This window comes from Denticeps clupeoides, unplaced genomic scaffold (genome assembly GCF_900700375.1).
Source record: "Denticeps clupeoides unplaced genomic scaffold, fDenClu1.1, whole genome shotgun sequence".
NCBI classification, from domain to species: Eukaryota; Metazoa; Chordata; class Actinopteri; order Clupeiformes; family Denticipitidae; genus Denticeps; species Denticeps clupeoides.
Genome location: NW_021630104.1, coordinates 178,910 through 250,573, shown reverse-complemented (window position 1 = coordinate 250,573; position 71,664 = coordinate 178,910). Strand labels below are relative to the sequence as shown.

Below are 71,664 nucleotides of genomic sequence, written 5' to 3'. Positions count from 1 at the left end.
TAAACGTTTTTTTTTTTTTTTTTTTAACACGTGTTTCTTGGGTTCTTGTTACTTTTGGGTTTCTCTACCTTCTCTATGTAATACTGGGAAAATAATAGCTTTTGTAATTAAATGCAAGTCAATACCTCGTAAGGTTCTTTAGGTGGGACCTCCATGGTCTGGTCTTGGTTTTTCTAACATACCATAAATGCTTGATTGGATTGAGATATGAAGGCTATTGAGAACGAGTCAGCACCTTAAACTCATTTACCTGAAACCGTTCCTGAACACCAATGAAAGGACAATGGGAAAACATTTACCATGAGGATATGTGGCAAAACCTTTATAGTATGCCAAAGAAAAATGTTTCATCAGAACAGCCATTGCTCCATGAGCCAGAGACTGGAGAGTAAAATAATATCTCTGTATTTTCTGGTTCTTTTAAAACAACAACATTTAGACTTTTTTTTTTTTTTTTTTTATTACTATTCAAAGAATTAGTTTTTTATACCCGCTTTCCACTGCTCTGGTTCCCATACCAGTTCCCAATTTTGGAACCAGAGCTGCACTTTTCCATTTTTGCTGGGCACCGGCCCCTGAACTTTGCTGGTCTCATAGCAAAAAGTTGTGACGTGGCGGAGTGATCGGCAGCATTAGAAGAAAAAATAGAGCTCTAGTGCACTAGAAGAAAGTGTATGAAGAAATAAGGGATTAACTTTAACTCGCAGGCTTCACACGAACAGCCAAATTTGACAATAATTAAAAAAAAAAAAAAACGGAAGAAAGACACCAGTTACAAAAAGAACGTGCTGTGTAAACGTGGCAGCGGTGGAGCTCCAAAATTTCTGTTACGATGCAATGGATTCGATGTCGGGATTTCGGCTTAGTGGGTGTGCCGATGTATTATAATTTGGCTCGCTCTGAGCTCTTGTCTCTCTCCTGCATGATGGCGTGTTAACCACATTTTTCACTCATTGTGAGAAAAATAAGTGCAGTGGCTCAGAATAATGTTACTTTAGTAACTAATACATATATTTTTACAGCTTCATCTAGGGTTAGGGTTAGGGTTCTGGTAGAATTTCTGTTTCAGAACGTTCCCTTTTCACCACTGCTAATAACAATGGTGGTGGCTCAACATTAATTTTTTTTATATTCCATTTTATTTGAGGTTGCAAGTGATGTTTTCTAATGTCCTCATTTGGCAGGGAAAATGGTACCAAACAAAAAAAAAAGTCATGCACAGGTCACTTGTTAACCAGTGAAAAGTTGCCGTAACAACCATAACAGTGGATTATCCTCAACCACCCACGTAATTTGTGCTATGGCGTCTAATAAGATGCGTCTTGTGTGTGTGTTTTTTGCACTCTCTCTTTCGTGATTCCTTTTTTTTTTTTATATTCATCACTGTCACTTTTGGTATGGATGTTCTGAAGTTTTGAGTTTTCCTACTTTATGCAATGCCCGTCATCTTCCATAAATTCTTGTGAATAAATCATGAAAAGACAGCCAAGGAGGGTGAATTGGCTCCACTCCACAAAACTTGTCTTTCCACTGCCTGGGGCAGATCCGCTATACACTCAGACGAACGACGTGCTGGCCTTGCATCACCACTGTGACTGTTCTGTGAACTGACTCAAGGACTTGCTTGGTTGGGCTAGTCCCTTTCCGCCCGGTCTATCTTTCTCTAGTCCTTTCATCTTTTGTCTGTGTTTTTTTTGTCTGCCGGTTGGTAAAATTTTCGAATTTCAGAAGTGCTTCTCCCCATGACCCTGTAGCTGCTTTTCTTTGGGATCTATATGCAACCTCCTGCTGTTCTGTGCGATTAAAATTTACTCTCACTAATCGAGTCCAGAAAAATGTTGGATCTTGACACCGGATGTATCACAAGATCTTAATCACCTCAAAGCAATGCTGTTAGTCATTAACAAAGCCTGTTTGATACGGCTTTTCATCATGTAAAGTGATGAAAGCATGCATTTTTCCTCCTAATTGAGGAATAACAGCGAGGGGAAAAGGCCAATGATAAAAGGGTTTTAATTATTTGATAATGGAGTAATTGTGTTCTTTTTAGAATGCTTTACTCTCTGTACCTGAGTCATCTCTGCAACTGTGATCATAAGATATAACAGTGGATCCTGTACTGAAAAGCACAGACAATTTTATTGTATTTTTAAATTTCATTATTATCCGGGGCTTGCCATGAGGATCCATGAAGGTATAATCAGAGTGTGAGGCTGATTAGGGACTCCCTGTGTTTGTTTGCATTTGTTGGTACCTGTTGGTACTTTGGTCCTTGTCCTGTCCAGGTCCCATCAAGTGTAGCCTGTCAAATTGTCACAAGTGCAGCACTGTGTGCCAAGCGTGAGGTTGTTTGCAGGTGTTTATTTCCGGTCTCTTTGGTATTTAAATGTCCAGTTGTCGCCTTGGGGAATCTGTGTTGTCCTTTTCACTGTGACCTCTTTGTACGTGTCACTGTAAATTTTCGTACAAACCAATAGGGCTGGGTGATATGGCCTAGAATTTCACCCGCCTCCATCTCCAATGAATGTCCCCAATAAATGGCTTTCACATATCTCTGCTGATTTGCTTCTCTGGAATGCAGATCGATGCCCCGTAAGCCACTGCAGACACTTTTTTTTCTTTTCAACTTTGACCTCTCTGTGTTCATTCTCGACCAGTTGAAACCTGAAACCAAGATGGAGGAGAGGTTGATTATTGCGCCGATTATAAGTTAATTGTAGCATTATAATTCAACCGTATCATCTTACCGAAAAATGCACATGCGCATGGGGAAAGCGAGCTGTCTACCTTGATGGGGCTGAGAATCAAACCTCGAAAGCAACGGATTTGTTGTCTGCTCTCCAACAATGTTAGGATTTATACTCTATTGCAATTACACGTTGAACACACCAAAATGCAGTATATTCGATATATATATCACCCACCCATGCAAACAAATGCCGCCATGTGTACTACTGTCTCTCTCCTTATCTCCCCTTGTCTTGATGTTATTCTGTCTTAGGAAAGGAACTAGTGAAACTTTTCAAAAGCTCTCCTGACTTTTCTCTTACAACCAAGGGGCAATCTAACAAGAATAGTGTTTCGTTAGATCTTGTCAAAGGCCAGGTCACCCACATTTGGAGTCCCTCCGTACCTTTCTTCCGGCATCCTCTCGAGGAGCGTAATAACAAGAGGGTGGCTGTGTGCTCTCAGCCCTCTCGGCCCAACAGGTCTTGCATTGATTGCTCAGAGCTTCTTTAAATGAGATGTCCACCAAATCAAATGGCCATAGGAGGAGAGAGATCTTTCCTTCTGTTTTGCGAAGCAGCTCATTCTTCCCCCTTTTAATTGTGCCAGATGTTCCTCAGCCTTGTTGGCTGGAGTAGTGGCTCTGCTTGGTTGGCACCTGCCTTTTTTTGGACTGTGCTAGCCGGCACCTGCACTGGTCTTTCCCGTTGTGTTCAGGCGCAGAAGGTTCCTGTTCATCTGTTCATCCAACTGGGTGCCGGACCCAGATCTGGTCGGAAAGAATGGGCCCCTGATTGTGCATTTTTGTGCCAGGGTGCAGCGAATCGTCCCCTCCGTTCATCACCGCGGCTTCGTTCGTCCTCCGTGAAAGTGGCAGATGGTGCAGAGCAGGTGTCTGGGTTTTGCTTGGTGTTTAGGGAGCTACTGTATCAGATTTTTCCATCCGCTTTCTCCACCCTATCTACCTCTTACTTTCTGTGCCTTTCCTTAATTATACTCTTTCACACACATACTTTCACTCCACTGCACTCTGATTGGAAATTGAAAGTCCGTTTGCAATTCCAGAGGATGTGATAACAATGACAACTGTGGTCACATGGGAGCTGTTACGCGTTGGAAATGCGATGCTGCCCAGCTTGAAGTCCGCTTATTGCTTCTCTTTTGGTCTCTTCAACTGATATGACTGCATTGTATTCATCATCTTTCTGCATGCAGAAGTCTGATTGACAGGTTCATTTAGTCCAGCACCTTCAGCAGGAATCACTGATGGTTTTTACCACCATTTTTCCAAACAAGAATCATTACGCTCCTCCCCGCCGAATGACCGAGCTTTTTATTTCCGAAAGGCGTAGTCCCTGTGCCTTTTAATTACCACGGCAAACACAGTCTGCAGCTCTGTTTGTCTTTAATAGAGGCTGGCTCACCGATCGTTGACTGCTGGCTCATAATGAGTGAATGAATGGACTTTGGAGAAGTCGGCCTCAAAGTCCGGGCTGCTGTTCTTATGCCCTACGGTTGGCAAACCCAATTTCGGAAGAAGCCAGGACGTTTGAAAAGTGGCAAGAGTGCCGTATGGTGAAGCTAAACCACAGCAATAGATTTGAACATCACGCTACTCTGCAAAACTGTGTGAGGTCATTGTGCATCCTTGTACATTAGGAGGTACAATATTATCAAACATTATATGATCAGCAAATGATTTAAAACGACCAATCATAGTGTTTTTGTCTACGAAATTTATGATTAAACGTCTTCAAACTTTTTTGACGTGATCTAGAAGAGACATAAATGCCGATCATGTGACTATAACTACAATGAAATATGTCATGTAATAATGTTCACTAATAAAACAAAAACTAGACTAAACTAGATGTCATTTTTGTTGAGTAAAAGAGACGAGACGTTAATTCCTCTCCTTAAACTGCGATATAACACGGTTAATGTTTCCTCTCCCAGCTGGTCATGCAGATGACATCACTTTCGTAATACGCAACTGCGTCATTAATTCGATTTCAGGATACTCCTGATGAATGAGCAGATGGGTTGGGGAAAATCTTTGGGGAGACTTTTTTTTTTACATTGAAATGGACAAGAAAACAAACATGAACAAATCAAGTATTCTTGAGTCTAATAGGTAGCAAAAATATATATAATAAGATAACCTTGTTTTAATTATGAAATGGGTTTTGACTAAATGAAAATGTTTTTGTCCTAGGTACTTGTACAATATTGACTAAAACTAAATTAAAATATGCATTGGATAATTCTGACTGACCAAAATGCTCAGACTGAAACTTGAGTCTGGACGTGACCAAGACTAATAAAGACAAAAACAGCAGCTTGATGAAAAGACAAGACTAAAACTAAAGTTAAGCTAGGCTGCCAAAAACAATATACCAATCAGGCATATTAGCATTATTTTTTACAGTTTCTTTCTCCTGTTCACATTTTATGGCATGTTGCTTGTGGGCATGACAATTTTGAAATGTCTGACATAAGTTAACATGGATGCGCCTCTAAAGACCAGCAGGTAAATGTTTAGTGGAGCTCTTTGTGGTCTGGTAAACCAGCATTTTTCATCCTGTCCAGCACTGGATGAAGCCCAAATCTGTATGTGTTGTTTCATTCCAAATCTTATTTGGATCCAGTCATTGGATCCACATAAAATTTTTGAGTTGCTTTACACTCAACTAAACTTTAGTTGAGCGCGGAGTGCAGCAAACACACACATTTCTCTCGCGCACTGATGCCTGCAGAGATCGCCACTTCACAGACAGGGCGGAGCAAAAAAAAAAGAAAATGTGGAGGTAGAGGAAAGATACAAGGCCATATGGGCCATAATTCGTGGTTTTACGCTAAACGCATTTACGCTGACGCTGCCAGTGGAAGCAGGCAGCAAGCAGGGGTCTGTGCACGTGCTCAGCACGACCATGCGTTACGTGGGCTTTTTTTTGTACGCACCGAAACAGACCACGCCTGACGCCTGGTCTGAGCTCGCCTTTCACACTGTGTTTCAGAAAGGGTGATGGTGACAAGCACACATTTTGTTGTGTCACACCGTGTGCTGTGCTGTGTTTCACAATGACAATCACTTTGCTTCTTACCTTCTGCATCCCTGCCACACCAGCAACACCATCTGAGCGGCTGGTTTCTGCTGCAGGCAACATGGCCTCAAAGAAAGAGCGAGACTGAGCCAGGAGCACCATTGTGTCCCTGAGCAAGACACTTAACCATAAGTTGTCCCTGTAACTACTGGTTCGAAGTCGCTCTGGATAAGGACGTCTTCTAAATGCTGTAAATGTAATAAAAAAAATAATTGACATATTAATCAATGATTTAAAATAATCGTTAGTAGCAGCCCTACTCATTTAATTTAGCTGAAATTTTATTTCCTTCCTTCTTTTGTCTTGTCTTTGTCTGGCTTTGAAAATGAAATGAAATCTTGATTTAGTAATCAATGATTCTTCGTTTTTGTCATGTTAAAATTCTGCTTTGTCCATCTCCCAGACTCGGCCATGCATTTTTCTGCCTTCCTGACCTTTTGTGTTAGGCGTACATCACATTGCATTATAGAAGAGCAGGTTTACAAAATGCCAGGCCACCACAGGACGCCTCATTCTCTTCTGAGTGCTTTCACTGGAGCCTTAACCCAAGGAATGGCATGTCCCTAACGGGACCCTAAGCTTGTCTCCTCAAATTGCTGGATATTCATTCTTAGGTCAGAGTTGTTAAAGTTCCATTCAATCGGACACTTCTTAGCCTTTCCAAAGGGCTTGTTGGAGTCAAGGCCATTTACTTGCCGGTCCTGCTCCTGGCCAAGACCTACTACAATAGTATGTTGTAATGTATTTGGACATTTTTGCAAGGTAAATTGTTGTTGAAACTGCATCATGTTTTGCATTTAATTTTTTTAGTAAAACACTATGCTGACCGTCATTTAAACATGGGCCACGTTATGCAGCATCTGCATATCCTTGGTCTCGATGTCCGTGTATAGTCACCGAGAGATCTGACTGACCTCGTTTTTTTTTTATTTTATCATCATGCATCACAGTTCCCAGGAGGACTGGCTTTGTGTTCGGTCTTTGCCCTGGCATCCATGCCCCTGAGCGTGGACTGGCATGAATATCCTCTCCAGCGACTCCCTTGCTGGCGATGGCTGGCGATGGAATCCCATTAACCTGGCTTCCGTCAGCGCCGCTTCAGAGCGACTGGACCTGGAAGAGCGTTTTGGTCTGTCTTGCTAACTCGCTGCTTCCTTTTCCTTGTTTGAAGTGTTTATCTTTAGAGATTTACACGAGAAATGATGGATTAGACTGGTTCATATACACCAAATGGCTACTGTTGTGAGCTATGTATAAAAAATTGGCTCTTGTCTGTAAACACCTCCGAGGCGCCTGTTTGTTTCCATGATGAGAGTAAAATGAGAGCAGGCCGGTGTTCAGATGCGCCGCGGAAAGTTTTCTGCAGCCGCTCCGTGGTCGCAAATTTGTCTCAGAGACAAAATAACGGTCGCTGGAATTGTTTTTTACTTACATAAGCGTCCTCGCTTGCCGGCAGTCTCTGTGGGTGGACTGGGGTGGGGAGAACATTAATAACATCCTGCAGGTTGGTTCAGATGCGTTCCTTTTTATTTTAAATTACCTCAGACTGCGAGCCTTCATTACCTGTCCCTAAGCTTTTTATTTTGTGTGTGTGTGTGTGTGTTTAAGTGTCCGACATCCTGGCGAGAAGTGTGTGTGTCTCAGCTCTGACTCCATCACTTTGAAGATGCTCTAATGAATCTCCGGGTCTCCTGGGAGCAGTAGCCGCTGTAAAAGCAGTCGGGCATTAGGCTCTGTTAGCTTGAAGCATACGCCCTTTGATCTGGCACAAGCATCTGGCACAATGGAAAGGCCACTAATGTTCAAAGCCCCGTGGCTTCGCCTCCCTCTCCTTTTGTGCACGTCTCTCCCATCCCAAGTGGCATCTCTTCCCTGCTGGTTTTACCTCAGTCGAAGACGTCTAAAATACGGAGTTAGGGGGGAGAGCATAGGTCCGATCCCTGCTGCTGAGTGTCTGAATGATGAATGTATCGAAAAGAAGTCGTCGTGTCTGCACAAATCATTTGAGAAACACGTGACTCCGCCTGGCTGTGTAATGCACAAGTAGTGCAGGTCAAGGTTGTATTAGAAAGCTAATATGCAATGAACTTGTGCAATCAAGATAATGCACTCCAAGATGCACATTAATGGTTTTGAACACTTTGCTTAACACACACTTCATTTTTCCTCTACTTAATCATTGTCAAACCTTCCAACCACCCAAGCGAAAGTGGAAAAAGAACTATAGGACTTTATCTTACTTGGAATTAAATGTAATGGTCCATTTGGTCCTGCACTTAGTCACTATAAAAGCTAGATCACATCAGCCTCAGTCTACATCTTATAAGTAGCACTTCCTGCAGGTCCATCTTCAGAGTGAAGAACATTTTCATGTTTTTTTTTCTTTTTTGAAACACTAATCCCACTCAGGTGATCTCCAAAGGCTTTATTTAACATCAGGTGAGTGCTCAGGGTGTGGAAGTAGGCATGTATGAAGATATGTCGTGGAACATCAAGTGTCTGGAACATCTTACCTCTGTGGTGGCCAACCCGACCCTACCTTCAAACTCTGCCTGGTCAGACAGCCAGAGAAACACAAAAAAAAAAAAAACCTTTTAAAAGCCAACTTTCACATTTAATTTGCTCCAAAACACTTCAGTCAGCTTCCTTCTAGGCCCCACCAGTGGCCTGGGTGCTAGTAGCCTACTGGGTAAAACACTAGTCTATAAAGATCACAAAGTCCCAGATTCAAACCCCACTTATGTGTCCCCGAGCACTTAACCCTGAGTGTCCCCATGGGGACTGTCCCTGTAAGGACTGATTGTAATTGCTCTGGATAAGGGTGATAATTGCCATAAATGTAAATGCCTATATGCATATCTCTGACCATGGTGTATGACTGTGCTTCTACTCTTAACGAACTGACATTTACTCTCTAACGTTTAGCAATTGTTATAATCATTCAGAAGTTGCAATTTATTCATGTCAGCCTGTCTTCAGGAGAGGTCTGTCTTTCCAGGTTTCTGAACCTAAACCTCTCCTTGTGGCAACAGCAATAACCTTGAGCAACTAGGAATGAAGGATTAAAACAAAAACAAAAAAATACAACCCTACCTAGCCTCTTTTTGCTTCCTCCTTTGGCGTCTGTAGATGTAAGAGAAGATGGCTCAGTGAAAAATGTTATGTAGTTTTCTCCGTTGCTCCAGAAAAACAGTTGGATTCAGCCTGAAAGGAAGGTTCTCATCTGACCTTGGCCTTTTGTGATCAGACTTGAGGCTTCAGCTCTGGTAGTGCAGGCTTCTCTCTCGGCTTTTCACTCTTCTGCGACCTATGGCTCTCACTGTCCAGATGGCAGCAGGGAGTGCTATGGATGCTGGTTATTCAATTGCCCTCCATGGATCTGATCCTGCATCGCTACAGAGTTTGCCGTCAACCCCGTCTGACTGGGTGAAGTACGCCTCTGCTGCAGCATGTTCCCTGGCATTTTACCGATAGTGTTCTAGCCTCGTTTTAATTAAAAGCAAAAGCCAGTTCCTCCCGTCACATTGGTGAGCGATTGGCGCGAGAAGCAGACCCCTTTCCGGGGATTACCGGCCTGGAGGTGCTCAATCACTGACAGCAGCATACATCAGAATTCATCATCCCGTCTGGTTAATCCCAGGACGCCGTGTCGGGACAAGTTGCTCCATCTAGCCGTCTGTGACCAACTATCTTCTAAAGCCCTCAGTGACCCTGAGACCACGTCCACATAAATACCTTCGGTACATTTGATGCTTGCCGGCAAAGTTACTCCTTACCTAAAGGCAAAAAAATGGAAATTCTGCTTGTTCAGTTTTGAAAGCTCTGGGGTTCGGTTTAAACAGGGACGGAAGATGTCTTTCCCTGATGTGCCACAGGCCTCTCTGCATTCAGCATTTATAAAGTTGCCATTGCCTTTGTGTGCAGAAGGCAAGCTATTAAAGTGCTCATCGGGATTTCAACATAGATTGACACAAAGAAAAACGTTGCGTGCAACGTTAATTGACGTCATCTGCATGTGCAGCAGACCGAACGCTGGTGCTGAACAGTCGTGTTGACGCTTTGATTTGCTCTAATAAGCAGAAAACCGTTTTGCCGTTCAGTCCACGCTCACCCGACGCCAATGAACGGCAGAAACATGCCTGGTTCACACGTCCTTCACTCTCATCGCACTTATCTGAACTGAAGTAATGGAGAAAGTTGCTGGGATGCATTGTGACGCATTGGTCGTAACTGAAACGAATTGTGAGACAGGTGAAAGTTGACACCTGTAGGGGACACATGTCATATAGGAACGGTCACACTGTCCTTGTTTGGAAGTTTTGTTCAACTCCCAGGCTGAGGACTTGTTGCAATGAGACTCGTCCAGACAAAACCAAATATGTTGTGCTTCAACGCAGCCAAATCAGTAACGGCCTGCTGCCACTTGGACACCAATTTTGTGTTTTTGCCGAATAAACCCGTTTGCATGCCCGAATGGTTTTGTCCCTTGTGTTTTTTTTATTTATTTATTTATTTATTTGTTCGTTTTTTCGTATTTATTTATTTGCTTTGCCTCAGTCTGAGACTAGCCCTTTAATCTATCTGTAGAAGGATTGTCTCTTCCTAGCAGTGGTACGGGGTACATCCATGTGTATCTAATCAGTCTGACATTTGGCCGGGCATGTCTAGTTCAAGAGCTTACATTTGTTCTTTTTTTTTTTTTTTTTTTAATCTTAGAACCAATATGACAAATGGAATAAGGAATGTAATGTTAAATCTGACCATCAGAATAGTCCCAGAATGTCTCCTGTGTGTAATTTGTGCTCAAATCATTCCGCCCAATGTGAATTAATCAGAGGTGAGAGACCGAGCGAGTCACACAGCGAGAGGGAGAGGTGTGTGGGTGAAGATTCTTGAAATCAGGGCCACCGCATGAGGAAGCTCAGTTAGCCCAGTCGGCCTTAGCAAAACATGCAAAATCGAAATACTCGAGGGAGGCAGCAGTCTTTGGTAAGCCCCACACCCCGGTATGATGTACGAAAATACATTTACCTGGCATGAGTTTTCATGGCCCTTATGACATTAGTGTGTAAACCATTGATCACTTATTCCTACTCCGGGTTTCGAATTGATTGAGCAATAAGACCTGTGACCCCTAAGTCAAGGAGAATTTTGTTCTGATTAGAGCTGACTAGAGGTGGGTTGTGATGCTTTTGCCACATCATTTGTTTAGTAGATTAATAGTAAAGGCGTTTTTTTGTCAATTAATCAGTGCTGTAACACAAATGAAGCATTTCCAACTATATTGATGTGTGTGCTAATTAGATGCTTTTTGTTGGGATACATGATGGGTATGATATTGTTTCTGCTCCTATAGTCCACAATTTTGCTCTTCGAGCAATGACAGGCTATAACCCCCGAGCAGTTACTCATTCTGACCTTTAAGTGTGAATCACCCACGATTATCGGAAATGTTGGGAGAGGTTTTAATCTCGTACTCCTGCGTATGCAAATACCGGCACACCCTGTACACGTAATTCACTTAACATTTGACTTGACCTTTGAATTTGCTTCTGAAGAAATTTTTTTTTTAAGAAACATTAATGACTCTTAACAACACAAATACTGGAATTGCGTCCTGTTGACTTTAGGATTTTGGCCAGAATGTGCTCAGTGCTGCAGGTCATGCCAGGATTATGTAATGATTTAACCCCCAGAAGGATTTATCGTAATAACTGTAACTTTTCATCTGATTAAAAATTTTTTTGGAGGCTGAGTAAGCGTGCTGACAGCTCACTGACAAGTACACACTGACAAGTATTCATGGTAATAGTGATACTGGACTGTCCCCTGTTGTTGCCTGTAATCTTGTGTGTGAGCCTCCACAACTGTTGAAGGCGTGACTAGAGGAAGCGAAGCATTGGATGGGGGCATCAGAGCAATAAGAGATTTTTCCTGCTGCGACTGGCTAAAGAGTTTGGTATCAGACCAAATCCCTGATCAGGAGTGTCAACATGGCCACATATCTTCACCAAAAGTTCTAAATGATTAAGTACTTAAAATCAGAATTCATTATCTGAAATGCTCATGTCACATTATTGCTGTTAATATTATAATTATTATTTCCCTTCAGAGACCTGGAGTTTATCTCTTTGTCTTCTTGGTGTTGTTTGAAACATGTCGAGTCTTAGTCGAGACCACATTACGCTTATCATCATTTGGCATCATAACAGCAGCTTGTGGGTTGGTTGGGTGGTAGTAGCCCAGTAGCCAGAAGACCCAGGTTCAAACCCCACTTACTACCATTGTGTCCCTGATTAAGACACTTAACCCTGAGTTGCTCCGGGGGGGACTGTCCCTGTAACTACTGATTTGTAAGTCGGTCTGGATAAGGGCATATATGTAATGTAAAATGGTGCCCTATAGCAATTATGTAATTTCTAGTCTGTTTTTTTTTGAAAGCACTGAAAATGTTGGTTTCTCTGTACCATTTATCTGCTCAGTAAAGCAACATGTGCTTTTTCTTTTTTTTTCAAACTTTGAAAAGGGTCACATTTATGTGAGTGCATAATTCACCTGCATCCCAGGTCCACCTCACGTGTGCTGTACACTTTGTGCTCTGAGTCATGTAACTGTAGTATCCTGATTGCTTTATCACAATGTGATATTAATGTGAAATTAATCCATAGTCATATTGTTCCACACACTGCAAAGTTATAATCAGTTTTTCGTTCAGTCTGATGCAAACAACTGAAATGACATTTTAATTAGATTTCTGACAGTCTCTTCATGCTGGCAGAAAAGATGAGTGCCACAGGGCGGTCAGCAGCTTTTTAAATACACTGCTCAAAAAAATTAAGTGAGCGCAAAAGCAACATATTCTTGATCTGAAATCTTAAAATGATTAAATACTTAGTTCTTTTTTTTAGTTATATAATTGAATGAGCTGACAACAAAATCTCCTCCCAGACCTGGACTAAAGCATCCGCCAACTCCTGGACAGAGCGAGACATGGTGTCCCAGATGTGCTCGATTGGATTCAGGTCCTTAACCGCCAGGCCACCACTGCCCTGGGAGGCCACCACTGCCCCGGGAAATATGCTGGAGGATGTTTCAGGCAGCAGAACGTTCCCCACGGCATCTCCAGCCTGTTGCGTCTGTCACATGTGCTCAGTGTGAACCTGCTTTCATCTGTGAAGAGCCCAGGGCACCAGCGGCGAATTTGCCAGTCTTGTTGTTCTCGGGCAAATGCAAACATGCTGCACGGTGTTTGGCTGTAAGCGCAACGCCCACCTGTGGACGTCGGGCCCTCGTACCTCCCTTTTTAGCAGTTGAGTTTTAAAAACACAATAGTTAGATACTACTGTGAAATGAATGGTGGCAGTGGTGGCCTAGTGTTTAAAGAAGCGGCCCGATAATCAGAAGGATCCTCCAAAGTGTCACTGAGGTGCCACTGAGCTAAGCACCGTCCCCACACACTGCTCCTTTCATGGCTGCCTACTGGTGGGTGGCAGAGGACACATTTCGTTGCGTCACCGTGTGCTGTGCTGCTGTGTATCACAATGACAACCACTCTACTTCAAATGAAGGTATAGTTCTCCCACTGGTATCTAGATGTTTGAACGTATGTTTGTCTCTGTGGTTTGCAGTAGTCGGTCATTATTTGCTGAATAAATGGGTGCATGAATTCAGACAGTATTTATTGAGTTAAGTGTAGCTTCGGTATGACAACAGTTCTCAGCTCCGGATCAGATAGCCCAAATCAGGTTTTCATTCGCGGTTGGGAACTCTTATCGAGTTTCGTTTCTATATATACCCTGCTGTGTTCACATGTTCGGTGGCCCAGAGCTGCCTCATGATACGAACCTGATTTAAAAAGCTGTACAGTAGCAGGCAATGATGAACTGCACTAATAAAAGGTTTAGATTTACTTTAGGCCACCTCACATCCTTTCTTTGACCCCCCCTTTCATCTCAGCTGCCTGGAGACATCATTCAGAGATGGGATTCATTTGCCATAATTTTATTTTACCGGTGAATCTGCCTTTGGGCTACTGTGTTATTACAGGATGGCTTGTTTCTCCTGAATGTCCAGGTCTCTTGGGCACAGGTCTTTTAGGAAAGACTTATCAGCTCAGTTATCAGCTCAGTCTCACAGACCAGGCCTGTGCCCATTAACTCCTGATTGGCAACGTGGCCAACAACGTGCTGGGATTTGCTTTTTTCCTTTCTTTTTTTTTTCCCCCTCTCGTTTGATTTTGGTAAAAGAAATGGCCTTAATGTCTTGGAATATGGGTTATGCGGTTTAAATGTTTCATGTCATTGATAAATTCCTTACACGAATCTAAACATGGCAATCGCATTTGACTTTTTAACACTGCAATAATGTAAAACAGTTGTGATTTTTGTGGCATATATAATGTGTGTTTTATATAGATGTGTGTGTGTGTGTGTGTGTGTGTGTGTGTGTGTGTGTGTGTGTGTGTGTGTGTGTGTGTGTGTGTATATAAAGGTAATAATACATTTTGAGAGAGTCTTTGAGGAAAAAGTACAAAATGGGCCACAAGAATCAAAATGATGTGTATATATATTTTTAAATGACCAAAATTGAATAGCTCAAGTTATTTAGTGCATTAGTGCAGACTTAAGCCTTCTTCAGCCTGGCTCTATAAGATGATTACAGACTCTTATGAGTCGTAGTTTACAATGCAAGTCAGTATAGAACAGAGGTCACCAACACTGGTCCTGGAGAGCACCATACAGCTTGGATCTTTCCACCATACCTGATTCAACTCAAGAACTTGGTGGTAAGAAGTAGAGAAGCTGTGTTAAATAAACCGAAAAACGTGCTCTCAACAACTGGGTTTGATAACACTGCGTCGAGAAGAACAAAAAAGGGCACCAGCATGCAAAAAAAAACAGGATTGATCAAGCTCTTTTTAACTCACGTTATTCTTTGTGTGTGAAACTTTTTTTTGAAGAGGCAACAGAAGAAGGACTATGTGAACTGCAAAAAAAAAAATAAAAAATTCTTGTACTGGTATTTCTTACGGGTTTCGAGCCATATGTTTTGCCAAATCTTCATTTAATGTAGGGTTGTTGTTGACTACATTTACATTTATGGCACTTATCAGATGCCTTTCTGCAGAATGACTTACAATCAGTAGTTACAGGGAACGTTGCCCTGGAGACACTAAGGGTTAAGTGTCTTGCTGAGGAACACAATGGTAGTAAGTGGGATTTTGAACTTCTGCTTCATAGGCATTATAGCAGCTTATATAGTGTAATATTTCATATTATAATATTTAATTATATAATATATATTATATATAATATTGACCATCATTTAGTTTATTCCAGGCATTAGATAAAGTTGTGAAGAGGTCAACTTAAGCCTATGTTTATAATGACTCCAGGGTCCTGTGGGCTTTTTTGCACTTTACAGTCTATAAGAAAAGTGTAGTTTCCATCCAGTTAATGCTTTACCACTGGCGCATGTAGGAATACTTGGGGAATTTTCAGACATGCTCTCTTCTCCTTGATTATGTTCCTCTTTCTCCAGACATTTACTTTTAATTGACCGACTTTCTACTTCTTTGTTTTGTTGAAGTATCTGAACACGAGTGCAAGCTCAGACAATTAACTCCTGGTATTTATAGAAAAGTAACTCTCACTCGTATAAATGTGCACTGAAGTACATTTCCGCAGTGCCGAACGGGAGAAAATGATGTCTTATTGGGATCCCCAGAGGAGAAGAACGTAATTAAACTTACTGCAGAGGGTAATCCAGATCCGAAGTGGCGACAGATCATTTGGCTTCATGGTGTGTTAACTGCTGTCGCCACATGTCGCCCAGACCGGCGGCCCGTGTAAACGGTTAAGTAAAGGCCTTTGGGCTAATGTCACATAGAGCTTATTAACGCACATACACTGGGGTTCTCTCTTGCGCTCTCTCTCTCTCTCTCTTTCTTTATCAAAGCCAACTTGCTGAAAGGGTTTTGGGGTCATAGATGTTTGAATGCCATCAATCGATTTAGTCGTGATTATTTGGGTCAATTTAAATGAGTTGTTTTGGATTATTGAACTTTTTGCAATTTGACAATTTTCTTTAAATGTAATTAAAAATGATTTTGCGACATAAGACCAAGGGAAAATCTCTCTTGCTATTTTTATAGTTGTTGGAAGCCAGAATTTTAATCAAAATTAAAAATGGATTAATCGTCCAGCCTTACATTTTATAACAAGTTAATCCAGTCGTACCAACCCAATGTCTCAGGTGTGTATTAATCTTCTCCATGTTTTCAGAACTTCAGAACTGGGCTTGATTTTTTTTTTTTTTTTTACCTGGGTAATTTATAAAGAATTACAGTTTATTTGCATATTAATTTATTTACTCTTATCTCATACTAGTAACTTCTCTAAATATTTCAAGACACGTAGCTGTGCTGCCTAAACCAGAATCAGTAACTACCTGGTAGAACTGAAAACAAGACCTGGGTGTAGATTTGAAGAACCCTGTTCTAGATTGAGGGGGGGGTTGCATGGCATGGTGTGTTTTGTGTGTCAGTGTTATTTTGGGTGCTGTGCGGCTTGGTTCATGGTATGCAACATATGAATTAGTTTGTAGCATCTCAGGTTTATGTATGATGTGTCACCTGAGAATGAATAAAACATCATCCTCGTGAAGGTGATGTGTGGATGTAACACAACATGTGCTTCTGTGTGGAACTTCACTCCTCACCTTTCCTCTTCTACCAGGTGGACGACATCTTGGGTGAGGAGAGCGATAATGAGAGCGAGGGACAAGGATCGGAGGAGAGGATGGAAGAAGGGGAAGAGCCACCACAGACCAGCAGGCAGAGCGCCGCACAGGATCTCCAGCCAAGCCTGAAGGCTGTCGTCGAGGAGACCAGCCAGACGCCCTCCAGCAGCACAGGCGGCCTGTTGAGGTGAGGCTCAGATCCGTGATGTCATCAGGGGCGAGATGGATGCTGGCAATATTACTCTTTAATACCACACTTATTCTTCCTATCTCACTCTCTCCCTCTTCTCAATTTTCTGTATATCCAACAAACACATATTAGGTTTTTGTCGTATTTTAAACCAATCAGAGCCCGCCTCTGATTGGCCGTGGTCCAGATATTTCTGTATTGACCCGAGTCCGACAAGTACAGCTTTTTAAAAGCCCAAACCCGATATTAATGCCGACCAACATGACAGCATCAACATGCTTTCCGCGTATTACGAGTCATTTTTTAACCTCATTTTTCATGGTCAAGGAAATAATACTCCATAATAATAATAATACTTGTTTTTCCGTCTCTCATGTTCGTTATCGTCCCATGAAGCCTCATCGTTCCATTCTGTGGCAATAAGTCAAAGCCCCATAGGGCGAGGAGTGTCGTATACTGTGTCCTCTCTCAATGTGTGAAAGATCTGGATTTCTGAGGGGACAGTTCTGGACCTGGACCCTTCTACAAAGCCAGTATGTAGCTTGGCAGTGTCGTGTTGGAAAATACAAGGTCAGGGTGGGGAGCATATGATGCTCTAGAACCTGGAAATACCTTTCAGCATTGGTTGTGCCTTTCCAGATATGCAAGCGCCCATACTGAACTAAGCGCTGTTATCATGCTGGGTTGTTGTCCTGATGACACCGTGTCCCTGGTTTCCCGAAGAAATTTCAAAATTCGATTTGTCTGGCCACAAAACAGTTTTACACTTAGCCATAGTCCATTTTAAATGCGTTTTGGCACAGAAGAGACATAGTCACTTCTGGATCATGTTACAAGATGACTTCTTCTTTGAATTAAATTGTTTTAACATACATCTACATGGATGGAACAGCGAAATGTGGAAATGTTTCTGGAAATATTTCTAACGGCTTAATGGTCACGGGCATCCATTGTCCTCCTCTTATAGTCCCAAATTTTCTGAGACTTTTCTGTCATGAGCCAATATTGAAATAGCCAAATGTCTCACTTTCACCATTTAATGTTCTTTTATGAATAAAGTAGGGGGTTATGATATTTCCATGTCATTGCATTCAGTTTGCACAATGTCCCAATTTGTTTGGACACGTGGATGTAAATTTTACCGCATATATGGCTGTGGGCTGAAAGTGTGCGTTTTTGTGTGTGCGCCCCCACCTCGTTCTTACTTCTGTCGCTCACACTCACCTCCTCCCATGCAATCATTGTTTAATCAGGGCAGAAAACAAACTGGAAGTATTGCACTCCCTTCTTTTCTGAAGCTGAATATTTTTTTGTGATTTGTTGAGATCTTGAATATGCGGCAACTTTAGTGAAAAGTTGCTGTGTTTTTTTTTTTCTGGGGATGGTTGCTGTGAAACTGCTGAAATAAGTGAGACTCGGTCAGGATGATTTGCCTCGGCTGGTCGCCCACGTCCGCAACTCTTTGCGGTAGAAAAAGGTTTTTCCATTGACTACATAGACATTTTTAAGTTTGTGTTCCTCCACAACGTTGCACTCGGTACAAAACAGTGTAGCGGGAAGTGTGAGAGTGGCGTTGGCGTCAGTGGCCGTCTAGTGTAAATAGTTCCCGAGAAGAGGGTGTGAGTGTTTTTTTTGTGACGAGTCGCCGGCCCTGACTTCAAACTTGAGTTTAGATGTTGGAGAAAATTAAGCTCTGGATTTCTATGCTCTGAATGCAGCATCCCGAGGAGATGATGCAACATATTTTATATAAGTGGGGCGGTGGTGGCCTAGCAGTTAAGCGGCCCCGTAATCAGAAGGTTGCCGGTTTGAATCCCGATCTGCCAAGGTGCCACTGAGGTGCCACCGAGCAAAGCACCGTCCCCTGTCATGGCTGCCCACTGCTCACCGAGGGTGATGGGTTAAAAGCAGAGGACAAATTTCACTGTGTGCACCGTGTGCTGTACCATGACAATCATCACTTCACTTTCACTTTAGAAGTGCTTAAGGGCTTGTTCAGAATTGCTGTATTCTTCTGATTTTGATTTTTAAAAAAATATTTCAGATCTCAATAGTTGTCCTTCTTGTTTACATTGTCTCTAAAGCACAGACCATTGTATGGGAATAAGTCTGGTTTTGTCATCTCAAATCCAATGCTTTGGACACACGCACACAAACCTCTGACCACTGTCTGTTAAAGCCGGCAGATGCTGTATGAATGAGACGTAGATTGAAATGAAAACCTGCTGGGATGTTTGTGACATGCAGAGTCTGCTTTACAGCAAAGCTTATGTAGCAGATCTTGTTGTACGATCGTCTCTGTCCAACATCTTTCTCCATGACATGTTCACACAGAGCATTTCTGCCCCTTCATCCGGCTGCCTAAAGCTCGCCGATAGCGATGCAAATGAAATTGCTACTTCTATCTCTGTCTGCTATCTCCTTCACGCACTCACATTCTTGCATGTTTATCTGCTTCATATTCACAAATCCACCTTCTTGTTCTCTCTCTCTTTTTTTTTTTTTTTTTTTCTTTTCTCATTCGGTGCAGCATATTACCCACCTGTCTTGTCGGCTGGTTTCAACATAAGAATGTATTACATTACACACCCAAATCTGCAGTGTAAGCCCCACTTGTGCCTCCCCATAGTACTCTCGGGCCTCCCAAAGCCAGTTGTCAAAAAAAGATCTTTGCTTTTCCACCAAACACCAGTCAGTTCTTGGCAGTTATCTGAAGAACAAGAGCCGCACAAAGCCTCTTAGGCTGGAAAGTTCTCAGGTTGGTGTTTCAGTGTTGTAGCCAGTGGCGGCTGTTTCTGAAAATAGTGTGAGCCTGCGAAAGCTGGGGCTCTTTCCGGCATTCAGCCGGGAGCAGAGAGCATTTTGAGACTCGTCAGACCATTAAAGCCACTTTAGGATGTGGGTGAAGCATGAAGCTGAGTACACATGACATGATGTGCTGCCACTGTTTATCACTGGACAGTTTAATAGTCCTGTCTAGGAATGGTTGATGGGGAAAACGATCAATACGAAGTATTTCATTTCACTTGATGATATTAGATAACAGGCATGTTAAATACAGTTTACTGGGGTTCTACTTTTATTTAGTTTTGATAGTCTGTCCTTCTAGTGGTGATTTTCAATCTAGGAGTTAAGGTTCAAGCTTTTGTGTTGTTGCTATTGGTGATGTTTTATAGGACTAATCTTGTCTGTTGCAGTAATGTAATTGCACTTTTCCTATGCATTTTTCCGGGGCAGTCCCGGTCCAATGAACTGACAGAAGATAAAGGACAAGTCACCTACTTGTTTGGAAGCCTTTGTTGCGATCTAAAATGGCTACATTTATGGCAACTTTGTGAATAGTTGGGACTAAACTTTTTTCTTTCTCTGGGGAAGGTTACTGCTAAAGCACGTGAGATTGTCAGGGTGATTTGCCTCGGCTTTTCGCCCACGTCTGCACGGTAGAAAAATGTTTTTCCATTGACTACTTTTGTTTGGGTGCCACCACAATGTTGCATGCCGTACCACACAGTGTAACAGGAAGCACGAGAGTGGCGTTGGCGTCACTGGCCAGACCTGGTATAAATAGGTGTGAGTGTTATGACCCTCAAACTTGAGTTCAGATGTTGGAACTAGACTGTCCGTGTTCTGCACCATGCGTTTTGCCAGTGAAAGCTACGTGTTGTCCCTTTCCACACCGGCACATCAACGTCAGCAGCCATTATAAGGAAAAGGGACACGCAACTACAGTTTACCCCCACTTTCATGCAGAACACTTGCATTTACACTTTTGGGTAAACGAGCAGCATTCCTGTCGCACATGTCTGCATGTTCGGTAACATGGACGTAAAACTGATTACGTTTGAGTGATTCAAAATGTAGAAAGTGCTGCGATACGTCAAAATTGCAGCAAAAAAAAATACGATTCGCGGTGATTCAACAAAAGTGCAAAACCCAATGGGCTGTTTTTAACTGCCTTACCCCTGGTCTGTTGTACTTGTCTCGTCCACTACCTGAACCAGTCTTAGCTCCTGCATTTCTGTATCCATTTCCTGCGTGAGCTACAAGATGTAAAAGATTCACCGCATTGGCTGCCGGCTCCATGGAAACGACCTCGTTGTCCCTTTTCTTCGATTCTCTGCTCGGGGACATTGGATTGCTCCATGAAGGTGTCCACAGCAGACTGAATGCAGAAATTAGCAAGGCTAATTTAGCATTAACCTTGGGAGAACAGAGAAACTATATAAACAGTCTCTATGTTGAAACTTAAACCATGTGATGCTTAGAGGGGGTAGCTAAATAGTTAAAATAAATGTAACATTTTAATCCTTAAATTTAAACGTCTTACCTTAAACCCCCATTTGAGTAACCAAAAACATTTGCCTTCAAACGTAAAATTTCAGGGATTTAGTAGTAGGCTCATCACCATACTGAGATTTACAATTCAATTTCTAAGGATGGTACTCGACACTATTTCTGGAGCCCATTTTTTGTGGTCTTGAAAGTCGGCAACTCTCTTCACCAGGCAAGATAACTAATTACAAGATTGTTGACCAGCTCTACGTTTCTTGTCAAACTATGACGAAACTCCTAAATCTGACACAGAATGTCGTGCATGCATGCATCGTTGTTTGTTCAGGGGGAGATATTTTGTTACATCACTACTATGGACTAAGTATCATGACATGGAAAAAAATATGCAAAATTTCTAACGCTTCTGTAAAATAACTCTGGGGTCACTGCTTGTTTTGTAGAAATTCTGACATTTTTTATCGTGAGAAGCCATTGATACACAGCCATTAATACACACAGCAAAAAGGTTTTTACTTGTCATATGAATCAATGTGCCGTGTGTGTGTGTGTGTGTTTGTGTGTGTGTGTGTGACAGACAATATTACTGAAAAGATAGCATGAATTAGATTTACCAAGTAACGATGCTTTACAGCAACACTTTTTTTTTTTTTTTTTTTTCCTCTATCTCTCTACAGTTTATTTGAGTACGGTGTTTTTGGTTTTGGTCTCGCCTTTGTGTCTCTTGGTTTTGGCCTTGATACCACCCGGTCTCAGCAATGTCTTGGTCTGTTTAGGCGGTCTTGACAACAAGACTACTACAAGGGGAGATAAAACAAACACAGGATCGTTTATATATTTGTGTATATAAACGATCCTGTTTATATATTTATAAAGAAACAAATAAATAAATTGATAAAAAAATGTATAATAATAATAATAATACACAATACAAATTTACAAACTCTGTCGATATATATGTATATATTAGAGGTGGGCATAGATAATTTTCTTAATCTAGATTAATATCACTGTAATCTTGGAATTAATCTAGAGTAATCTAAATTAATCTATATTTTAGATTCATCTACATTTATCTACATTTATCTAGATTAATCTAGATTAAAATGTCTCATTTGAATTCTGCCAAAGGCATTCAGAATATGTGTGCTACCCAAATAATGACTAAAAGTAAGTCTTTGAGAACGGGTTTCTCCAGCCAGGTGGCGCATTAGACCAGGGGCTCATCTCCTGTTTCCAAAATGCATCACAAACTGCTTGAGAAAGCTGTTCTACTATGAAAATTGGTGATGAAAATAAATTATGTTCAATAAGATGTACTTGTGTTTACCAACTGTTTATTCAGTTAAATAGCTGCATCCATGTTACCACGTTACGTTTGATGTGGTAATTTCACAGTTCGAAGACTCGTTCTCGCCCCCTACAGTGCAATTCGGCTAGGTATACATCCACACTAAAATATCAAGGTGAAAGTCATCATAGTGTAGCGGTTCTTCTTCTGCGTTGTGTAACTTTTTGATTTTGTTTCTTGAACCACAAATGATGAGCTGACACCCAAGAGATTTTCTGTGCAAAGTGTATTCTGTACAAAAAGCAAGATCGCGTAAGAACATCGCGTCACACATCGTGTCTTTCTGCACCTCTCTACTCACGCCATGTGTCCAAGATAACTGAACATTAACATAAAGCATTCACAATTTACAATACTGCATTCCTGTACAAAAAGTAAGGTCGCGTCAGAACATCGCGTCTTTCTGCACCTCTCTCTACAATATACAGTATTAAAAGAACAGAAAAAAAATATTCACAAAATAGCACACATGCAAAATATTCCTAATATGTACATAAATTAAAATGAAAGAAATAACTTTTTGCACACAAACCCCACGCACCTCTCACAACTCACGCCATGTGTCCAAGAGACCTGAACCGGGTCTCAAAAACAAAATAAAAGTCTTTAGGAAATAAGAAAATAAAAGACACAAGAACGAAGAAATATTCTTATAAATCTAGTGTAACCATTTAACTCCGGCACAATATCTTGCGTAGTATAGACCCAGCTCCCAACACAACTTCATGAATAGATTATCGCCCGATAAAGAGTCTCACGTTAACACAGCATGTTAATGCCGATAACGGCCCACCACGAGTATGTGTGTGTGTGTGTGTGTGTGTGTGTGTGTGTAAATAAAATCTCTGCAGTGCCCCTGCTGAAAGTAGATAATTAAGTAGATATTAGATATAGTGTGAGACAAAAGGCGGTGAAATTCGTTCGATTGTTGGTTTTTCTGTGTTGTAGTGGATTCTGCTATCTTTCTGCCTCAGCTTTATGGACTGAGATGGTGGACTCTGCTTGTGATAGATCACTCTTTCATGTGTGGTATTAGGAAGGTTGTTTGTCCTCACAGCTGAATGGAGATACAGGAGTCCTGTGGTAAAATTTGCATGTGTGAAGATTTGAATCAAAATAACCAGTATTTTTAGCCGTCTGATTGGTTCTGGTCCGCCTCTGGAAAGCCTCTGTGAGAGTGTGCAAAGTGCCAGGAAGTGGTTATGGAAATATTATGTGCTTTTGTTTTTTTTGCATTAGAGGGTAATGAAGTGGAAGTCAATTGAGCTACTTATTCATGGTGACTGTGGCCCTCCAAAAAATATAGAACCATGAATTTTTGTTTTTGTATTCATTAATTAATTATACTTAATAAATGTAATACGACTCTAGACTTAATCAGTACTGTCTGGGTGAACTTTGTCACTTTAGCAGCATTAAAAAAAAAAAACGATACAAATGACAATATAAATTGATATGTGAAATACAAAGTACACAAGCATGGTGTTCCACTTAAACAATGTTATAAACAGTGGGGGGACTGGCAGGATGCACCATGAAGGTACCATAACAGTTGTAACGGTTGTCCTGTTGTTATATAATGGATCAGCCGCCAGCTCTTATTTAATGACAGTGCCAATGAGTGGCATTTCTCATTAGGCCCAATGCCACACCACTTCATATATAATGCTTGCCACTTGTCTCTTTAGCGGGGGGGGTGGGGGGGGGGTACTGTGTAGGTGTCTGGATGGCAAATGACATCGAAAATGTCAAAAGCTTTGGGGAAGGTGCCAATACAGTGTCTTCCTAGAACTGCGGTTCCTGAAAGATTTCAGATTTTCTATTTCATCGTCCATGAGAAGAGAACTTTTTAGGTGGATTGAGAAATTGAGTGTCCTTAAATCCTGTCCTCACTCCCCTGCCTCCGTTCCACTCTTCCTCCTCATCCTCCTTTCTTATGATTGCAATCATCTACCACTCCAACACTCTCTTATGGCCTTGCTTTGGTCACAGTGGTGTTGAGTGCCCTCATCAAGTTCTTGCGGGGAGGTAGCTGGAAACTTTTCTGAGTGCAGCCTGAGCAAGTCTGTCATAAAGCTTTTGTAATGAGTGCAGTGGCAATAAATGATTCATGTATAATTACCAAATTCCCTTGAGAACAGCGCCAGCCAAGTCTGGAATTGAGTGTACTGTAACCTATGTAATTTAACATCCAAGTCCTTTCACTGGTACGTCATTATCCTATGTCCCCTTTGGTTGTCACCTCGATTACATATCCTCAACTTGAAATCGATCATAGCTAGGCCTGTCATAATTGTAACATAATCACCTGGGAACTTCAGCGGACCATCACTTGTTCTTTGCATATTTGATATTAATTGTTCCTGTTAATTTCTATAAACAGAGAAGTGTAAAAAAATATATATTTTGACCATACAGTGACATCTTTTTGTTTTGCGCAGCGTGACTACATGAATAGGGCAGTATGGGTAAGTTAGTATCAATGCCAAACACCACTACAACACAGTGAGCGCATTTTGTTGTTAATCTAGATGAGAAAGAACAGTCTGATAAATTGGAAGATGGGGGACCTGTACAGCTCTTCAATAGTAACCATTTGTTGCTAAAACTGAAAAGTCAAAGCCGATTAGACTTATTCTAAAACACTAAATAGACAAAAGACATCGTTAATCATAATTATTTTCAAAGTCAGCTAAATTTCATGATTGTGGGTTTGTTTGCCAAATTTCATAGATTTTTCATGGTGGCTTGTCACCAAGTCCATTATAAGATCTGCGGGGAAAATCTGCACAGTTTCCAAAAAGAGTTTCATAATAGTCTCGTCTCATATTTTCGAATAATTTCAAACAAACACATTTATTTTGCCCTCATATACTCACTCCCCATCTTTTTGCATCTGAAGCAAGCAGAACAAGCCATTTTCCCATCATGCTGACATTTATGCAGTAATTACACTTGTCTATTCATTCCATTAACGTTCCTCGGCGCTGCCTCCGCCATTCCTCTCAGCCACAGATGGGCGGCTGCAGGGTTCAGGGTGCTCTGTTCTGCCCGGCAGCAGGAGTTATCCTGTTAAATTGCACATCGACACGTTTTCTCTCTGTATGTTTATGTATGAGCATGTTAATGTTGGTTGGCTCGGTGTTATACGTGGGATGGTTTGTTGTAGGGTCTAGTTGTTAGACAAGCCTCTGAGTGAAAAGGGGAGCGAGTGAAAGTTTTAGAAACTCTTGAGTCATGGTCAACTGTCACAGTCAACCGTCATGTCTTAGGACTCACAAGGTGACTGTGTGAGATGTGTGTGTGTGTGTGTGTGTGTGTGTGTGTGTGTGTACATACATGCCTGAGCACGGTGTTATCTGTTGGGCTGCATGAAGACAACTGCATGAATTTTACTATCCCTGGTCACATGAAGGCAGAATGGTTTTCCCTGTTGGGTTTTTTTTTTTTTTTTTTTCCTCCACCCGTCCCCTTCACATCCAGAGGATCTTCACTGTCTTGTCTCCCCCACCTCGCTCTCATTTTCCGTAGACTTCCTCCCTCCCTTCCCTCATTCACCCTTTGAGAAAAAGCCAGTTGTAATATAAAACGAGAGCCAGGAGAGAGCGGTAATCAATACGGGGGGGTGGGGGGGGGCTGGAGTCTACGTGTGTAAGTGTGTCTGAGAAAGAGATTGATGTTAATACATCTACTGGGGATGCTCGTAGATTAATATGTGTGTGTAATACATAAGCACTTTTAGGAGTAAAGGATTGAATGAGGGCTGCCACGGGTGCAGATAATTGTATCAAAAGTGTGTGTTTGTGCAAGTAACGGCTCGAGGGGGTGTGTGTGTGTGTTCTGGTAAGTAATTGACAGGGTTCATATTTTATGTCTCCATGCAGAGCTAATGAAGTGTCTTCCTGAACACCATGTCCTGCTGTCATGAACTGACAGATTGCTCCTGTGTGTACTGTACACACGCACCCACACACACACACACACACATACACACACTTGTACACACACACACACACACACACACTTGTACACAGCCTGGGCGGCCGGCAATGAGTGTGGAGTGGATATGTGAGAGTGAGACAGGAGTTCATGTTTGGAGAAGGGACGTTCTGTCTTGATTCTGTATTTGGTAAAACATTGAGACACGCTGTGCAAGACGAGTCAAATCCTTGGTCAATAGCTTCGTTTTGGACCATGAGACCAATTATGCAAGTAGATCCCAAAACTGAAATTACTGTCCACAATGTAGGGCCCAATACTGAATGCAAATGAACATTTTGACTTGCACGTTGTATTTTTTTTACATATGAGGAGTTTAAGATTTTGACAATTGAAAATAGTACAGTGATTATTCTCAAATTATGATTTTTAATAGAAAAATTGGTACACCATTATATGCACAGTATCACAGTATCTGGTAATGTTCAGTTATGTGCATCACGTTAACTCTTGACAGTGGCGTTTATTCCTAGCAACAACGTGGTAGTGCTGTGTCATGACCCTAATCACCCGGATTAACTAACTCGTGAGTCACGAATCTGAGGTCTCCACTGAACCGAGTCCTAACTACACCATGTGTAAATTGTAAATTCATTTACATAAATACATCTTCTAATCATTAAATCATCAATTACGACCATAAGTTGCATAACCTTTTTTTTTTTTTTTTTTTTTTTTTTTTTTGCACCATCTTAATCAGAATCACTCAAGGATTGGAGTTAGCGCTACTAACCCGAGTCAGTTAGCTTCCTTCACAGCTGAAAACATGCACCCGAATTCAAATCGCTCAAATGAGCGTCACAAGGCATTTTACTTTCTGGACTCACAGCTGTCGATTTGGCAACACTGACTCAAGTGACTCGCGCCCCCGGATCACTTTACTGAGGGACTCAGAGGGAGCCGGATCCTAAGGATGATCCAAGTATTACAGCTGTACAAGCCAACTTTACCAAAGCTGTTACACCACTCATGGATGCTGACTTGTTGATGAGGGCTGTTGAACCACCAGGCAACGCAACAGTGCAAGCGTACTCAATAAACAGTCAATTTTATTTTTCTTTTTTTATCCCTCGATTCCTAGTAAGGACCCCCAGTCTCTTACAATACGCTTTTCCTGTCTTTCTGAGAATGCGAGACTGGAATCAATTAAGTGTGTTAAGTGTGTACTAGTCACGCACTATGCCAGGTTACAGCCTCTGAGTTCTCACTACTGAGTAAATCATTCAGTGAGCATGAAATGTAAACCCAACCGAGCGATGAATGAATCTTTTTTTTTTTTCTTTTCTTTGAACACAATCACACACAATGAAACACACACACCACGCCAAACAAATCCTAGAGCTGATCAACATAGAAGCTATACAGTGCAGATGCTAAAGAGGCCTAGAACTGAGGCGGCCTAAACGAATGGTCTGCCCACCTTCCGGAACGGTCCGCCTATTTACCCAATCTTGTTGGACCCAGGCTGCCGCGTGCGTGTGTTTTTATGAGGCTAATGACCATGTGGTCTGTGGCAGCTGGTGGCCTTCTCGCCACTCTTTCATTACGGATGAGGATTTTTCCAGAAGAAATCTCCCCCGTTTCCTCGCCTTTACTCGTAAATCTTGTGGTGTTGTGTTTTTGGTGTGTGGTCTTGTCTGATGACAATAGAGTGTGAGAACCCTAACCAATCTTGGTTAAAGACTGCTGTAGTGTTTTAGTGACCAAATGTATTTGAATTAAAAGAATATTGAATTGCTGCAACAGGCTTTATTTAATAATGCTTAAAGTTTCTGAAGTGAAATTTGTTAAATATTTGTAGTTGTAATTACAGCATTTAACTTTTTTTTTTTGCTAATCTTGAATAGTCTTAAATAGTCATAAAAATACTTTGATTAGTCACTGTCATTTCAAATGGGCTTTTTCAGTTATTAATTTGGTTGTTTAATCAACTTTAAATCCGAAAATTGGAGGTTGTGTGACGAGTGAGGAGAACCAGAAGGTTCCTGTGGCACTGGGGTCATTAAGCTCAAGCCACAGTTTGGATGGACAGGTCTTGGACAGGTCCAGATAATGAAAGCCCTCCACCTCCCTGCTCCTTTATGAAATATGCACAACCATACATCCGTCCATCAGACTGTAGCAAGAGAGAGACAAATGGACAGAACAAGAGCTGTTTAAAAATCTTCTTCAATGCAAATATGAAGGGAAAAGAAGAGCTGGGTCACAAAGACAGAATTTACAGATGTGGTAAAAGTCAAGTTAAGCCTAGTTTATGCTCCCTTCATATAGGGATATAACGTCATACATATCGAACACTTCCACATACTTCGGTTTGTCAGTTGCTGTTTAGACAATGCCAAATGTCCAAGATTTCAAAAACTGCCATGGACAATACATGTGGAAGATCATGTGCTGATAATGTGTTTATTAAGAAAGAGGCAAAGGCACCAACTCAACTCTGAACAATTCTCAATGTGTAAAGTTCATAAAGTTCCATCATTTCTCTTGAAATGCAATCTAGTCACTGTTGGTTTAACAGCCTCTACCCTTTCCGGTGGTACTGCTCCGTTATCTAAGCCAACTTTCCTAAAATGTGCACAAATGCCGACAAAATGAACACAAAGGCCTTTACTAAGGAAATGATATGGTATTGATTATTTATCCATTTTAATTATTAAATTAGTTCAGTTGGCCTTCAGTCTTATTCTGTCGGTGCTATATTTTTCCAAATATATAGGCTTATGCGTAAATGTTCCCTATGTTCTCCTTTCTCTGAAAGGTTTCTATCCACATCTGTTCTTTTAGAAAAAGGCTTTGGTACGCTTATACTTTTACAGATAATAGCAGGGCTGGGCATTTAAAAGACATCAGTCACAAGTCTGCCAGTCACAAGATCCTGCAGTGATGTATAATGGCATGTAAGAGTGAGGGGAAAGTTCTGAACCTGTCAGAGCAGCAAATGGCCTTTGCTTGAACTGACAAATGCACATGGTAGAGAAGTGTAGAGTGATGAACGTCTCTGTTCAGAGCCTGACCTTTCATGAGTAAACTGTTCCCCAGATTGTTGTCACACTTCATGGTATGTATCTCCTGCAGGGTCAGCAAGATTCACCCAAAGGTCAAAATATTTCAATTGAACTATTTAAAAAAGTTTTGGTCAAGTTTTGTCAAGTTCTGTGCTAACACATCAGTGTACTTTCTGGTACTGATAGAAAACTAATTTATCATGGAAAATGTCGACCTTATTTCATAAACATGTTAAAATGAACTCCACACAAGAACGTCCCATCCACACAAGAACGTTTTTCTCTAAAACAGGAAATTTAGGGTTGTAGTGGCCTAGTGGGTAACACTCTCGCCTATGAACCCACTTACTACCATTGTGTCCCTGAGCAAGATACTTAACCCTGAGTGTCTCCAGGGGGACTGTAACTACTGATTGTAAGTCGCTCTGGATAAGGGCGTTTGGATAAGGGTGTTTGGCATCTAACCTTGTGTCTACACGGAAATGGCTTTTATCAGCCCAACATCCAACCTGACCTATAACCTCAAATGCGGATATAACATGTTTGTGATTGTAGTGCAGCGTGCGGGCCATTCTTTGCATCTCCGTGTGGACACCAACTTTTACCGCTCCTGTGTGTAAAAGTTTTTAGAAACAGACAACCATGCCTGTCAACTATGAGTTTATCACTCAGCTCTGCTGAATGGACCTAAAATTACAGTCTAAGCTGTTACATAACATTTTATTTTACTCTACTCTTTTTTTTACTCTATTTCAGTAATGTAAACAATGTAACAATAATATATTGGAGGTCCAGTTTAGTCAGCTCTGGTGGGGGTTATTGTTGTGTGATTATGATTGTTGACATTGTGATTTCATGCCTGCTGACCTGGATCTCCTCTCAGCGGAACCATTACGAGTTCCTCTGCACAGTCACACCAAAGCTGAACAGATCTGAGATCATTTGGAGCAATCCATCGGCAAGGCTTCCCGTGGGTGGTTGCTGATTTTAGCGCGACATCTGTCTGCTTGAATGATGATTGGTGGGACTCAGGGGGGTTAGTTCTTTGTGCTTTGAGAGATAGTGTTTCTGACAGTCTTTATAGTAGCCTAAGGGGACATATATTCCCCCTCTTCAAAGTCACCCATTTGTAGGGGTTGCCACATTGTGGGCTGTCCCCACAAAAACTTTTATGCCAGATGCCGTCAAAGTAACCTGGACCTTGGACCGGCACCAAGAAAGGCATGGTCTCATGCATCCACAGTGTCTGGGTTATTCCCCCATTTAAAATAATTACGCAGACCAATCTTTTAGTTTGGAAAATCCTAGTCAGTAGGCCTATAGTTGAGTTATTGAACCTTTTCCTCACCCTCCGCTCCGCCCAAGTCTAGCTTTCTAGACTTGTTTTTTTGTTACTTTCTTCTTCCCTCTCCCAGTTATGATTAGGAGACTTGTTGTCAAAACCCTGTTATGATGTGCACCAGTTCAGGAGTTTGAGGATTTGTACAATTTGCCCATGCCTATTTTAGAATGCTTTAAATTATGCTTCGCTCCCTTCACTGGAGCAGAATATTGTTGCTCCCTCAGTCTCACTCTGAAGGGTTTTTACTGAAGCTGGAGGCTCATGCTGGAATGTGTATAATGTTTGTGAATATCCTAAGTGTGATGTCATTATTGCAGAAGTGCGTGAAATGAATTACTTTGTTAGAGACTTCAAATTCTGAGAATTGGCAGTTAAATGTGTTTCATTTCAGTTTGTTCATAATGCAAATGAAAATGTTCTATTCTTTTCCAGTTTACTAAAGCCTAAATAATGTAATAATTGATTAGAATGATATACAGCTCGTGGGAAGAATTCACAATTTTTATAAATTTGCAAAAACCTCAAGTAAACTTTTTTCATGTTATTAGGGGGTGTTGTGTGTAGAATTCTGATGAAAAAAATTAATTTAAACCATTTTGGAATAAGGCTGTAGCATGAAAAAGTGACGCGCTGTGAATACTTTCCGGATGCACTTTACAAGTATGGTTAATAGCATCTTTAACCCTGGTCCTCAAAGTGTGGTACTTTGTATTGTTATGTCAAAGTGTGGTACATTAAGACACACACACAAACACATATAAATATTTCACTTATCTGGACTACTCATCTGTTGCGTTTTTAAGTTTTGTTAATTCATTTTGATGTTTTCATTTTCTTATGAACCTTTTTTTCTAATACCTGAACAGGAATGATGGACCGTGAAAAATCCAATGTTCTGAAGTGTTCTTCTCTCAGGCTGTAATTTTATGTCTTTCCAATCAGAACACAGCTCTTTCTGTGCTACTTTTGCTTTACTTTTGCCCTGATTGAGGATATTTCCAGATGAACTGTTCTAGATTGGATCATGGCTAATGACCATTGTACGAATGAAGCTCCGTAATATTTGCCTTAATTGTGGTCGCACCATACTGAAATCAGGTTGTTCCCACAGGGGCCCATGGCTGCATAATTTCTGGTAGTGGGGGACTGCGTTTACACTCTAACCTGATTTGGGGCAGTGGTGGCCTAGCGGTTAAGGAAGCGGCCCTGTAATTCGAAGGTTGGCGGTTCAAATCCCGATTCGCCATGGTGCCACTTAGGTGCAGCTGATCTATATATGTATAAACGTAAGCCCATTGTGTCTTGTCAACGTCAGGTCTTTGTATGTACTTGCGCCTTGACTTGCTTACCATGTTCTTGTTATAAGTAAAAACCCCTGTTTCCATGAAAGTCGTTGGAATGTTTGCATTCCTTCATGCCAAGCCATGCCATTCCTGACACTCCTGCGTACCTCTTTCCTCATGGTGTCGCAGTAAGACGATATGCTTAAATTGCTATAATCATCCTCCTGTCAGTCTTGGTTTGAGGACCCACATCATTGCTTTTGTTTCTATTGGTCGTGCATCAATGTGTCACAATGCGCAGATTTAATTTCTGTTCATTCCTGCAACATCCACCCCATCCAAGCAAATATTCTCTGCTTTGGGAATATCTGCTCTTAGAATAGAGCAACCCAGACCTGAGATGTTGAAATGCTGATGTACCTTGGTATGTATAAACTGTGATTTTGAGTGAAGTATCTTTCTTGACTTTATTATTTGCCACATAAAAGAAACAACCTTATGCTAAATAGGAGCCATTTTATAATAATCCAATTTATAATCTGATTTGCCAATGACAAATCGATTATATAGGATGTCTATTCGTCTATCAAAGTAGTCGTTTGTTGCAGCTCTACAGCAATCTGCTCTACAACTCCCTACATTTGTCCATTTTTTTCCCCCATGTCTGCCATATTTTTAAGCGGACCGCTCACTTACTGCCGTACTAATGGCTCGATGGGTGCCATTGTTATTCACTTCACCTGTCAGTAGATGATCGGTGCATTGCTCCCAGAAGAAGGGGGTAATTTATGTGCCATTCTCTACAGCATTCCCCCCCGTTCCCTTTTGCTCTGTTTTGTGTGCGTGTCTGTGTGAGAGTGAGGCTGATGGACCATTAAAATGGGTGAAGACAGACGCTTGATCCATCCTATTTGAGTACGTGAGAGACAGGACATGTTATGTTATCTGGGTGTCATGAATGCGGTGCACAAAGGCGGCAGAGACAGTCCAACCCATTGAATTAAGTGGCTGTAAGGGAGGCAAACAGGCTGCTCAGCTTTTTTAACGCCACATGTGGATCCACTTCTGTCGGATCAATAGGTGTCTCAAAACCATCTAGGCTTGCCAGTGACAGGCCTGCTGAAGTCACCTCCTGTGTCTCGAACAGTCGTTCTGTACAGTTGCTGTTGCCATGGCAATCCATCACTACAGTGCAGGACGGGATCTGAAGCTGAACACCTTTCCCTGTGCCTAGCCGGGAATTGATAACAGGGTGTGCCAGGCTCGCATGATATTGATAGAGCTCTTTATACTTTCAGGTTGTTGTGGTATAAGGTGCCTGTTTTTTGAACCCAGTCATATGGTGTGTAATTATCGACTTTTTGCCTGTCCTCACACTTTGCTGAGTCTGTTTTTTTTTTCAGGTCTTTTTATATTGCTAATTTTGGACTTCTTTGCACTGACTTGAGAGTCTGCAATGATGTCATAAACCACACCTATTGTACGGATTGATTTCTAAGCAAGTCCTTGCTTCTTGCCATGGTTCTCAGATCATGGACCGGCACCAGTACAGTAGAAAGTAGTAAATATTGTCCTGTTGCCTGGATCTGGCAACCCAGCTGAGAGCAGGCGCATCAGTAGTGACCACCGCTTGTCTAGATGTTGTGGTGTAATGTTGTGAGCCTAGATTTTTTTTTTTTTTCTATTCTAGAAAATAAGTCTTATATGTGTTCAGTAATTAGGTGATGTGCTTGGACCGTGCTTTTTGATATAGCTTTTAACCAAGGCAATCCTTATCCTAATCCTTACGTTGTAAGTCGCTCTGGATAAGGGCGTCTGCCAAATGCTGTAAATGTAAATGTAAATGTTATCTTTCATAATGAAATTGTTCATTATAAATGATCCTTAGATCCTTAAATTAAAGGGCTGAAGTTAAAAATGTGCTGTCTGTATCATCCTACTTTCTTATTCTTATATGAGTGCTGGAATTTTTTTTAGTGGTTTGGCATATCCAGACAGTCCTATTTGGCTCAATCCTACTGGCAACCAGACACCTACTCGATTGTGTTAGCACAAGGCAGCAGATGTAATCACAGCCCTTTTATTTATATGATGTGGGTGTGATGTGGTGTGATATGTCTGAGTGGATTCGGGGCTTTTCTTTGTCCACTGAGAATGAGTAATGAAGTTGCTAGGGACACAGTCAGCAGCATGAATGATTCTAATGATTCTTAAATGTCCCCTATTATTAAATTTCACTTCATGAGATGATTTAACATTAATCCGGGTTCCCCTAGCCTGTCTAAGGTCCTGTGGTGGCTATAAAAGGCAGTAGGTCTTTGGACATTCTGCTTCACTGTTCAGAGGGCGGCAGCTCAGACGATCGGATCTGAAATGACGACATAAGGGGAAAGGTTACCTCCCATTTCTCATGCTTTTTCCGCCGAGAGAATTTCCCACCCCTCCCCTAAAACATGGTCTCCTCAGACCATCATGGCTCCCAAATGTGTGAAGCTTTGCAGTTGTTCGGTGACTGGATGTAAAAATGTATAAACTCTGTAGAACCAGTGGGGTAATTGAATTTTGTTCTGGATAAACAGCAACACGACGTCCTGTTTGTGCCAAACAGGAAGTGTTGATGACATCATTTCCGCTCACGTCTATAGGCCGCTCTTCTCCTCGTCCCGCGAGGGACACACTGAAACTGTGCGTCCTGGGAAATCTCATTGTGGGACTGGTTAAAAGTGGTAATTCCGCACCAAGACTGAGTTTCGGAAAGAGACTTCAGATACAATACAGTCGACCTTTAACAGGGTTTGATTAATGGCCGCTTACCACACCAATGTGCAATTGTTCGAAGTTCTGTATATATATATATATTTTTTTTTTTAAACTTACAGGGGTTCACTTGAGGTTTTTTTTAAAGCATCCCCATGTGATTGGGTTCTGTTTAGGGCAGTGGGATTTTTTACATCATGTGTAAATGGGCACATAACAATTGTTGAAAATGTCTGATTATTTCATGTCCTATAGAGGCCCAAATTATTTAAGGTCATATAATGCATTCTATTCAGAAATAATACACATATAATACACAGTTCATGGAATTTGCAGGCATTGCAGCGACAGCTTCTTTCCCTGGCTACCTGGAGGACCAAATGTTTACATGAGACACACTTTGAACATAATTCAGCCGCACCAGGCTTGCTAGAAAATATAAAGAGCGAGAGCCCTGTCTGGAAATATTTCAGATATCAACCAGATGAACGGGGAACCTCAAGTTCATTTGCAAGAAATGCTTCAAAGTTGTCGCTGTCAAAGCGAGCAGGACGACAAATTTAGCAAAGCATTGACCATCACTCCGAAGTTGTCGTTCAAACGCAATATGAAAGATATGATATTTACATTCTCCTTCAAGGCTACATGTGAGTGCTTGGGAGCGAGTGTGCTTTCCCTCAAAATGGATGTACGGGAAGTGATGAGAAATTGAAAAGCTTGACACAGGCATTTCAGTAATCATCAATTCAAAATACATTTTCAATAACTGCAGTATACAAATAATAGTGCTCAAAAATACAACATGCTTATATGCATATAGTGCTCATCATTTATGTACCCATATATCCATAGTCATCTGAGCTCCTTCACACAAGTACAGAAGTCAGACCCATTGAAACATGATTTTGAGTGAAGTATCTTTCTTGACTTTATTATTTGCCACATAAAAGAAACAAACTTATGCTAAATAGGAGCCGTTTTATAGTAGTCCAATTTATAATCTGATTTGCCAATGACAAATCTATTATATAGGATGTCTATTCATCTGTCAAAGTAGTCGTTTGTTGCAGCTCTACAGCATCGGTGCATTGCTCCCAGAAGAAGGGGGTAATTCCATGTTTTCTGTTATAAACATATTTAGTCACCTAAAAACTATGTGAATATGGAGTGGTTGGGGGAAAAAATTACCTTCAAAATGACAAACCACATTTAATCACTGTTCAAAATAGTGCTTGGGCATTTACTGTTTGCTTTTGTAAACTATTTACATGTAAATAATATGTGCATTTCATGCAAATAACTATTTCACAATACAGCCATTCTTTATTTTGTAAAATAAAAGTGCTTCACGTTGGACCTCAACATAACAAAATATAAAAAGATCAACATTGTGGAGACCTGGAAAAAAGTTGTCTTCACCTAAGTTTTTTTTAGGCCAAGCCTAAACATTGAGTATGTGCACGCATGCATGGAACCGATCTGGCAAGTGGTCCAGATTCGGCACTGACAGCCTCTTCGCCATCACAAAGTTTACAAAGTCGGAAACCCGTGTGGTGGGCTGCGGCGGCCAGAAATGTTTCTTTAGCCAATTCCGTCTTAGTAGTTGGATTCCGCAATTCCGTCCACGTGGAAACCGTAGGGCCCTAATTTAAGTGTTTGTGTGTGTGCTCAGTGAAAGTATAACCACCCAGCTGCCGTCATAAATCGTATCCTGGCTACGAATGTCCGGGTGAGTTGGCCATGTTTATGATTTGCTTCTAGCAACCCGTATTGTTGCTTGAAGCAGGTATTGTTCACCCGGCTGTGGCAGTCAGGCATCTTCTCAGGGGCATCTTCTCAGGGGCATCTTCTCAGGGGCATCTTCTCAGGGGCATCTTCTCAGGGGCATCTTCTCAGGGGCATCTTCTCAGGCGCATCCTCCTAATTTACCCTCCACTTATGAGGCCTTGACGGCTTATTTTAGTTTCTTTCCACGCTTCTAAAGTCTCATTGGGCCACTACAGAATTGCCCGCAGGTGTGTGTGTGTGTGTGTGTGTGTGTGTGTGTGTGTGTGTGTGTGTGTGTGTGTGTGTGTGTGTGTGAGCTTGTTGGAAGGTCACATGAAGTTCAACTTGTGAAGGCCGCAGAAACCCACAAATATCGCAACACAATCCTACCGTATACAATCACTATGGCTTCATTTCTGGGATTGTAAACTAGATTCCCGCTGTGTAGGTAAATCGTGCTACGCTGTTTACCGTCCCTGTTCGAGTTGTACTCAGGATCTCGCCCACAAAAAAGCAGTAATGGAGACATCAGAGTGCTCTCCCTTGTGATTACTCCATTATCTAAAATGGGCCGAGAGCTCCGGACGGTTGGATGAATGCCGTCGAGGTGTCCTGATGTACCTCCAGTCCCCAGCAGACCCCTGCGCCAGCCTTTGTGTATTTTAAACTTCAATTAGCCAAGTTCATTAATAGATCGCAGCAACGCAAATCAAGCTAAACGTTAATAGAGCTCTAAAAAGCAGGCAAATTGGAACAAGTCTCCAAAGACTCGGCTCTTAATGACAGTTTCCCCGCTAGATCGGTTCGAGCGACAAATCTATGGTTCAGGAATCCGGGCCTGAACCAAAAAAAAATAATAATAATAATGAAGCACATTGTGTGCGCGGCCCGTCCTCGGCGTAACATGCGGTTTATAATATCCAGTGTCTGTGTTCTCCTGCACGCCTGGCACGTCTGTGAAATGCAGCGTTTAATTAACCACTTGTTCCGCTTTTTAAACGCAGAAGCAACCAAAACATTTGTGTTTTTTCCTAATTGTAATTCTTAAGACGAGCTCCCGCATCAGCACGCTCATGAATCGGCGCGTTATGCAAGCGAGCCTGCCGGGCGGGGATCTGAGGGGCCGACCCAATTAATGCCGCAATATCCGCACCACGACGCGCATCCCGGGCCCACTGTGTGTTTTTCCCAGGCACGCCGCATTCCGGGCCGGAGCCAAAGTACAAACACTGCTCACGCATCCGGGGCAATTACCATAATCCCAATATTTCGCAGCGCAGAGGACCTTATTCAAATGAAGCTGCTACTGTAACCACGGGACAGGCTTATCGTGCCGCTGTTTTTTTTTTAGGTCATCACGCCGTGTCCATGCCAAGAGGACGGTCTCTAGCCCACAGCTGTCTGTTCAGAGGATCAGAGGAATTCAGAAGTGGACACGTCTCTGCTGTTTGTTTCTCTGATGGCGGTGCGTCGTTTGGCAGCGCTCTCGGCGGACGCTTTGTGCAAATGTTAACGTTTTAGTGATGCGTACATGCTTTGGTGTGAATTTTGGGATACATGTTGAAATAATAAATAATAAACTTAGTAAATTTATGGGTGATTAACCCAGATGATAATTATGAATGGTTATGATGAGGATTATTATATAAAATTTCACACCACGTGGCAGTGGGAGGGGCTTTGTTTTTTTGCACTTAAAAATAGTCTTTTTAGTCATCTGACTAATTAAGTAATATGTCTAGTGACATTGTGACATTGCCTAAATAATAATAAATTCATTTTAATTGCATGTCACATGGAGTTATTTTCAGTAATTTAATCTTTATTTGTTCATATTTCTTGAGCAAAATCAACAGTGAAGAGACACACTTGCAAGTAAGCATGGAACCTGTTTGTAGATACTGTTGTTTTTCATTTTTTATTTCCCTGTTTTGTACGTGGAAGAATTTGATGCTCCTTAATCTCCAGACAGGGAAGCTTTCCGACAGCGTTCGTGCAGCGTGAACTCCTGCCCTCAGTACCCAACCAAACTTGCACCAGCTCACATGCAGATAAATGAGCATCGACTGGCCGCGTTAAAAAAAAATTCTTATGTTGTTTCGTTTCCTCCTGTCTGCTCCGCGGGGCTCTGATTCGTACGCCGTGGGGGTTTCCCTTCTCACAGTTGAATTGTTAGAAGGCCTTCACCCCGGCTTTTCGCATCGTCAGATTTCTGCAACCGCCGCAATAATAAAAGTCCATTCGTATTTATAATTTAAAGCGGAGCATGTGTGTGTTTTATGTTCTGTTTTTTTTAATGCCATTTTTGACTGATTGCACAATATGCTACTTGCGCAGTTCCAGTTGTAATGTCCATGGCAATAGGTTCTTCTTTTGTGTTTGGAATTGGATTCTGGGTTTGGCGCACTGCTGGGTGCTGCTCTTTATGACCACAGGAAGACAAAATGTCACACAGTCTCGGGAGTAGCAAAGGTCATCGGCAGGTTTAACCACACAGAAAGCATTTCACGCCCATTTGACCCATCACGCTTACTGTCTGTTCACAGCCCATCCTGATAACATGGGACCTGTACCTGTACGGTCTGCTACTAGGTAATAAGGAGAACATGTTCATTTGGGACTTTTTTTACGGCATGCTTCAAAAATAAATGTAGTCATGGTGTCATCGGTCCATCAACAAGAGTTTGTTCAAAATGTTAACTATTATCAGAGGCCCCCACGGGGCCCAATTTTCACAGCGTGGTTTTGAAGTTGTGCATTGGAAGTGTCTGATAGCCTCACATAAAGCAAATCATCAGGATTTATACAAATAAATAGAAATAACCCAGAAAGGACTAGTCGCTAGTTATTTATAGACAAACCCACATAACCATTTTAATGTTGAGTGTCATTGTTCCAGTCAGTCAGAAGATCAATTTTAATGATTTTTGTTTAAAATGGAATCTCCTTCCTGTCAATGTGTTGCATGCTTCATGGTTTATTAATGACTGGACCCACTGCCTAACACTATTTAAAATTTCTCTTATCAGTTTGATTGGATCTGACTTGGGTCTGAACCCTTGCTCTTGGGATTTTAATTTGATTAATTGATTGGTTGTTTTTTGTTGTTTTTTTTTATTCACAAAAGGATACAAATTTATTCATGAAATACAGTTTAGGCTTGCATGATTGATTCTGAAAAATAAACCTTTGACAAGTTTTTGTAGCCCTTTTAACCCAGGGAAAGTAAAGTAACAGGGAATGAAGTTACTTTACTTTACTTTATTTAGCAGACGCTTTTATCCAAAGCGACTTACAGGAGGAAGACACCAGCAATTCACAAAATGTATTATTTTGTGCAGTGCGTGTGTAACACTTGTGCGTGTGTAAGAGTTAGATTTGTCTGAAATACTTTTTGAATAAGAGGGTTTTCACCTGCTTCTTAAAGGTGGTGGTAGTCTCGGTTAGTCGTATGGAGGACAGCAGGTTGCTCCACCAGCCAGGGACAACAAAGGAGAACAGAGTTGATTGTACGTCGCTCTGGATAAGGTATTTCCAATCAGTTATAGGGACAGTCTCCCTGGAGCAACTTAAGGTTATGTGTCTTGCTCAGGGACACAATGGTAGTAAGTGGGATTTGAACCTGGGTCTCCTGGTTCACAGGCGAGTGTCTTACCCACTAGGCTACTACCACCCTACCACCCTGTGAAGAGGGAATTTTCAGTCTCATTTCATTTGCAAGATCTGAGAGGGCGTCCAGGTGTGTAGCTGGCTTGTATTGTATTGATGTAGGAGGGTGCAGTTCCATTTACAGCCCTGTAGGCAGCAAGGATTTGAACTCAATGCGAGCAGCTACCGGGAGCCAGTGGAGAGAGGTAAGAAGAGGTGTAAAATGGGTGTATTTTGGCTGATTGAAGATGAGACGCTGCCATATTTTGGATCATCTGGAGTGGTTTTATGGTGACTGCAGAGACTCCAGCCAGGAGAGAGTTACAATAGTTGAGTTTCGACGAGGAGCTGCGGCAGTGGCAGCAACGTTTGGCACAGAATGTTGTTTTAAAAAAAAAAAAAATGTGCAGAACTCTCAGGTTCCCAGAGCTGCAACATGCTTTGGCCTGGGCAGCTTCCCTGGCAGTTTGAACGGGGTAGTGGAGCTCTGATCTAACACTGACAGACCCTGACTGTTGCTCCTCAGCATTAACAAGACTTCCTCCTCCTCCCCTTCCAACCTCTCTGTTTCTGAGCCACAACTCTTTTTCAGACTTGGTCCATTTAAGTTGATGGTCACTGCCGGTCTCCAGCCATTTAAAACAGGTTTGGACGTGTCTTTAAAAATTCCAGTTTTGGGTTATGGTTCTTGGCTGCATGACTACCTGTACCTCTGCGTTTCAGTAGGAGATTATTGTGGGAGGGTTATTTTGTATAATTGACCTTGAGCTGCTAATTTTCTGGGAGCTAGTGGCCACATTATCCACAGATGGGTGCTAAAGGGATAAAATTAGCATTAATGAAAGTTTGTGTTTGTCCCTCAGACAAATTGTAATGGGTTGGGTTATTGTTTTTTTCTGGAATCGGCTCTGAGGCATCCTCTCAACACTTCACAGCAATTAATTGAATGTTCAGTGATGGTAAGATATTAAACATACACGCACAATTACCCTCCAGTTGACTGACTTTTTTTCCCCTTCTTTTTTTATGAAGACTAGATTAGGTTTTCACACTCGGGAGCTTTGCAAAGTATGGAAATGACTGCCCATGATTGTGGTTGCGATCGCTCTGCTTGGCGCCAGCTCAGGATTGGCTGGTTACTTTCTCATTCAGTGGGGGAAATAATTGTTTGATCTCCTGCTGAATTTGTAAATTTGCTTGCCTAAAAAGAAATGAATAGTCTAGAATAGTCTGAAGATTTCGCTCGGCCACTATAATCTATGATCTTGCCAGGTCGCTCCATAACCGTAATGTACTTCTTCATTAGCTTCTTTGTTTCCTCGGCTGAAGGCTCTGAGTCATAGTCATGCTGGAAGGCTCATCCACTGCCCATCTCTAGTGTTCTGGCTAGTGCAGGACGTTCTCCTGCACCTTGAGCCCAAAAGCATGGTGTTTCCACTTCCATGCTTTCCATCCCATGTTGTAGGAATGTGTGCTTTGGGTCTTATTCAGTATTTCTCTTACTCCAAACACGGCAGTTGGAGTTGATGCCAATGAGTCAGTTTTTGGTCTCGTCTGACCAAACCATATTCTCCGATCCCATCTCCGAAACATCCAGATGTTCACTGGCAAAATTAAGATGGGATTGTACATGTGTTTGGCACTGCAAGTCTTCAGTCCATTATGCCGTAGTGTGTTACCAATTGTGCTCTTGGTGACTGTAGTCCCAGCTGTCTTCAGATCATTAACAAGCTCCTTAGGTGTAGCTGTTTGCAGATCCCTCACCTTTCTCATGATGCTCCTCACAAGGCACGATCTTGCATGGAGCTCCAGATCAAGGGTGATTTTTGTTCCATATCCAAAAAGTTGTCATCTTCTCATCAAAGGGGCAGTGGTGGCCTAGTGGTTAAGGAAGCGGCCCCGTAATCAGAAGGTTGGCGGCTCAAATACCGATCCACCAAGGTGCCACTGAGCAAAGCACCATCCCCACACACTGCTCCCCGGGCGCCTGTCATGGCTGCCCACTGCTCACCAAGGGTGATAGGATAAATGCAGAGGACAAATTTCACTGTGTGCTGTGTATCACGTGTGACAATCACTTTACTTTATATTTAAGTTTCTTACCTTGTAGTCCATTCCAGCCTTGTGCAAATGTTGTTCCGGACATCCTTTGAGAGCTGGGTGCCAACACGAGTCAGAATTCAGGTTGGATTGTAGGGAATCAAATACTTATTTCACTCCACCAAACTCAAATCACGTTGTGTAGAGTTTTTCTGGAAATTTGGTTGATATTCTGTCTCTATCTGAAAATGATACTACTAATAAAAATTGGAGAATGTGAATAGGCAAACATACAAAAAGGGGATAAAATAATTATTTCCCCCACTGCATGATGCAGAGTTTTGGTTCCCGTAAAGGGAGGGTGCTTTAAGATCGGCTGTCAGAAGAGTTGTGTGGATTTTCATTCTGCGACAGCTTGCTGGTGGACTTGTTTAGCATAAAAATTAGAACCCAACATTAGAAGAACCAGTAAAAGGTATCGAAACCCAGTTTTCTATCATATGCTTGCCATTTGTTTCAAAGGATTCTCGGGTTACCAATCACAACCCAGGAGATATTTCCAATGTGTTTCAGAGACACATTAAAGCTGTTAAGACAGCTTTGTACGGGTGTGTGTGCGGTGAGTGTGTGTGTTGGGGGGGGGGTAGCACAGTCAGTCTCTTTTAAGAGGTCCGTGCCAGTGTCACAGCCTCATTAAAGGGCGGTCACAGAGGAGCAATTAGACCAGGCTGTAGGGCGAGGGAGATGAAAAGGTTTGTGTCCCTCTACCCTGAACCGGTGCCAGAGAGGAGACTCCGGAGGAGGATGTGCATGAAGGGATGGAGCCGAGACCTGGTGCTGTTAATTATCACTTCTCCTCCTCCCATTCTTACTGTTTTCTTAAATACACACTGTGCCACACGTTTTTCAGACTTTAAGTCTGGCCGGTATTTCACAACAAAATTTTATCTGACCTATCAGATGTAATATTATCGAGTAAACTTTGAGTAAAGGAACAAACTAAGAAAACTGAAAGCAGCGTCCTGGAGGAATGGGGACATAAACCCAACAAAGTGAAGCTTATTGTCACTTCTGCATGGAAATTGTGTTGTCTTGGAGATTTTGTGAATATTGAGATTAAAACCTCCCGTGCAGTTTCTAATTTCATTAATTACATTATTTTATACAGTGGGGCAGCCACTGATTGTGCAAGTTGTTCTACTTAAAAAGATAAGAGAGGTCTGTAATTTTCATTATAGGCACACTTCAACTGTGAGACAGAATGTAAAAAAAAATCCTAATCAAATGTTTGCCCCACTATAATTAATGTTTTAGAAAAAAAAGTTTTTAATTATTTTTTTATGAAAAACATGTGTGAGTGAATTCAGGTTGCTGTGTTGCCCGATGGCAGGTGGTTTTTGTCAAAATAGCACATGAAGACTACTACACTGTATCCTTGTTTTCTCCTTTCTTATCAGTTCAACATGTTTTTAAATAATAATAATAGTTTTGTTAGTTATCTTTCAATATGACAACACTTTTGATGTGACGTGGTCGCATTTGTTTGACTTCTATTGTCATTGCTATTGCTTAAAAGCTCCATCAAACCCGAACATAAAGTTCCAGGAAGGGTTTTGTGCCATTCATTTGCAGTCGTGACTGGTAAGATTCAATTGGCCACTGTGATCTGAACAAGTTTTCTCTGTTCGTGTGGAACATTTATACCTCTTGGAGCTTTTTTCTTTTTCTTTAAACATGTAGTTCTCTATCTTTATAGTCTAGAACAGCAGCGTGTCCTCTGAGACACATCACAGTGGTGGCTGCGCTATAACTAATGTTTAAGTAAGCAAGCCTGACAAGCAAAGCACAGCCTAGATGCAGAAACCAGACACCGTTTTCATCATAACATAAAAAAAAAGGGATAATGAATTCATGTGCATTTTCTCTTCTCCGCTCAGCACTGCATTAAACCCTTTAGTATATTTGTGCATTGATTTTGCCTTCACAAAGTATTTTAAATTATATTAATGATATTAAAGTGGATTTTCCCGAACTGCTTAGGATCAGAGCACAGTAACATTAGACAAGATTAGCATTCAAATCACTGCTCCTACACTGAGTGTATAATCACCCAAGGTAATTGGGTCACGATGAAGAGAGCCAGTTTGCACATGTTGTAAATTGTACCGAGACAAACAATTATTAATTTAGTAGGTGTGGGCAATATGAAAGATTTTTTTTTTCCCTGATATTGCCAAACCAAACATATTAACAGTTTATTACCATATAAAACCAGGACCTTCACTGCCCTCCTCAGCTCCGTTTCCAGCTGGCTTCACACAGTCAACCTGCATGTGTCACTTCCGTATTCCAGCGCATGTCTCCCTTTAAAATTAATATAAACACACACAAAAGATGGAAATCGCAATCTAATTTGTAATTGGATTCTGGAAAAAAAGGCCACATCTGATCACCGAGATTGAGCTGGATTTTCATTGCGATCCCATCGACCGAGATCGTAAAATCGCCCAACCCTACTAAATGAGTGGACCGGGGGGGTGTGTGGCTGCTTTGTTTGCCTTGATGTGTTGGATGATTAATAAGTGGGCAAGATTTACTCCTTTCATTCGGGATGACGTCTGCAGAGCCAGGATTCATTTTAAGGCACTACCACTGATCACCGAAGGCACCCATATTACACTGTGGTGATGGAGTAGGGTATTAACTATTCTTAAAAACTTTCCCACATTACCCAGATGCTTTTTTGCTGGCAACGGTTCATTACGCCCAGAGTTACATCTATTTCCCTATTGTTGTTTGGTAAATGAATTAGCGCACTTTGGCGGAGCGTCTAATCCACTGAACCATACTCGTCCCCCTGAGCTCCCTGGCTCCTAATGAGAAGGCGGAGCATCTAACAAAAAAAACACACAATCAGCCAGCTAAGAGGAGGCATTTTCAAAGTCACTGTTTCCGCATGCAGCCGTTCCCACGTGTAGTTCAGTACGACCCATCGGCAGGATCTTCTGCTGTCCTTTAGTTCCACGGTGTATCTGTTGCAATTCAGCTCTGTAGGGTCGAGTTGTGTAAGTTTAAACCCTTTGGTGTCTGTAGTGTGACATCTTGCTTTTTAACTGTTTTCGGCACAAACAGCGTGTGGGGGCATCGCTGTGCCTGACTCATGGTTTACATTTCGATCTATTAAAAAGGTTCAATATAAGATGGCTAATTTGAGTTATTAATAGTACTGGGTAACGATTAAATAATTGAATCGCAATCAATTGCACGACGATTAATCACATAATGCTCTCTTTATTTAGTAGTAATAGTAGTAATACTTGCACACACACACACACACACACACACACACACACACACTAATCGCTGAAATGAAGAGGACTGAGCCTTTGTGTTCATGCCCCTTCATTTCTGGTCTGTTTCCGCGAAAGACCCTTCATGCAAACCGGTCCCTGCAACGCAATTACTCCTCTCTTTTAAAATCTCTCACTTTAAACCGACTACATTATTTTTAATTAGTCACTTTGCAGAAACTTTGTTTAAAGTGACCCCTGTCGACTGCTAGCAGGTTCATTTAGGTTTGGCACCAATAGTGTCAAAATAGTATGTGTCTTACTGACTTAATAGTCACTTTTAACCTTTAACAAATACAACACATTTTGTGCTTAGTGTAATAATATAAAATGTTTTATTTTAAATTGCACATCTCATGGTTGCTAACCCATCCAGGGAGGAGATTACTGTTTACTAGGACCTGAGACCGAGACAAGTATATTTGAAACTAGGATGTGTATGGCTTTGAAATTAAGAAGCAGGACTGTGTCTTCTGGACGTTTCTGTATGATTTTTGAGTCCAGCGAGGAGGGAATTACAGTAAGGTCGTCAATATTCGCACAGATACCAGATGCTTTCGTGAGTAAGGGCCGTGCAGAAACACTTCAATTTCATTGGCTTGGAGTTGGAGAAAGTTATGCAGCGGGTGATTTTATGTTCTCTGCAGACCTTGCTGCTTTCTGGCACTGTAACATGGAGAAGTCGGTGTTCGCCAACGTTGACCCTGATCGAAAACAGCAAGCTTCTTATCGATCATTCGTTAGTTCATTACGCCCGTGCTCTGTCTATTAAACGATTGCCTTGGTGAACAATCAATTCGCTTTATGTACGACTAAACGCGCAGTGACTAAAATGGTGATCCACTCAAACGATGGACATTGTTCTATTTAGACACGCATCCCTTCTCTCACTCCCTCAAGTTAAAAATTCTCCCTTACTTGGTTTTCTTTTATTGTCACTGTACAACGTCTCATTGTTACAATCAAATTTTAGGTGCAGTACACCATAAACAATACACAATTATTCAAGTTAAAACAAAAAAGGCAATAAAATAAGTAGCACTCGTATGTACATCATATTCAACTTGTTCTTTATCCAATGGTAAGAGTCCTTTGTGTCTTTTTTGCTAAAATACGATCACATCCCTTCTCTCTCTTCCTGTCTCAGCCATTTTTCCTCTGGTGGTTTCATTTTCGTCTGTCTGCCTCTTTTCTTCCTCTTGCTTGTGTCTGATGCGTTTGGTGAGGCACAAGCCACCTTCAGAACTGTCAGTCGCGTTTATTCACAGCGCGTGTGTCGTGTCAAGACCTCCAGCTCCTCACAGTGTATCTCGCTCGGTCTCATAACTCGCATTCATTCATGTTCGTGGTTTTCTTCTCCCCTCGGTCGCGACAGAATCCCTCTGCGCCTGCAGGTTATGTAACGGCACAAAGGGACCGGAACAAACCAAGAGTAGCATCTCGTTCCTAGTCATGGTTTCTTTAAATTCACACTATGCTAGGCAATATCCACATTTAAGGTGATTCTAAGAGATGCTGTAAAACAGCTCACATGGTGGAGGGAAGAAAAAGCTGTTTTTTGGGGTTTGTTTTTCGTTTGATATTGGTTGGTTCAAGCTTTCCATGATTGTGCAAAAAAAAAATAGACGGAGGTGTTTAAGCTGCGCTGTTCCCTTGAAAATGGTGTAAATGCGCTGAAGAGAGGAGACTCTTAAGCCAGGAGTCGCATTTCATTCGAGTCGCATTTCAAAAAGCTGACACCTCTTGGGGGTCTTAAACTGTTGTTAGATTTATGCCGTGTTTCATGATTAGTAAGATCATATGGAAGTTGTGTAGAGTTAGCATGGCGCCGCCCCAAAACACGTCCGGCCAGAATTTCAGACACAAGTGTTTCGTTTTGGACATTTAGTTACACTTACATTCATCCTCCAAATCCTTCATTTTGCCCGGGATACCGTCATGCACAGTCATGCACAGTCATGCACAGTCATGCACAGTCATGCACAGTCATGCACAGTCATGCACAGTCATGCACAGTCATGCACTAGTCTGCCACATGCGGTCATGTTTGAGCTATTTTGTGATGTTCTCACCTCCATTTGCTCCCGGAGGCCAGGTGGTTTGGATTGTGGGGGTTCAGTGCTGATTTTCGAGGTTGCTTCCATCCCGCACCATGCTCCTCCCCCTCTTCCGCCTCCCGCAGCGCCGAAGCATTGTAGTGTAAAGCAGATTTGTAGTGTAAAGCATTCTCTGATGTCTTCTCTGTCTTCTCTCTGTTTGTCTTCATGTGGCTTCCTGTGATTAGATCTGAGCGCTCATGTCCCAATAAACCATGAAAACAACTTAGTGTGAGAAGGAGAGACAAATTGGAGAAGCAGAAGCTGTTAACATTTTAGGAGACTCTTTTTAGGCAGCATGGTAGTGAGAATGATAGGAGATAATGAGCTGGACTAAAACACACTTTCTTGCTTTCTCCTCATTAATATCAATGGGTTTGTGCTCCACACACACACACATACACACACACACACCTCATTGATCTGTAGGCCTGAAAGTTGCCTGCTGTTTTTATCTCAACTCAACATCTTTATTCCAACAAGATCCAAGTCTATTTCACCAGATTTGGGTTTGGCACCTGCTGTGCGACTTGTGAACTGTCTTGAGAACCAATTTGTAGTCCCAAAGGCTGAAGAGTAATCACATCACTGTAAACATCTGGACTAAAGTTTTGCCGTTTTTTTTTTTTTTTATTATTATACAGTTAATGAGTTCCATTCTTATATTTTACTGGTCTTGCATTAAAAAGTGGAAAACAAATGTATGCTCCTCAAATGAATACATTATTCATTAATCTTGTGTAAGCGAAGTACGTAATTGTTGGAATAGTAATTGTTGAATAATTGAATTAGATGTGTTAAACCTGCGCCCTTTCTCCACAGGGGTAACAAAAGGAAACGAGAAGATGGGAGGGAGGAAGACTATGGTGATGAGCAGGAGACTCTCGGGCTCTCAGACAGCCAGTCAAGCAAGGACTCGAACGAGGAGGGCAGCAGCTCGGAAGCTGATGAGATGGCCGCTGCTCTGGAGGCGGAGCTTAATGACTTCATGTGAGATGGACCAGTTCACCTGACCTCTGTTCCCTCAGCCCACCCGACCCCAAAAATCAAAAAGATAATTCTCTGACAAAACAGTCTTTATATCATACAAAAAGGATATGTGTGATATTTGCTGCTATGTTTGGCTTAATTTGAATTTGATAAATTTGTATTTATCTTTTTTTTTTTTAATCTGAAAATTGGAACTGGTATTTTAAAGGCTAATTTTAACAGCTAATTTCACATCAAAGCAAAGGCAACATAATATTTAATCTTTTTGGTAGAGAATTACCTTCAGACACAAGACTGCACTGTCCTGAACGTCCTACTGTGGTAAAAGAGTGTACGGTGCTGTAACAGAATTTCTTTCTGTACGTGTGCGTGTGTGGCATGATGGGATTTCAAATACTTTTTACCAAACAGAATAAATTTTGGTTGGTTATAAATGAAGTGCAAAACGAACATAGGGGAGAACCAGAACCAGGCGTCCAGACCCACATTGTCCCCTTTATGTCTTCTCTATACACGACACGACGACGAGGTATGAGCTCAGACTAGTGAGATGCTGAGCTACACTCCTCAAACATGTTGGGCTCATTAGAAAAGCTGAAGAAGACCTCCTGCACGCCCATCTGCCTCCACCTCCAAGCCACCTACAGGCCTGAGATTAGTACCTGCAGAACACCATGTCTCTGTCTTTGTCTGTTTTTAGGACTTTTTTTTTTTTTTTTTTTGTCTGTGCAGTGCATACTCACAGTTAGAGGGTTTCTGTTTTATTGTCAGAAGATGAAATCTTTTCAACTTTGCTTTTTATAGAAAATACAAAGTAATTGGTCATAAATGCCAAAGAGCCTGAGCAGCTCAACGCTTTCTGAAGACGTCCTCTCCCATTTTATTTGGCTTTTCTGATTGTTACCATCACTGACCTACCAGACCTACCAGACATCTTGTGTTTTCCAGTTCCATGTCCTACTGCTTCCGCACCATAAAACCATAGCTCCCCCCTCCTTCTCCAGGGCACCCTCAGCCTTAACTCTCAGTAGAACATCACCCTGAACACAGCTCTAACAGATGGTACGTCATGCCAAGGGCTTCACTTTGGCCTTTTTGGGCGTTTAGTTTGGAAATAGATTTAATTCTTCGTTTCCCCATGTCCTCCAGCCCCATGTCTTACGTTCATCCTCCAAATCCTTCATTTTGCCACACACCTTAACCCGCCTCTCTGCCTCCAGCCCGTAACTCGTCCGCTCCGATTTCAGTTGGGGTTGTTTTGTGTCGTTCTCGCCTCCGTTTGCTCTCAGAGGTCAGGTGAATTGTGAAGGTTCAGTGCTGATCGGTTGACTGCGCCACTGTGATTTTTCGAGGTCGTTTCCAGACCGCGCCATGCTCCTCCCCCTCTTCCGTCTCCCGCAGCACTGAAGCATTGTAGTGTAAAGCAGATAACGTTCTCCTGCGTTGTGTTTCTCTGATGTTCTCTCTGTCTGTTCGGGTTCTGATTTTGTGCAGTTGGTTTTATTTTTCCATGAAAAAGACAGATGTAAAGTATTTGTATATGCTATTTCATACTTGACCTTACCGATGAGGGGGGGGGGAAGAATCTTTTCAATAAATAAAGATTTGTTTTTTCTAGATTTGACTCTTGAGTCTTAAATTGTTCCTGTAGAAAACTTTGCAATAACAGAGTGACATGCTGCAGTTTTCACTTGGAAAGAAAATGAACAGATCAGATGCCGCCTGAAATCAGCGTGCAATCCCACCTTGCATCTGCCGCAGGGAATGTGTGGATGTTGAAAAAGCCAGGCTGCCTCGCATGAATATTCTCAATTAGCATGCCAATACGCCAATCTTCATAACATGGGTAGGACCTTCAGTTGGATTAGAATGAATCTTCATGTCACCACGGCCACTGACAGCTGTTGTGTGTGGGTTTACTTCAAGAAGATGCTGCAATGCAATATTGTTAGGTAACATATCCACCAATTTTTATTGATAACGTCAAATCTGTTATAAAAGTTATAAAATATTATAACGACTTTCTCAACCTTCCATTTCTTACCATTACTGTTACTTCACTTTATTTAGCAGATGCTTTTATCCAATGCGACTTACAGGAGAAAGACACCAGCAATTCTCATTCGATTTCTATAGATTTTGAGTTTACAAAAACTAAGAGCCCTGATAAGGCCGAACTTGTCAGGAAAGAACATGCTCGGAGATTGTTAAGTGCTAGACGAAGAAAAAACTTTTTTTTTATTTTGTGTTCATTGTGTACGCATGTGTAAGTGTTAGACTCGTCTGAAATACTTTTTGAATAAGTTGGTTTTCAACTGCTTCTTACAGGAGGTAGTAGTCTCGGCTAGTGGAATGGAGGAGGTCGAATGGAGCCAGGGACAACAAAGGAGAACAGAGTTGATTGGAATCGGAGACCCCGTGAAGAGGGAATTTTCAGTCTCTTTTCATTTGCCGATCTGAGAGGGCGTGCAGGAGTGCGGCTAGGTAGTATTGTGTTGATGTAGGAGGGTGCAGTTCCATTTACAGCCCTGTAGGCAGCATCAAGGATTTGAACTCAATGCGAGCAGCTACCGGGAGCCAGTTGAGAGAGGTAAGAAGAGGTGTAACATGGGTGTACAGGCAGTGCAGAATTATTAGGCAAATGAGTATTTTGTCCACATCATACTCTTTATGCATGTTGTCTTACTCCAAGCTGTATAGGCTCGAAAGCCTACTACCAATTAAGCATATTAGGTGATGTGCATCTCTGTAATGAGAAGGGGTGTGGTCTAATGACATCAACATCCTGTATCAGGTGTGCATAATTATTAGGCAACTTCCTTTCCTTTGGCAAAATGGGTCAAAAGAAGGACTTGACAGGCTCAGAAAAGTCAAAAATAGTGAGATATCTTGCAGAGGGATGCAGCACTCTTAAAATTGCAAAGCATCTGAAGCGTGATCATCGAACAATCAAGCGTTTCATTCAAAATAGTCAACAGGGTCGCAAGAAGCGTGTGGAAAAACCAAGGCGCAAAATAACTGCCCATGAACTGAGAAAAGTCAAGCGTGCAGCTGCCAAGATGCCACTTGCCACCAGTTTGGCCATATTTCAGAGCTGCAACATCACTGGAGTGCCCAAAAGCACAAGGTGTGCAATACTCAGAGACATGGCCAAGGTAAGAAAGGATGAAAGACGACCACCACTGAACAAGACACACAAGCTGAAACATCAAGACTGGGCCAAGAAATATCTCAAGACTGATTTTTCTAAGGTTTTATGGACTGATGAAATGAGAGTGAGTCTTGATGGGCCAGATGGATGGGCCCGTGGCTGGATTGGTAAAAGGGCAGAGAGCTCCAGTCCGACTCAGACGGCAGCAAGGTGGAGTACTGGTTTGGGCTGGTATCATCAAAGATGAGCTTGTGGGGCCTTTTGGGGTTGAGGATGGAGTCAAGCTCAACTCCCAGTCCTACTGCCAGTTTCTGGAAGACACCTTCTTCAAGCAGTGGTACAGGAAGAAGTCTGCATCCTTCAAGAAAAACATGATTTTCATGCAGGACAATGCTCCATCACATGCGTCCAAGTGTCTGGGAGGCTGTGGTTGCTGCTGCATGCAATGTTGATGGTGAACAGATCAAAACACTGACAGAATCCATGGATGGCAGGCTTTTGAGTGTCCTTGCAAAGAAAGGTGGCTATATTGGTCACTGATTTGTTTTTGTTTTTGAATGTCAGAAATGTATATTTGTGAATGTGGAGATGTTATATTGGTTTCATTGGTAAAAATAAATCATTGAAATGGGTATATATTTGTTTTTTGTTAAGTTGACTAATAATTATGCACAGTAATAGTCACCTGAACACACAGATATCCCCCTAAAATAGCTAAAAATAAAAACAAACTAAAAACTACTTCCAAAAACATTCAGCTTTGATATTAATTGGGTTCATTGAGAACATGGTGGTTGTTCAATAATTAAATTATTCCTCAAAAATACAACTTGCCTAATAATTCTGCACTCCCTGTATTTTGGCTGATTGAAGATGAGACTGGCTGCCATATTTTGGATCATCTGGAATGGTTTTTATGGTGACTGCAGAGGCTCCAGCCAGGAGAGAGTTACAATAGTCGAGTTTGGAGATGACCATTGCCTGGACAAGGAGCTGCGTAGCCTGTTGTGAGAGAAAAGGCCGAATCTTGCCAATGTTGTAGAGAGTGAACCTGCAGGATCTGGAGATTGCAGCAACGTGATGGTTCAGACTTAGTTTGTCGTCAATCCAAACTCCTATTAACAATCTTTACTGTGTTGGAGGCCTGTAAGATAATAGAACTGAAAATGATTAGGGAAGCAGATATTTGAGAACCATTTCTATTCTCCAGCACTCATAATTTGGCCACAACACACAATTTTATCATCTTTGTGATTAGAATCTTTAATAAAAGCACAGGGTTTGTATTGTTTATGAAAAAATGAACAAGATTATCTTCAGAATGGAACATATTTTGCAAGAATAATTGAGTGGAAGAGATTGTATAGTTAAATGTGATTTTTTTTATTTTTAAACGTGTGTCAAACAGCTTTGAAGCTTTATCAATAAAGAGATAATAAAAAAAAAAGATATTACAAAATGATTTGGTTTCCACAGGATTTAATGCAGCAGTTTGCCTGGTTTATCTCTGCATCTTTAATAAACACATGCCTGTTTCTTTATGGAATAAACTTCCCTGATTCCTTTCTGCCATGTCGCATTGCAGGCTGGCATCCAGAAGGAATGAGCAGTCATATCCTGGGGTAACTGTCAAATCCCCGGGGAGCAGTGTGTGGGGACGGTGCTTATTTATTTATTTATTTATTTATTTTAGATATACTATATATTTTTATATATTTTATTTTATATATACTATATATAATTTCCCAAAGGAAATTGCTTCTCTGCTTTTAACAATCACCCTTGGTGAGCAGTGGGCAGCCATGAACAGTATGTGGGGACGGTGCTTTGCTCAGTGGCACCTCGGCGGACCGGGAACTGGCAACCTTCTGATTACGGGGATGCATCCTTAACCACTAGGCCACCACTGCCCCATATATGTTCCCCTTATACGTTCTGGGAATAACCTTCTGCTGGAGTAATCACTTGGCCTCACTGGATAAGCTTTAATTAGCCATAATGATTTAAAGTTCATTATTCATCATTGAAATCTGAATTTCTAGAGTTCTAAAGCCGTTTTCCATCTTCTAAGTATGTTGGTGATCATGGTGTGAGATAAATAAGTTATTCAAAATAGTAGATGCACCAAGGATTAATCTTAAACTACAGCAATATATCTAAACAGTTTGTCATTCCATAATTTCTTCACTACCAGACACACTCGACCCACTACGGTTTGCCTACCGTCCCAATCGATTTAGTACATTTTAGCTTTTAACACGACAATCCCTTCCACACTCACCACCAAGCTGGAGCACCTGGGACTCAGCTCATCTCTCTGTCAGTGGACCTCCAACTTCCTAACCGGGAGACCACAGGCAGTAAGGATGGGTGGACATGTCTCAGCCTCCATCACTCTCAGCACTGGAGCCCCCCAGGGCTGTGTTTTGAGCCCCCTGCTGTACTCCCTGTACACCCATGACTGTACAGCCACTACTAACTCCACCACCATCATCAAGTTTGCTGACGACACTGTCGTGGTGGGCCTGATCTCTGACAACGATGAGACGGCCTACCTGGAGGAGGTTGGAAATCTGGTGAACTGGTGCCAGAGGAACAATCTCCACCTGAACGTCAGCGAGACAAAGGAGCTAATAGTGGACTTCAGTACAGAGCAGGAGAGGACCTACCAGACCCCTGTCATCAACAGGAGCCCAGTGGAGAGAGTGGACAGCTTCCGTTACCTCGGTGTTAACATCACGCAGGACCTGCCATGGTCCTGTCACCTCAACACCGTGGTGAAAAAGGCCCGGCAGCGTCTCTACCACCTCAGGCGCCCGAGAGACTTCAGACTGCCCTCCAAGGTGCACAGGAACTTCTACTCCTGCACCATAGAGAGCATCCTCAACCTGGTTTCTGGAACAGCACCATGCCGGTCAGGCGAACCCTACAGAGGGTGGTTCGATCAGCTGAATGCATCATCCGTACCAAGCTCCCTGACCTTCAATCTATCTTCAGCAAGCGGTGCTGTACCAAGGCCAGGAAGATAGTGAAGGACCTCAGCCACCCCAACAATGGACTCTTCTCTCTGCTATGATCAGGGAAGTCCAGCACAGAGAGAATGAGGAGGATCTTCTTACCGCAGGCTATACGACCGCTCAACAATATCAACAATAACAACACTTCATACAACTCCAATACACTCCAGCACTTTCACTTTCACTCTCAATCACTTCTGGACTCAATTCCCTTAGAAATCCTTGCACAAACTTTTCATTTAATTTTGAACACATTGACCTTGTTACACTTTGTCACTTTATACTTCATTGACACCACCTATTTGCACACCTTCACCCTGTTATACATATTTTATGTTTTAGGTAAAAGACATAAAAGTGTAATATTTGGTTATGTTTGCAATATTGGTTCACTGTATACTTGCAATATTTGCAATATTGAGGTCTGTAGCAGTTGCTAAAAGAATTTCACTGCATATCATACTGTGTATGACTGTGTATGTGACAAATAAAATTTGAATTTGAAGTTTTCCCAACAGTATAATACAACATAACAATACTAAATAATTCAGATATTGTAATAACCAGTAAGAATATATGGTGTCTGGAACATTGTAAAAAAAATATATATACATTGCACCATTTCCTCTGTGGACATGCTGGCTGACTTACACGAGACCTTAAAGCTTCAAGCTTGTCTTCACTGACAGCCGGTTGGCAGCGGTCATGTCCTCACTGAATCGCTTCATCTTCCATCCCTTCTGTCTGCTGACAGAGTCTTTTGTCCACACTTGCTGTACACACCTGCAGTGACAGATCGACATGCCGCAGATCAATGGGTTGACTAAGTGTTTTTTTTGGGGGTTTTTTTTTTACCCAAGGGATGTACTTGAAGGATGAGTGACAGGTGGAGAACACAATATTTTATAAGCCTCCAGTAGGATTTTAAATTTCAAGCTTGTTGCCCTGCCCTGGGCTTTGTGGACAGATACAAGACCAGATATAATGAGATCTACCACAGACACCGCACTTAAAGGTCAGTGTACTCTCATGACCTTTTTACCATGGAGAAGGTGCTCAAAGGTGCTAAAGCACATTGCCACGTTCGACCCAGTCGTGTCAAGCCGTTAGTGTGGGGTAGTAGTAGCCTAGTGGATAAGATGCTTGGTTATGGACCAGAAGACCACAAAGTCACAGGTTGTGTCCATGTGTCCCTGAGCAAGACAATTAACCCTGATTGTCCCCAGGGGGACTGTCCCTGTAACTACTGTAAAATGTAACATAGCTGATGATGATTGGTGCAGTTGTCTTCCAAGCACACGGATCCTCCTGACGTCAGCTTACACAAATAGACTGAAATGGCAATAATGGATACTGGTGACAAGGTATAGTGGAATAGAAAGAAACAACCAAAGTGGAACCACGCTTGAGTTCTGAAATGTGCGGAGACTGGTGTAGTTGTGCCACCACAGTTGACCCATGCAAACTCATACATCTGCTGATGCGTTTCTGCCAAAGATGATATTCCAGAGAGAGTGCTCGTCTACCTCCACCCTATTATTATGATTATGTCACCGTTTACCCTTTAAAATTTATTCATAGGACCATAAAAGCGTAATTCAGCAGTGGGTGACATAGCAACCACAATCAAGGCAAAATAAGGTGCAAAGGTTTTTATTGAGTTGTTTGTAACTCGCTGTGGTATAATAAGAAGTAATTTCCAAATTCCTTTTATGATATGATATAGTTTTCATTGTTCATTGTATGTAAAAAAAAAAAATTCTTCCCCCCCAAGGCCAACCACTCAATCTTAATAATCTTGATAATAAAATAATGAGAAGAAAAAACTTGTTGCCTAGTTCAAACCGGTTTGCAACACAGCAGCAAAAAAGCAGTTAATAAAAGGTTTAAAAAGTCTCCAGGACTGAGAATGAGAAGAAAGAAAGTCAAGGATAAAGGAGTCTCAAGGAGCACGTCTACCTTTTCACAATCATACCTATTCTTTTTTTTCTCGGGATAGAGCTGAGAATGTCAGTCAGTGCACACTGAATACGACTTGCTTCTGATGGGTGCAGTGATTGGCATAGTATCAATCAAAAGACCTTTATTTATTTTACTTTACTTAGCAGATGCTTTTATCCAAAGCAACTTACAAGAGGAAGACACCAGCAATTCTCATTCGACTTCTATAGATTTTCAGTTACAAAACTAAGAGCCCTGATAAGGCTCAACTTCTCAAGAATAGAACATGCTAGATGATTTTTTAAAAATTTTTGTGCAGTGTGTGTGCATGTGTTCCAGTTAGACTCGCCTGAAATACTTTTAGTATTCTTCTTATTTGCAAGAAGGAGACTCGAGAGGTTTTAAGATTAGGCCTCAGGGTTTATAGATGAAACCATCCCACACACATGTCATTAAATGAAAGTTACTTATTGATTCCATATTAATATCTTTTGTATTCTGTTTTGTATTTTGTGTTCTATATATTCTAAAACCTTGCCGGTAAGTTTGATGTTGGTGATGTAGGAGATGGAGGAGAGGTTGAGTATAGCAGTGATTATGAGTGGATCATAGTGATTTTATTCAACTGTATCATCTCACCGCGAGGAATGCAGTCTGCTGGAGAAAAATCTCGGATGCTACAGACCTGCCAGGTGTGTTTTACAGCGACCAGTTTTACTGGTTTTCCGGGACCGAGGTGAGAAGGGTGGAGGTAGCCAGACTGACCATAAAGTTCCTCACATTGGTCAGTATCCTTTGATGTTAATGTTATAACTGTATGATATTACAGTAAAACGAGTCTTGAGGTCTGATCTTGTGGTGTTATTTATTAAATTAATCAATTATGAGGATTATGATCAGTTGTTGTGTATATTGTGGTTTGCATATTTTTTCCCACATAAAAATTGGAACATCATACAGTCCAAATTCAAGTAATCTAAAGTATTTCCAAGTGGAAACAGGGTCACAGACAAGTCAATCGCGTCTCCTTCTTGTGATGACTGCACTAATACTGCAGCACCAGAATATGCAGGGAATTGTCTACTATGTTTCTAACAGTAATAACGTGTTTGTTTGTCTCTTTGACTTCCCGACTGATGTTTTTCCTGTTGTTCACCTTTCATCTGCAGCCCCTTTATCTCCGTCTCCACCTGACATCTCTGCTGCATGTTTCTCCAGTCTGGCTGCACGAAGCTGACAAATGGATGGAAATGTAATCTTTTGGGAAATATAGCTCGGATCAGGCGCTGTGGAGAGAGCGGAGGAATCCTGGTCTGAAGGGTCAGAAGCCCTATCTGTTCCTTTGCTGCTCGCTTGCTAATCTGAACCTGCAGCGGCTTTAGAACTCGCCCGGTCGGCCCTGCAAGGTTGTGGCTTGGTGGCCAGCGTCCTGGTCTTTAATGAACCTCGGTCAGAACAGGTATGCCGACTAATGCGTCATGCATCTCTAATCTCCAAACAAGACTTTTCGGAGGAGCTCTGCGGGCAGCCAGCCGATCTTGAATATGATTCGGCAGCTTGCGGCTGCTTTTAAAGCGACGGAGATCTCGGTATCACGTGCTGAGAGCCCAGGAGGCAGAAATATACATGTAAAGTGCGCTCACCCTGCTGTACTGTAATCCTGCAGACGTATTTAGCTTTATTAAAAAACTCGGCCAGGCCGACGGGGCACCGAGGCCTTTTAAACTGCTCGTGAAAGGTGTCGTGCTGCGCCCTTCTTCTAACTTGCTCATTCCGGGGACAGGATGACAGAAGTTCTTCTTTTTCTAGCTCGGTGACCTAATCTCAGTTATTCATCCTTCAGGAGATGACAAAATTGGCGTGGATTGTATCTGGATAGGGTCCCGATCGCTGCTCGATACAGATGGCTTTCAGTCTGCCAAGGGCCTGTCATGGTTCTCCCTTCCCTCGGATTGGCAAGAACCACCGCGAGCACGTTTTGCAGGTTGCAGTCACTCAAACGTATCCTGCCTGTTGCTGTTTAAAAAATCGAGCTTTCTGGAGAATGGTTCTGGAGAACTGGCCCTAATGGTTAGGGCCAGTAGAGTATGTTTACGGGAGATTTGCATTTGAGAGAATTTTGAGCTGCCAGGAGTGGCAAGTGGTCAGTTTATCATGCTGTTGCAGGACATGGAGAAAGGAGCCTAATTATCATCCTCACCGTTCATAGCATTTATCAACCCAAATCTAATCAAATGCCTGAATACAAAGGTTCTGAAATGAAGGCTCTTGGACTATAAATAAAAAAAAAACAGAAAAGACTTCTGCTCCATGTTATAAACATTTGTAACAATCAATGTTCTGGACACATGATGAAGAACATGTCAAATATCTGCCAAAATCGGAAAATTGCTGAATGGATTTCAGTTGTCATTCACAAGACTAATGTAGGTGTTCAAGTGAGTCGATGCAGTGTGTGTCTCATCACAACTACACGATTCCACTCTGAAGGAGGCGGCTGTAGGAGGACTTGGACCGGTGTGTGTTTGGCACAGCGGGAAATTGTTTCCTTTTCCCAAACACAGTTAGATTCGAATCAAGGTCCATGAAAATGTGGGTCCATTTTCCGCTGGGGGTTTGCAATCTCATCTAAATGGAGTTAATCTGTCGCACCTAATATTTTAGCATTGGCGTAATGTAAAAAAAAATCAAACCTGTTGTAACCTGTTTCTTTACATCACGTAAATAACTAGCTAGCCAGGTGCTGCTGGTCAAAGGGTTACTCCCTAAATACTGCCTGTTTGGCATGAGTGATTAATGCAGGGCAGTGGTGGCCTAGCGGTTAAGGAAGCGGCCCCGTAATCAGAAGGTTGTCTGTTCAAATCCCGATCCGCAAAGGGGCCCCTGAGCACACACTGCTCCCCGGGGGCCTGTCATGGCTGCCCACTGCTCAACAAGGGTGATGGTTAAAAGCAGAGGACCCGTTGTGTCACCGTATCACAATGACTTAATATGTTTCTTTTTTTTTTACCCCTCACGCCCTTGTCCCGCATTGTTAATGGTAGAGCTACGTACTGTCTTTGTGTTCTGGTTTACTTTGGCCATCGTGCCACGTTTTCTTTTCATTTATTGAAATCCACTTTTTTTCCACCACCCACAAACCCATAGTTTACCATTGGCAATTAATACAAAAAATTTATACACTCAGCGAGAATTCTGGTTCACACATAATGGAAAATCAGCCCAACCCTAATGGCAGCTCCTGCAACTCGGTCACATGTGGCCTTGAGGGTGCCTCATGTCCACATATAAAGTGATTTTCACACTCTTCACACTCTTCATTCTCTTTATACTCTTCAATTACAATTACCTCAATTGTGTAATCTAAATCTAAAGGTGCTTCAACAAAGTTTTAGGGTGTGCACACTTATGCTGCAAGCCTATTGTACATTTTTTTTATAGGAATCGGCAGGGAGTGGAGCACAGAATGTTCTTCAAATTAATCTACAGTATGGCAGAAAAAAAACACATAAAGCACTGCAACACCTTTAATGGTGTGCCATGAGATGCTGGAACCGAATGGCCATATATAATCAAGGTTAGAAGTTATTTTCCAGCCCCATGTAAAGACTGAGACTGAGAAGAAGGGATGATGATGACATGATGATGATGCTTGGATGGCATGGCACCAGCCTTGGGACATGACAGATATGTATCAGAACAATGCAGCACAGCTTGATGCTCTACTGTAAAACACCGGGTGTGGAACGCGGATGTTACTACGACACCCATCACCATTGTGAAGAACCTGCACCAGAGTTTAACGTTTGTCCTGTGTAATGTTCCCTAATCGGGTTCACCAGTGTCTAATGTATAAAGCTGCCCTGTTTGTTTCTGTTTTGATAGCTTGAGGCGGAATGGTGCAGTATTAACCGGGTAGTTTTAGCTGTGTGCCTCACAGAATGAATAGGGCCCAGCGTGTAATGGGAATCATGGGAATCATGTGGGTTCAAATCCCGAACCGTCAAGGTACCGTCCCCACACACTGCTACTTTCACAGCTGCCCACTGCTCACTTAGGGGAGTGGTTAAATACAGAGGACACATTTCGCTGTGTCACCGTGTGCTGTGCTTGCTGTGCATCACAATGACAATCGTCTCACTGTCATTTGATTCAGTTAAATCTGTCTTTGCATACATCACATCCAAACAGCGCCTGTCAGAACAACACGTTTTCTTGCCCAGAAGGAAACCAAGCCAATCCGTCCGTAAAATCTCATTTCAAATCATTTCTTTCCTTTCCCCTTCTCATCTCTCATCGCACCCTGTCCTTGTGTGTCACTCTGTCCCTGCAGGTGGTCACTCTCCCCTTATGCCATTGTCTTTAAGACGTTGCCTCCAGTCGTATCCACACAAATCACTCACGCTGTGCAATCTGTGGATTTTGCATGTCAGATCAATGCCAAAAGCCACCCTCCTCACAATGGCACTTGAGATAAGTTATCAAGATTGATGCTGTGCTAATTTTGCCGTTTCTATGGCTACTGAGGAGGAAAAAAAATTGACGTTGAATCTGGTAAGAAGAATGAATTACACTGTATAGAGCATACTGTATGTTTTTCACAGTGCAATCTGTCCAACGAAAAAAAAAAAATTCATTCACACCAGAAATCGTACTTGACAGTTGTCTGTGTTTGTGCCATGTCCTGCTCTCATTCAGCCCCCCAGGAGAGAAAATGGTAGCTTGTGTTGATTGGCTTTGTGTGCTTTACATCAGGTATTGGGCTGTCATAATGAAGAAAGAATACGGCGAGCGCGGCCTAAAGATTGCAGAAATTTGCACCGACGTCATCACGGCCGTGTTGAGCACGGATGCGGCCTGTCGCGAGTTAAATTACAAAAGCTTTCATTTCCGTCCCTCTTCCCGATCTTTCTACAGCCCTCTCTTCTCTCTTCTTTTTCCCTCTCTGAGCCTTCTCATAGACTACTCAAAGCTGCGGAATACATTACTGAGGCATTCACAGCATCTCGGGTCAAACAAAAGAGCCCCTAAGGAGTGGCCTCGGTTTCATTATCTCCTCCATCCTCACCACCTATTTCCATTTCATCACATCTGCAAGTCAAACAACCTCAAATATGGCTCAATCATCTCTTTTTGAAGAAGGTACTTCACTTATCTCTGCAGGAGATTTTTTTTTTGGTCCCTCTTATCTCTAAATGTTATATTGTGAACCCTCGTGTTGTGTCTGCAGGCAGAAACTGGCGCTTTAAGTACAGGGACCCTGAAGCATTCAGAAAGCGCACACTAGGCCGAACCCATCAATTCTTACTAGAACATGTCACCATACATCCTAAAACTTCTGCATTTCCCCTTCTATCTGTATGAAGGTAAAGGTAAGAGGGGCGTGCTCGTCGGTGGCCTCATATTATTACTGCTTAATATGCTTTGCCACACAGGTAAATTCATGTGGGCTTGTTTTTTTATATTAAGACACATTAATATCCTCAATTTTTTTCCCTTCCTCCTTGTGCGGCGGCCCCAGGATGAATGGTGCCCTTAGCATTTGCCTATGTTTTCTATATCATGGCCGACCCTGATCTTACATTATATGTATTCTATTCTACATTTATTGTTACAGTTTTTACTTGTATTTGGGAAAAGGACCTGTGATAAGAAGGTTGCCGGTTCAAATACCGAACTGCCGAGGTGACACTGACTAAAGCACCGTCCCCACACACTGCTCCCCGGGCGCCCGTCATGGCTGCCCACTGCTCACCAAGGGTGATGAGTTAAATACAGAGGACACATTTAGTTTGTGGCACTGTGAGCTGTGCTGCTGTGTATCACATGTGACAATCTCTTCACTATTGTCCAGTGACCCATTTTAGGAATAAGCGTTTATGGATGGTGACTGAGGGAGTTAAAGAAAACATCACCAACCAGGTACAGTCTACTGTACCAATCACTAAAGTCTAAAGTGAAGTGATTGTCACATGTGATACACAGCAGCACAGCACACAGTGCACACAGTGAAATTTGTCCACTGCATTTAACCCATCACCCTGAGTGAGCAGTGGGCAGCCATGACAGGCTACAGATGAGCGGCTTCTTCAGGGCCCGTACAGGGTGACCACTTCAAACTCCATCAGGTTTTTCGGGCCAGCTTTTGACTGGCCTGTTTCTCAGATGGAGACGGTTTCCAGGTAGCTCCATTGGTGGTACGTGCCTGATGAATAGTGACTAGTCAGTGCACAGTGAGCGAGTGATGATCACAACATCCTCCTCCTTCTGTGTGTCCCTTTAAGATGTGATCCATCTGACCGTTTTGTTATCTTGCAAAAATACAAGCAAATGAAGATTAATCACAGCCTTTTGTTGCCATTAACTGGACTGATTAATCACTTGCATACTCACACTTTTAATTTGCAAATGAGTATTTTCACACCATTTATTACTTTGTTTATGTGGAATTTCTGCCGGGCGGAGCTGTCTTTGGTGCTGATCCCTGTGGGTCAACCCCAATTTAAAACGAACCAGCACCATACATAGCTTCTCATCTTTATTGTACTACACGTGATTAATGCAGAGGTTGCGGGTTATTAAAATTGGCCGCTGTTATGTCACAGGATACTTCCTGTACATACGAGGTTCCCAAAAAAATAGGAGTAGAAACATCCCAACGTACAATAATATGCTCATTATATTCCATGTCCAGTAATTAATACAATTCCATTACTATTCCCGCAGTGCTGGCACTGCACTGGAGGATTTACATGACATGGCCATGTAAACTTCGGTGAGTAGGTCTGCAGTATTAATATTTGAATGTTTTTTTTTTCCAACGCCCCTGTTATTGACTTCGCTACTGCATACTTGTAAGAATGTTAGGTCGCGTCACCGAGTGAATGTTTGGATAAAGTGCATGCAATGGGCACCTTTTTCAGGTTAATGGATTTAAATTAGTCTAATGTTTATCATTAAGTAATGGAATTTTATTCATTTGTTTGGAATTGTATTAATAGGGTGGTAGAAGCCTAGTGGGTAACACACTCGCCTATGAACCAGAAGACCCAGGTTCAAATCCCACTTACTACCATTGTGTCCCTGAGCAAGACACTTAACCCTAAGTTGCTCCAGGGGGGACTGTCCCTGTAACTACTGATTGTAAGTCGCTCTGGATAAGGGCGTCTGTTAAATGCCATAAATGTAAATGTAAAATGCAAATTTTATGAATTTGTTGACAGTCTTTGGAAGAGCAAATGCCAATAAAACGTTTTTTCGTCAGATTTCCAAATCGGAATAATTTCTCTGCAGTTTTAGAACGTGATTACTCCTTTTGTCCCCCTCTCCCCTGTCCTACCACTAATTGCTGCAGGTTTCAACGCTTCTGCAGCTCCTGTCAGGGAGCAGGGTGAGGGACGGGATCCGACACCATGCACACACACACACACACACACACACACAACCAGTCACTGCTCCCTCCAGCTCTGTTCTGCCTCCCTCCACTAGTTTTCGTGGCGCTGCTCCTCTCTCCACCCTCTCCTCACGCCGCCTTCCTGTCTTCATGCCCCGAGGAAACAAGCAAGCAAGCAAACCGAGACACAAACAAGCCCACGAGAGAGTAGAAGGTTGGTGCAGGGGAGAGATGCAGGTGATGCTCCGGTTCCTGTCGGCAGATTGAATCCCCGGAGCGGGCTGCGGGTGGGCGGAAGTAGATGACCATCCGGTGATGGTGGGCACCCAGGCTTGGATAACAAGAAGATGTTCAATTTACTGTGGTTAATGTGCTGGAAAAACAGTTGTGGTGAGAATAAAAGAACCCCCTCCCCCCAATCAGATGGAAGTGCTTTCATCTCCAAAACTTACACAGAGACTGAACTCAACAGCACGTGTTTCAGTTGAACAGGAAAACAACATCATTTTTGGTTATGCGTTCCAAATTTTGGACATCTGTATTAAAAATGTAGTGACACCTGACTCACTCCTGACATTTTTTGGTGTGCTAGGGGAGGATTGTCCTCTTAGTGGACTGGGAAAAGACACATCGTCCCTGGTATGTCAATCAGAGATGTTCTAATTGAGGGTGGAAAAACTGTTTGTGACATTGCGGATGGGACATTTTCGGCAGAGCAGCAGTAGCGACAGCTGCCACCGTCCACTCTGACTGGTGGAACTCACCAGAGACTGTTAGTTATTGGTCATGTTTGGGGAAATGTCTGAATATTCGTTTGAAACCGATTTATTAATGTACTGACAAAAAGTAACGGCATAATCCGGTGACATATGATTCATCTGAACATGACTTATGTCTGTTTTCATCAGATGGCACAGACTCAATGTGATTAATTAGGTCCTAATTTGGCTGTTGATGGCTCTGTTTGGCCAGAAGAGACTGAGTGTCTGAGTGTCTCCCTGCCTGTTGGCCACCCTCCACGTTTTTTTTTTTTTTTTTTTTCTCACGCCTTCTTCGCTCTTTCCGCCCTCACCCTCTCAGCGTGATGGATTCGGAGCCGAGTGATGGCTGCGTCCTCCCGCAGTAGGGGATGAGTGATCAGGATAAACCGGTAAAAAATGGCCCAGAAGAAGGGGGAGGGAAGATTTGGAATGTTTCTTTGTCTGCTAATTGGCATGTGTCTCTCTGCTCAGAGGAAATTAGAAATCCGTTTGTGCAAACAGTTTTCTTTTACAGCACAAATCAGGAACGCTGGCCATCATCGGGAATGATCATTTTAAAAATGCTAAGAAAGCAAGACTAAATGTCCATGGGTGTAGGGTTAGCTTACACTTTTAAAACACAAGTGTCACACGCTTCTTACACCGGTGAGTGCACATATGCACTTGCATTTCTGAAAAATAGACTGAATTTATTGTGCTACTGTTGGGTGGGGCAGTATGGGGATTTTATAACCAACATGGGTACCAGAGAACCGTATAACGGAACGAACGAGTGTGAACTAGGTTCAGATTAATATATTAAAAAACTGAATGTAAAATTTAGTTCATATTCATTTTTATGAACTGGACTTGTTCTTCATGCACAATGCTAAATTTGTGATCTGGGATGTAAACGCGCTCTCCGCCCTGTAATGCGGTAGACCAGATGGCAGACTGCCTCCCCAGACTAATGAATCAACACAAGTTCTTATAGGAAACCGGCGACTTCACAAGAGAAATTGCACAGACGTCTGTTGATGGCTGTGGTCCGTGGACTTGATCAATAAGCTCAGACTCATTTACACGGCAAAAAAAAAGCAAAGAGCTGCTGCGCTTTGATCGCATTTCTCGAAACCAAAGCCTTTCAATATGTTGCCCATTTATCTAACCCCTTCCAGGCATACAAGCAATTAGCTCCCACAGTATAAAGTACTAATCAAGTAAAATTGAATCAAGTTAAGGTCCAGTATCAAAGTCAATACAGTCCTCCTTGGCTATCGGACTGCGTCCACATCCGAGGGACTAGTCCCAAATCAATGAGAGAATTGACTGTTTAACAATGTCTATTATGATCAATGGGCCATTTTAAAAGAACCAACACGACATTATAAATGTGATTTTCATTTGTTTTTCACCTGGATGTATTATGAGTTCCATCATTTCACACTGATTGTTTAAACCAGTGGCTTTCAATCAGATCCAGGTCTTCCGCATTTTCAGTTCAGATATTTGCTTACAGGCTGGGCATTGCGTCTTTCATTTTTCAAACCACAGATTATTTCAACTATGGTGATAAATGTTACGTTTTATCGGGACTGACATGGGTAAGCTCATGCACGTGTTCCTCAAGGTTTGTCAGTCATTTGCCCTACATTTGAAAGGCCTGAATTGGTCTCTGGCTCTGCAGAATTGATCCCACCCCAAATCAATAGGCTCTACAAGTTGAAAACATCATTTGCTTTGTTTAACATTGACTGTTCTGTGTTCACAGAGACCCGTCTGCTGTGTCTGTTTAATTTTTTGGCGACAATAAGACCCTTTTGCAAAAGGCTTTGGTTTGCTTTTGACATTGGTGAGAACTTATATAAAAACTGACAATGATATACAAGAACAACGACCAAATGAGGCAAACATGATATACATAATGCATAATAATTAATAAGTTTCTCAGTTTCTTAATGGAGTGAAGTGAAAGTGGTTGTTTTGATACACAGCAGAGCACAGACAAAAAATGAAATGTGTCCTCTGCATTTAACACATCCCCCTTGGTGAGCAGTGGGCAGCCATGACAGGCGCCCAGGGAGCAGTGTGTTCGGACGGTGCCTGACAGTTTGGAATTTGAACAAGTCCATTTCTTTAGACCTTCCCCACAATTGCAAACTGGAACCCTGGTCTCCCGAGTGACAGGCTGCATCCCTGTACCTGAAATTAAATTAAACTAGAGCTGACATGCGCAACTTAAATACACACCGCTCAGTCTCCGCTGTCTCGCTCATGTTTAGCTATGTGAAAACATTTAAGGTTATATTAACATTTATTCTAATTTTATAATTTATGAATATGTTCACACCATACTTAATATGAAATTACTATCTCCAGTTAACAAAACCATCTGGGCAATACATAGGGATAAACTGTGCTCATCTTTTGGGCCTTTTTTCGGTCAACCTACATTTTTCGCATTGTCATTAGAAATATGGACATCACAAATCATTTAAACGTCACCATACATCTAACTGTTCTTAAACTGTTTTTCTCAAGAGAGGAAAATGGTGAAGTGTTCATCATGTAGCTTTTCTCTCAGACTTCATAGAAGGGGAAAAGCACCCTAAGGGTTGTGTTGGTCGGAAGTTATTTCATGAAGGTGGTACATGTAAAGTGGCTGTTATGGTTCTCATATGGGTTCTTGGGTGAAAATAAAAAGTTTTGTAATTAAAATGTTATATATAAGCAATAAAAAAACATTAATGTTTCAGTCAGACCCATTGCCACAGGTCAAGAAACAAAACATCTTGTTCTGAAGGGTAATGGGATGGATGTACTGTAACGGGGCGCCATCGTGGAATTTCATCCTTGCTGTCTACAAAGAACAGCAACTCAGCCACAGAGCAGGGTCAACCACTGCTGAGGTCTATGGTGTGTAAACGCCACCAATGCTTTGATTCCACTGATGGATCGATCTAAGCGGCCACATTAACATTAGCACGAAAACCTGGGGGCACACCAGCCCCACATCACCCAATGCACCCCAATAGCAAGTGTCAGTCGGGGTGGTATCAAGCACGCTGTAGAAGAACGTTACCTGCCTGACTGCACTGTGCCAACTGTGAGGTTACGTGGAGGAGATAAGAGTTACTTAACACTAATACTAGTGTTACATTAGTATGTTATGCTTCCATGCTTTGTGGACACAGTTTGGGGAAGCGCCTTTTCTAATCCAGCGTGACGGACTGTGTTCCAGTGGACAAAAATTGTCCATCAACACATGATTAGATGGCTTGAGAGTGGAAGAACATGACTGGTCCATCCAAAGCCATGACCTCAACCCCATCAAACAACTTTGGGATAAACTGGAACAGCCAAACCTTCACATCCAGAGAATGAATTTTAAATGACACAGGAAAATCAGTCGAATATTTTTTGCGTTAATGAAACGTGAAACATAAGAAAACCAATCAGATTAAACAATAAAAAATTATTATTATACGTTTATATACATAATTAATTGTGGAAAACCTTCTAAGAAGAGTGGAAGCAAAGTGGGGGACCAACTTTTTTTTTAAAGTTTTGTATTTTTATTTCAATGCAGTGCTTTAGAGTCCCGGTTTGGTTTAACAGTCAGGCATCCCAATACGTAAGCTACTTAACCATAATAATAATTATAATCAACTTTAATATTAGTAATTTGGGAGTTAATGATGACTGGTTAAGTGAGAAATCCTTGAACACTCTGCAGTGTTAATTTAACATTGGCACATTTGCTGTCCTCCCAATTAATTCACGTCACACATAGCAATTTTTCATTATTAATCTACAGTTAATCAACAATTAATTAACCTCCTAAGTAAGTGAAGTAGTGAAGCACTGTTCTATTAAGATGTAAAAAAATAATAACTTGCTTGCAAACAGTTAATTAACAAACCCGGAGTTAAATCAACAACCTTGAATTGAATCATTTTTTCCCCCTCATGTTAATAATTTATGATTTGATTAATGCAGTCTGGGACAGGTTACTGCACAGTGACATTTCTTATCAGTTTTCTTGTCACACAGCTCTCATTTTACAGTGTTTATTCAGTACGGGGTTGGATAACGAAACTGGAAATGTTTAATGGATCCCTGATAAAAAAAAACCCTCTCGTTTAATCTCCCCCTTCTTGTGTGTGTGTGTGTGTGTGTGCGTGCATTAAGAGAGCAGTTAGACCTTGTCTCTCCGGATGCTGTAATTCATCACTCCCTGCAGTTTCCAGGCTACTTACTTATAGTCCTCCTGTAAACATAAATCAATTTTACATTCACACTGATCTCCAGGGACGAGAAGTTCTGAATGACTGAGTACGCTTTAAGATAAACTGAAGTTGGACATTTTGGAATGTTGGGTTGTGAGGATTTCTGGCACACTGGGTTGTTATAATTCTTAAGCATTTTTTCACTGCGAGGTTGGAATCCCATTTTTTCTTCTTCATTCATTATTCCATGTTAATGTAAATGACTTAAAATATTGTCACTGTGCCTTCATTGTCAAATTTGGAAACTGAGTCTTGGGAGAAGGAAGGAGAGTCAGTGCCAGATACACCTCCATCTTGTGATGCGGATGCTGCATCCAAAATCTTCCAGTCACTTAAAAAACAATTAATATCTAAGCTTTGCCCTCTATTTAATTCAACAAAACAACAGTTTAACCATAAAAATATATACTTTTGCTAAAAGACCACTAATACCCATCCACCAACCTACATGTTTTTAATTCATGTTCTTTCCCTTGTGGTTTTCATATGATTAGCTAGCTTTTTCTTATCTAATTAAACAATTAAATAAGTTAACTTACAATGGTACATCTCCTGGATAAATCTCAGGTTCATATTCAGATTATATTTGTCACGTACACCATCATACATGTTACGACATGCAGTGGAATCCTTTTTGCAATGCCCGATATTCAAAGAAAATACCGTATAAGAAAAGGAAAGAGTAAATACAATAAGTAGAAACAGTATGCTGGTAAGGATAAAGTGCAGGTGCATTATCAACACGATATACATGAATGTATGATAAACTATATGGGGAGAGAGACAGAGCCCGGATCTGCACCCGATTCAGGGCTCGAATAGCCTGAGGGGAGAAGCTGTTCCTCATTCTTTCTGGCTTTAAGGGAGGCGAAGCTTTTCCCCGTGGTCAGTGTGTACAGTGGTCTTTCAGAATCCTCCTGGCTTCAGTTCGACACCGCTTGGTGTAGGGCAGGGTGGTAGTAGCCTAGTGGGTAACACACTCCCCCATGAACCAGAAGACCCAGGTTCAAATCCCACTTACTACCATTGTGTCCCTGAGCAAGACACTTAACCCTAAGTGTCTCCAGGGGGACTACTGTTTGGAAGTTGCTCTGGATAAGGGCGTCTGATAAATGCTGCAAATGTAAATGTAAATGTGTAGATGGACTGTTGGTCAGGGAGAGTTTGTCCGACCCCACCAACTCTGTGAAGACCTTGCTTGTCCTGTTCCAGAACCAGGTGTAGATGTTTCCAGTCTTGAGAAGCAAACAATCAGGGGAACTGAACGATCATTGAACAATCCAGGGTAATGCAGTGCTGACCAGAGGAGGATGGGTTCCCCTTGCTGAGCCTTGGTTCTTCTCAAGGGAGTTATTTTTCTTGACACTGTTGCCTTTGGCTGCTCACTAGTGGACCTGTTGGGCACTTTGTGATAATGTGCATAGTAATAAAGTGCTGTATAAATAAAATTGGATTGATGGATATTGTTAAGGGGACTTGGGGAACTTGGGGACATCTCCCACTGCCATCAACACTGAAATCATGGTATGAATGGTCTCTCGCCAATCATTGTCCATCATGAATAAATTTATCTTTTTTTTTTTTTATTTTTACTACACAATACTTGTGAACTCGGACTCCCTTCTGTTTTCTGCTTATGATAAATTTCAGTTTGTCTTTCAGAGATGGGAGGGGACAGGAAGTGCAAGTTCAAGTTGAGCTTTATTGTCATTTCAGCTACATGCGTGTTAGACAGTACATAGTGAACCTGGTGCTACCTGTAACCTTACATAGACAAACCAGCTACGTGAAGTTCAAACTTGGAACACGGGCGGTGCAGTAATAACAAGAGTAACATCAAATAAAACATGTAGATAACAAAGAGGACAGAAATGGGTAATTAAGGTGCAGAGTAACGATGTGCAAATGCTGCAGTGGTAATGCCATAAATGTCAATTTTATGTGCCATGTGGTTACTTTAGGTTACTTTAGGACAGTTCTGCGTCTTACAGCAAAATAACGTTCCAGCACTTTTTGTTGGTGCGTGAATTCTTTTTTTTTTTGTCACTCAGGAGATTAACTTCAATTTCTTTTTTTTATTAACTAAGTTTAAAAGTCCTAAGGGGAAAATACAGCTCGCACACACCCTACTTCCTCATTCTGTCTGATTTAATTCCCCCTCCCATAAATACATCTTTTTATTAGCTAGACCCTGTCCGCCAAACCAGATTCACCAACAGCCGAACGCCGTTTTTACTCTTGAAGAGCGTCCGCAAATATTCCTCTGAAAAGTGGCGGATCAGTTAATGCAGAATGTAGAATTGGCAAACACACAAACATTACAAAAAAGTCTTCAAACAGCAGCAGTGCTGTCAGTCCCACACTGTTCAAAAGAAATGCAGAGCTAAAAGCAAAATGCCATTGAGTACACAGGAGAAGTGACATTTAAAACAGAGTGGGAGACAGTGTGTG

At 41.9% G+C, this 71,664-nt stretch overlaps 1 protein-coding gene across 1 annotated transcript; it reads left to right on the top strand.

The window, feature by feature from the left end:
• Positions 1–16,519: 16,519 nt before the first annotated feature.
• LOC114783601 (RNA polymerase II subunit A C-terminal domain phosphatase-like) lies at positions 16,520–49,380 on the top strand. Its single transcript, XM_028969108.1, has 2 exons — positions 16,520–16,758; positions 48,515–49,380. Exons 1-2 carry the CDS (start codon positions 16,520–16,522, stop codon positions 48,684–48,686), a joined length of 411 nt encoding a protein of 136 aa, XP_028824941.1. The 3' UTR covers positions 48,687–49,380.
• Positions 49,381–71,664: the final 22,284 nt, after the last annotated feature.

Bases quoted from the DNA above. Each gene is read 5' to 3' on its own strand.
- LOC114783601 (XM_028969108.1), top strand. From the start codon at position 16,520: ATGTGCTTCTGTGTGGAACTTCACTCCTCACCTTTCCTCTTCTACCAG. The intron at 16,759-48,514 runs GTGAGGCTCAGA...CTTTCTCCACAG, and splicing joins AGCACAGGCGGCCTGTTGAG to GGGTAACAAAAGGAAACGAG.